The sequence below is a fragment of the Elgaria multicarinata genome, chromosome 23 (genome assembly GCF_023053635.1).
Source record: "Elgaria multicarinata webbii isolate HBS135686 ecotype San Diego chromosome 23, rElgMul1.1.pri, whole genome shotgun sequence".
Taxonomy (NCBI): domain Eukaryota; kingdom Metazoa; phylum Chordata; class Lepidosauria; order Squamata; family Anguidae; genus Elgaria; species Elgaria multicarinata.
In genome coordinates, this window is record NC_086193.1 from 4,590,314 (window position 1) to 4,657,236 (window position 66,923).

General features: G+C 45.6%; 1 protein-coding gene across 1 annotated transcript; it reads right to left on the bottom strand.

Moving 5' to 3' along the window:
• Positions 1-31,066: 31,066 nt before the first annotated feature.
• On the bottom strand, positions 31,067-55,903 carry LOC134413189 (vomeronasal type-2 receptor 26-like). The gene is made up of 6 exons (XM_063147318.1): positions 55,853-55,903; positions 53,492-53,578; positions 41,894-41,907; positions 40,667-40,958; positions 35,137-35,206; positions 31,067-31,971 (listed from the first exon to the last, which is right to left on the bottom strand). Exons 1-6 carry the CDS (start codon positions 55,901-55,903, stop codon positions 31,067-31,069), a joined length of 1,419 nt encoding a protein of 472 aa, XP_063003388.1.
• Between the last annotated feature and the right edge of the window lie 11,020 nt (positions 55,904-66,923).

Here is a 66,923-nt window from a genome sequence, read left to right on the forward strand (position 1 = left end):
GACTGCGGACAAGGTAGGAGCCTTTTTAAAAAATTAAGCCCCCCACCCTTTTTAAAATTAAGCCCCCTGCCCACTCTTTCCCCGCCCTCCCTCCCTGTCCCATCCCGTGTCGCTGTTCGCCATCTCCCTCCCTGTCCCGTCCCGTGTCGCCGTTCGCCATCTCCCTCCCTGTCCCGTGTCGCCCTTCGCCATCCCTCACTGTCCCGTGTCGCCCTTCGCCATCCCTCACTGTCCTGTGTCGCCCTTTGCCATCCCCTTCTCCTGCTGGTCCGGCCTTCCCCCCCCATGTCCCCCCAGGATCCCCCCCGGCCCGAGTAAGCGAGTAGCCGCAAAAAGCCACGGACCTTGCTAGACGTTCCGCAGCCCCGGCCTGTGGACGCACAAGGAAACCGGGCCTCAAAGCGCGCTAACGCCTTGTCTAGCAAGGCCCCTAGTCAGGAATTCAGGTTAACCCAGTGCTCATCCAGCTGCCTCCCAGTGTCGTTCCCCACTAACTGGTGTACATGACCATACTGCTTCTGATATTGCTGGAGGTTCCATATGATCATAGGAACAAGAGTCCCACACATAAAAGACTGACAAATTCTACACGGTTGTCTGTGCAGACTTCCCCATTCCACAGAACAGAAGCTGCATTAGTTGTTTACAGCGAAACGAATAAGGAGCATTTGTGAGTTTTTAAGGCAAAACAAAACTCCTTGTTATTTCTCCCAGTACAAATCCTTTTCTTACACAAGTGACCCATGACTACGTGGTGTGAATCAGGCCATAGCAACCTGGAATTCTTGGATACCATCAAGGTTATTGGCAGAGATTAGCGTCCCCATTTTAGTGTTCCTGAGCTCTGCAGGTCCCCCACATCTCTCCCCAAAGAAACCCCCTTACCTGTGGGATCTTGAAGATGTCAATTAAGGAGGCAATCTCTCTTGAGGGTTTTGAGTCTGGACCCCCAATAATGGAGACCAGTGGATCCTGCCTGTCACATTTATAATTGGGAACCATTCGCCCCCGAGTCGAAAGCAGAGCGAGGTTGTTCACATGCATATATCTTGCAAGGTCCTTGTGTTCATAGATGCGGAATCCGAGCGTTGTGTTGGGAAGGAGGGTCGGATCCTTGTTGATCTCATGTATGGTGAACGCCAAGGCCATGAAGTGCTCATAATTCATGTATATTGTTCTGAAAATATGAGAGTGACAGTGGGAGTTGGGTGGGGATCACAACAGAACTGATGAGAAGTAGAGAATTAAAAGTCCATCTGGTTCAACCCTCTCAGAACAAAGACAAATCTTAATAGACCAATGACAGAGAAACTTCCCAGAGAAATTCAGATTATTCTATTGACATCCAGAGACACAGCAGCTTTCTAGAAGCATTTCATAGGTACATCGGAGGAGCCCTGCAGATCTGCTTCACGAGATTTGTAATTCATTGTTTTTAAGGTCTACTAAGAGAACATTTTTTAAATGAATAAATAAATAAATAAATAAATGCTAGGATTCTTCTGTCAGGAAAGCTGTTTCATGATCTCTCCAGGATAGGGTGACCATATGACCGGATTTGCCCGGATATTATCCCCATATTTGGAAAGATGAGGACAAGAAACTTGGGCCACAGCTAGACCTAAGGTTTATCCTGGGATCATCCAGGGTTCGCCCCTGCTTGAGCACTGGATCCCCTGTGTGTCACCTAGATGAACAGGTTTGACCCCTGGACGATCCAGGGATAAACCTTAGGTCTAGCTATGGCCTTGTTCTATTTGTAGAGGAGGAACCACAGTTCAATGATTGAGAAGCTCCTTCCAGAGCTATTGCTCCCTATGCCAGTACTTGGCAGACTCAGGCAACCCTGGGGGGGGGGAGAGAGAGAGAGAGAGAGAGAGATGGAGAGCTTTATACTGTGCAATCACTGTGAATTGCATGCAAAGGACTCTGAAGCTTTCCACCTTATTATCTGCTTTGATTGTGAAGTACTCCCATGCATCCTGCCTTAATTGTGCTATAAAGCCAAAAGATTCGCCGTATTTAGCCCCTAGATTCTGAGCGCATCTTCCAAGCCACCGCTGGGGCGCAGGAGCAGGATTTTAAAGAAATGCTTACATCTGCGTGAGCTTTAAAGATAAAGACACCAAAATTGGCACAGTAATAGATATTAGGGAAAGCTTTAAGCATTCCAAATTTGAATTGAATTGGGTCATCCATTGATTTTTTATGATTTTTTTACATTTCCCCCCTTAAACTCACTTCCTGGTATGCAAAGGATTGCTGTCGCCCGGTAGCAAAAACAACAACAACAACAACAACAACAACGACAATGACAACAGCGAAAGCTTAGCGCAGTGGTTCTCAACCTTCCTAATGCCGCGACCCTTTAATACAGTTCCTCAGGTTGTGGTGACCCCCAACCATAAAATTATTTTCGTTCTTCTCTACATGATCCATTGTCATGGGATGGTTTGCTAATGAAAATAATACATAACAATAGCTTTAATAATACAAAAGATGATACATGACATAGTTTAGTCAATACAGTTTCCTAACACCATCGGAAATATGTGTTTTCCGATGGTCTTAGGCGACCCCTATGAAAGGGTCGTTCGACCCCCAAAGGGGTCCCGGCCCACAGGTTGAGAACCGCTGGGCCTTAGCGCTACAAGGATAATCCGAAGGAAGCAGGTATATGGGATGAAGCTCAGAGACCCCATCTCACACCCTGAAGAGCTGCTGCTATATACTGGTCTACTTGATACTCCCTGTGTTTCTGTTTAAAGCAGCCTTTTTTTTTCAGAGCCACGAGGACTGGTATCTTTATTCCACACACTAAATATTCCAATTACTAACAATTAATCATTTGAGCATTTTATTAACGGAGCCTTCATGATTGCAGCTACAAAAAACATACAATTATTGAATATTATAGAATCTCATCCAGACCCTACAAAAATCCTGAAGTATCCAGGCATGGGAATACTTTCAATGTTTCTTTAGTCCAACTCATATAGTCCCCAGCATTTTCTCATGGAAGCTGAGAAATGTAGTTCAAAGTACTTCCAGGAATACCGGGGTGTGAGATTCAGACCAGGGTTGGACAGACTTCCAGCTTGCATGATCGATCCTTTTCAAAACAGAGTTTTCCCCAGCCTGAACCTGCCATTTGAAATAGAAACATGTACCTCAGAGCTCAGGACTCTGTTTTGAGTAATGCAACAAAACAGAAAAGCCCTTGGAGCAAAACCCAATTCTTAGTTACCCCCAGGGTTTCTTCATTTCATCAATATCATTTCAGGTGGGAAGGAGTCATGTGTGGCTGCTGTTTTTGCACAACAGGGAGTGAGAAACTCTTCATGATCCACCACAGACCAGCCAAAGATGTACCAGTAGATCAAGACTTACTTTCACCACCAATGTCTTAGATGAGCTCTTTCTTTGGGCACAGATTGCGGGACATCTCTTAGTCATTAGTAAGCCTCCATTTCAACCTGCTTGCTTGTATATATGGAGAACCAGTGTGGCGTAGTGGCTAGAATGTTGGACTGGGAGTCAGGAGATCTGGCTTCTAGTCCCCACTCAGCCATGGAAGCTCACTGGGTGACTTTGGGCCAGTCACTGAGTCACAGCCTAAACAGCCACACAGAGTTATTGTTATTAGTAGTATTAGTATCGTTTCTATACCATCCTACAGCTCAAGCTGTCTGGGCAGTTTACAAAAGGTTAAAACATTAAAAACGACGTACACAATTTAAAACCATTTAAACCTACAACAAACAGTATACATCTAAGAACAACTTTGAGCTGTCGGCCAACCTTAAAAAGATATCTGGGATCGATTAAAACCCGTCACTTGCTGCTAAATGCCTGGAAATAGAGGGCTGTTGTTGTGAGGACAAAATGGAGAAGAGGAGGACCAGGTGGGCCGGCTTGGGCCATAGCTAGACCTAAGGTTTATCCCTGGATCATCCAGGGTTCAAACCTGTTCTTCTAGGTGACACATAGGGGATCCAGTGCTCAGGCAGGGGCGAACCCTGGATGATCCCAGGATAAACCTTCGGTCTAGCTGTGGCCTTGGGTTCCTTGCGAGAGGGAAAGAGGAAAGATATAAATCAAAATAGTAGGAATCATCATAATAGTAACCAGACAAGTCTTGGAGGCTTGTATATCAAACCGACATATATTTACTGTCTGCAGCATCACTGATACAATTCCCTGGAAGGAGACAGGGGCCATAGCTAGACCTAAGGTTTATCCCAGGATCATCCCGGGTTCATCCCTGCCTGAGCACTAGATGCCCTGTGTGGCACTTAGATGAACAGGTTTGACCCCAGGACAATCCTGGGATAAACCTTAAGTCTAGCTAGCTACGGCCTAAATCTGAGAGCAGAAAAGGGAAGAACCTATCCCAGATCCCACTGGTGGAAATCTACCTTGGATCATGAGACATCTGTAATCGGGGTAACCTACAAAAGTCTGCAGTTTCGTCATAGGAATAACTGCCAAGTGGTAAATTCCCACCGACTATAAGGTCTCCTGGCCTGTAATAGTCTTCTTGCAGTGCATCAGGCCTGGTCATGCGGCACGTGGTCCTCAGCATCCTCTGGGTCACCTGAGGCAGGATGCAAAATAGCAGCAGCAGCCAAACCATCCGTGGCAAGCAGAGCAAATTTTACAGACCCCAGCAAGGAATTCAACCGTAGCAAGAAATAAATGGCCATCCAATGATCAGACACCACCCAATCCCCACACGGAAGGGCTCAGAACATATTTATAGGAAGCATGTTTTCTCCAGGTTTTCTTTGGTAATTATTTGCAGGGTGGAAATCCATGGGGGATTCCTGAAGAATTACTGTCATTTTTATAATTATAGGCTAGAGGAAGAACCACATCCCGATTACACTTTGCACTTTATAGGGAGAAAAATAGGTTTGCATCACCTGTTTTCTTTTCTATGGGACAGCTGGACATGACTTTAGTTGTCAGGTTCTGAACTTTGACCTGTGTAAAGCTGAGCACTGAGTTTCAAGATGTGCAGGGAAGGGCTGTAGTTCGTGGCAGAGCACAGAGTTTGCATGAGGAAGGGCCCGGGTTCGATCCAACACATCTTCAATTAAAGTTGGGAAACACTCTTGCCTGAAAGCTTGGAGAACCATTCCCAGTCAGTGTAGACCAGGTTGAGCCAGGATATGTGGCACCCATGGGCACTTGGGTACCATTCCTGGCTCCTGTTGAGATGCCGCACCCTCTAATTTTTATTATTATTTTCCTTTTCATCATGAAAGTTTGTGGTGGCTTCTGGGACCCCTTCCAAGCCAAGTGAGGGCTTCAAGCTTCTTTCTCCATGAGTGGCCCTGGGCCAGGCATAGGGCTCAGAGATATGCTCTGGAGATGAAGATGGTGGGTGGCTGGAGGCCAATGCTGTCATCTGCCACAGGTCCATTTTGTGGTGGTGCCCAAGACAGTTTTTCAAATGGCCAAATGTGCCCAGGGGCACAAAAAGATCTCATATTCCTGGTGTAGACAATACTGAGTTCACTGGACCGACAGACACTGAACTGAGGAAATATTACAGGCTCAAGTTTGTCACTGCTGTTAAAGTAGGGTGACCCTATGAAAAGGAGGACCGGGCTCTTGTATCTTTAATAGTTGCATAGAAAAGGGAATTTCAGCAGGTGTCATTTGTATATATGGAGAACCTGGTGAAATTCCCTCTTCGTCACCACAGTTAAAGCTGCAGGAGCTATACTAGAATGACCAGATTTCAAAGAGGGCAGGGCACCTGCAGCTTTAACTGTTGTGATGAGGAGAGAATTTCACCAGGTTCTCCATATATACAAATGACACCTGAAGAAATTCCCTTTTCAATACAACTGTTAAAGATACAGGAGCCCTGACCTCCTTTCCATATGGTCAGCCTATTTAAAGACTTCGGTGAAAGTAGCTTCCCACCTCTCTGTCATAATTTTGGCCTTTCATCTTTCAGATGAGTCAGGTTTGCTGTGAGATTCAAGATTAGGGTGACCATATGACCGAATTTGCCCGGTTTTTGGTGGCAAATCCGGGAGGGGGAGGGGAAATCCGGGTTTTTTCCAAAGAGCAGTTCTAATGAGAATTAGCAAAAATGCTTATAACTCCGTCATTTTTTAAGATAAAGACATGAAACTTGGCACAATGATAGCTCTTGGGAAAGGCTTTAGTCATACCAAATCTGAAACAGATCCGTTCATCCATTGATTTTTTAGATTTTTTTTAAAAAATTGAGGTTTTAAAATTATTATTTTTTAAATCGTCATTTTTAAAGTTAAAGAGATGAAACTTTGTACCATGATAGGATTTATGTAGCGCTTTAGCCACACCAAATTTGAAACAGATCTGTTCATCCATTGATTTTTTAGGAATTTTTTTAAAAAATGAGGTTTTAAAATTATTATTTTTTAAACTGCCATTTTTAAAGATAAAGAGCTGAAAGTTGGCACCATGAAAGCTTTTAGGTGGAGCTTTAGCCGTACCAAATTTGAAACAGATTTGGGGGCAGTAGCAAACTCTGTTAACAACAACAGCAGCTTGCAATGAGTGAAGACACAGTCAGAAAAGATATTTGAGGGAAGGGGAGAATGTAACACACAGAGTATAGCAAAAGCTTCAAAGTACAGCAAAACCTACAAAAGTAGGAGTGAGTGAAGTTAATTTCAGATACATTGAATCTCTCACTTGTTCTTTATTTCAGTGATTTTAACATTAAGATGTTATGTAGAACAGATTTGTCTTAAATGTGTGCTGTAAAATCAGACATGTGACCAAGGCTATGTTCGGGTGGGCACGCCCCCTTGGTACTGGACACGCCCCCTTGGGGACGACCATGTTGTCCTCCTTTTTGGTTTCCAAAATATGGTCACCCTATTCAAGATTCGTGTGATATCTTTCTCTAACTTTAGCCACAACTGTTGTCTGGTATCTCTTTTTGTTTTTGTGCAGCAACTTTTTATATTACGTATTATGCATTTTAACACTGCACTTCAGCCAAAGAAATGGTCTTCTAGAACGACATATAAAGATGAACAATGAGACTGTCTCTGCCCTGGAGCACCTTTGAGGAAGGTTGCCAGTGTGTGTAGATCTCACATCAGTGCCCCTTACTCAGAGTAATGAGGAAGGGCTAGTGGGTTGCCTAGGTGCTCCTGCCTCGTTGTGAGGTCAAGCCAGCTTCCCCCAGGTTGCAAAAGGCCTTTGTAATGCAGGAGGGACTTCAGGAGGAGAGTCCAGCTTGGGCTCAGAACAGTTGGGAGCTTGTCATGGACATGGACAAAATGCCCTTGGACCTGCCTGTATTATTGGCTGTTTCCTACGCTGTTGGGTTCTTCTGGACAGCCACAACCTTTCTGGTAAGATACAGACATTACCTGAGACAGGTGTTAACCCTCATCTCAGCTATCACCCCAATCCAGAGGCAGTACCAATGACCTACAGCCTATCTAGGGAGGGGAACCCACCCTAAGGGACATAAGAAAAGGCACCCTATGCTATCTCAGCTGAAGCCAGTTTTGACCAGAGACAAAAGCTCATTACTGGCCTCAGAACAAGGTACCAGACCTTGCAAGAAACCTCAGTGGCAACTCTGCTCACTCATAACAATTAGTCATAATATTAATAATAATAATTCACAGTTACAAGATGGGGGATACTTGGCTCAGCAATGCTACAAACGAGAAGGAACTTGGAATTGTTGTAGACTGCAAGCTGAATAGGAGCCAACAGTGCGATATGGCTGCAAGAAAGGCCAATGCTATTTTGGGCTGCATTAATAGAAGTATAGCTTCCAAATCACGTGAGGTCCTGGTTCCTCTCTATTCAGCCCTGGTTAGGCCTCATCTAGAGTATTGCGTCCAGTTCTGGCCTCCACAATTCAAGAAGGACGCAGACAAGCTGGAGTGTGTTCAGAGGAGGGCAACCAGGATGGTCAGGGGTCTGGAAACAAAGCCCTATGAAGAGAGACTGAAGGAACTGGGCATGTTTAGCCTGGAGAAGAGAAGATTGAGGGGAGACATGAGAGCAGTCTTCAAATACTTAAAAGGTTGTCCCACAGAGGAGGGCCAGGATCTCTTCTTGATCCTCCCAGACTGCAGGACACGGAATAACGGGCTCAAGTTAAAGGAAGCCAGATTCCAGCTGGACATCAGGAAAAACTTCTTGACTGTTAGAGCAGTGCGACAATGGAACCAGTGACCTAGGGAGGTTGTGGGCTCTCTCACACTAGAAGCATTCAAGAGGCAGCTGGACAAGCATCTGTCGGGGATGCTTTAGGGTGGATTCCTGCATTGAGCAGGGGTTTGGACTCGATGGCCTTGTAGGCCCCTTCCAACTCTGCTATTCTATGATTCTATGATTCTATGATGATAATGATAATAATAATAGTAATAATAATATATTTATTTATTACCTGCCTTTCCCTTTGGATTGAGGCAGGGAACAACATTAATTCAATATAAATCAAATGCATAAAAGTATTCAAAGAGCATATAAAATCAATGCAATATTAAAATAACTATCAGGGCATCTTACAATTCATAGCTTTTAAATTCATCTGGGTAGGACAGCCGGAAGAGGCTAGTCTTTATAGCTGTCTTAAACTCGGAAAGAGTGTTAAGTTGACGAATCTCCTCCGGCAGGCCTTTCCACAGTCTCTAGGTGACAAAAGGAAAGGTCCTCTGGGTAATAGTGTAGCTTTGACTGACTAAAGTAAATTCTCCCCAGAGGACCTGAGTGTGCGGGGCGGATTGTACGGGGGAAGGCGATCCCGTAGGTAACCTGGACCCAAACCATGTAGGGCTTGAAAGGTAATGACCAACACTTTGTACTTCGCCCAGAAACTAATTCCTTTGGCCAGGAAGTGAAGGAAGCCAAGGAGGCCCCAGGCTGTCAGGGAGATGACTGTAGAATGAAAGACAGGACACTCTCACACACAACTAAGTCATCTCATAAATAAGGTAAACACAAGAACCCTGAACCAAACCCATGAGAATTCCTCTGAAATTTCTTCTCCTTTGAATGACTTTTGATAGCAATTTCTTTTCTATCAAATCGAATGAGAATGGTCGAAATTTTCATAGCTGAAATTCTTGGCGCAGAACTAATTTCGTTTCATTTTCGTCTGCTGCCCCTTACGCCTGGAACGCTCTTCCAGAACATTTGAGAACTACAAGTTCAACCACAGCTTTTAAAGCACAACTAAAAACTTTTCTTTTTCCTAAAGCTTTTAAAACTTGATGTTGTGCAGACTTCTACTGTTACTTTCTACTGTTAGTTTTTCCCTACCCAGTGCCTGCTTACCCTACCCTGTACCTGTTTGCATTCTCTTCCCCTCCTTATTGTTTTACTATGATTTTATTAGATTGTAAGCCTATGCGGCAGGGTCTTGCTATTTTCTGTTTTACTCTGTACAGCACCATGTACATTGATGGTGCTATATAAATAAATAATAATAATAATAATTAAGTCTTCTTTGAGAAGGGAATGGAAACATTTATTTTCAAGCTTATTTTACATCTCCAATCATTTTTTTTTCTTTTAGATTCAGTAGTCAGAAGACTTGGGAGAGAAACAGTAAGAATAGATTGTTTGTTTTTTATAGGAAAGCCCCTGTACCAGATTCAAGTTCAGCATTCTGGATGGAAGAAAACCTCAGTTCCATTACTTGAATCGCAATCCTGGTAAACTTGAAAAAACCTGACACATGTAGCTTCATCCCAGGTACCTGTTTCCCTCGAATTATCCCTACAGCGCTAAGCTGTCGGCATTGTTGTTCTTGCTACCGGGCGGCAAGATCCTTTGCATACCAGGAAGTGGGTTTAAGGAGGGAATGTAAAAAAAAATTAAAAAATCAATGGATAACCCAATCAGATTGAAATTTGGTATGCTTAAAGCTCTCCTTAATATCTATTACTGTGCCAATTTTGATGTCTTTATCTTTAAAGCGTACGCAGATGTAAGCATTTGTTTAATTTTTCTTCAAATCCTGCTCCTGCACCCCAGTGGCCACTCGGATGATACGCTCAAAAACTAGTATCAAAATACGGCAAGTCTTTTGCTTTTATAGCACAATTAAAGTGGTACCTAACCCCGATTAGATTGAATAAGATAAATAATCAGCATTCAGCAAATTGTTGGAGAGGTTGTGGGGAAAAAGGAACGTATTTACATATGTGGTGGGAATGCAAATATGTACAAAGATTATGGAAGAAGGTGTTTTTTGAAATTGAAGAAATAGTGGGAATGAAAATAGAACAAACACCAAAAATTGCATTACTGTCACTATTTGAAGATTTAAAATGTGGAAAAGAAATTAAAGAATTGATATCGAGTTTGCTGACTGCAGCACGATTGATGGTAGCTAGGAACTGGAAGATCCAGGGGGAATATTCTATTGAAGAATGGTATAAAGAAGTTTGGGATATAGCTATTAATGATAAATTGACTTGTGATATTAAGTGGAGGAAAGGTATAACGGAAATAAATGAGTTTGAAGGAATTTGGAAACAGTTCCTAATATTTGTGTTTTCTAAGGGAAGTGGGAAACCGCCAGCGGAAGAAAGTATGAGATTTTGGAAGCAGGAATAGATCCCGAGGTGGAGGGTGCACTTATATGTTAAGAAAGGTTATATTTGTAATGATAGGATAGGTTATAGTTAATATTTACTCAATATATATGTATTCAACATTTATTCAAAATGTATGTAGTATGTTGTGTTGTTGTTTCTTTTTTGTAAGATGTTTATTTTGTGTTTTAAAATAAAAATAAAATAAAAAAATAGCACAATTAAAGCAGGATGCATGAGAGTACTTCACAATAAAAGCAGATTATAAGCTGGAAAACTTCAGAGTCCTTTGCATGCAATTCGCAGCGACTGCACAGTATAATGCTGGTGTGATAAAGCTCATGATCTGTTACCTGCACCGATTGAAAATGATTTAGTTCAATGAATAACTGGTTTAGTTAAACAAATAACTGTTTGTCATTTCTGTAAGATTACAAACTGTCCATTGAGAAGTATTGGTACAAAGGCTGGAGAAGAGGTCACAGAAATCAGTAAATAGATTAAAAAAGGGCTCATGTGTTTGACATTGGGGTAACATGCTCCAATTCTTTGAAGGATAACTGACTACCTGTCCAGAACAATGTTCTTGCCTATGCTCTGATGCTAAATCATCTGTAGATGGAGGCCTGGTCTTTAAACATGATGCTTGAAAAGATTTTATCCTGGTTGTGCTTTTTACACTGTATTTTGTATTTTGTGCTTTTAACCTGTTGGTTGTTTTATGATGGTTTTAATTTTTGTGAACCGCCCAGAGAGCTTTGGCTATTGGGTGGTATAAAAATGTAATAAATAAATAATTAAATAAATAAATAAAATTTGCCAATGCAAATATGAAAGAAAACATGTTCTGTAGGTGCAAATATTTGTAATTTACTGGGTGCCATTATTTTATCATTTAAATGGAATTTCTTATGAGGAAAGTGCCAATAGATTGCAAACCGGATGGTACCTACACGTTATAAATCATTATGGTTGTTGTAAATGATTTGATCTTGTTTCTTTCCAAAAGTTGAATATGCTTCTGGAGGGATTCTGTATTTTTGGACTTTGTAACTCGATCTAGGGGTAGGAGGATAGGGTGGGAAGTGTTGTACGATATTGTATTTTGCAAAACTAGGGTGACCAACTGTCAGGATTTCCCCGGATTTGTCCTGGTTTTTGTTCTTTCCATGGTGTCAGGGGGGATTTTCTATAATTTTCAATAATGTCCTGGAATGACACACCTTCCCCTTTAAGGCTGCCATTAGCATGGCAGGAGGGAATGACATGCTTTCTTGAGGCACGTCATTCCCCCACCCCGAGCTCCAATTGAGGTCTTAAAGGGGAAAGTGGGTCATTCATGGACATTATAGAAAAGGCCCCAATTGGAGTGGATGGTGGTTGTGCAGAATGAAATCCTTTCCCCTCCTCCACTCCAATCGGGTTCTTTAAGGTGGCGGGGGAATAACGTACTTTCTGCAGGACTCAGAAAGCTGCTTCCCCCCACACACACACTAGGTGTCCTCTTTTTTGGTTTCTCAAATATGGTCACCCTAGCAAAACACAATAAAAAAAAACTCTGCTCAGCCTTATTTGTTCTGATCTTTGCACCACTATATAGCTGCTTCATATCCCAAAGCATTCCAGAAATCCATGGAACCATCTGAGCACCCCAGTATCATAGAAGACATTTAGGTGCAGCAGTGACAGGCAGGATTTCAGCAGGGAGACTTGCCATGCCAACAGAAAAGTTCCCCCAAAGCATTGTGGATTCCCTCAGACTGCAGTGTTTTTTGGGGTGGGTGGGTTGGACCATCCTACTAGGTAAATAACTGCAGACAGACCAGTCATTTCATCCAGCAATGCCTTCTTACCCAGCCCTATGCTGCTATGCTAGGTGTGAAGTCATCCCCAGTCATCCACTCAGGCATAATGTTGGATTCCATCTTGCAATTCACACAGGTCAAAGGGCAGAACTGGGCAACTCAAGACAGGTCCAAGAGGCCCACGGAGAAACAGTGACGCAAACCTGTTTTTCCCCCTCCAACGTAAAAAAGCAGCCCCGTGCTCTCAGGTTGTACTTCTGCCTGTAGCCCGGAATTATCCAAATGACAGTAATTCTAGAATAATTCCCCATTGGATTTCCATGCAGGAAGAAATGGTGGAGAAAACATGCTTAATGTAAGTATATCCTGATTCCTTCCATGTGCGACTGGGGTGGTGTCTGATCACTTGCCGTCTGTTCATTTCTTGCTAAGATTTAATCCTCCTGGCTGGGGCCAGTGAAGTCTGCTGTCCAACGGCCTTTGCTTGATAGAGAATTCATTGAGAATTCTCTCAATGTCACTGATGAAACTGCTGCTGCTTCTGTTTTGGATCCTTCATCAGGCCACCCAGAGGATGAAGAGGACCAAATGCCTCTTGTCCATGTGCAAGGAAATGCAAGATTATTACAAGCCAGGAGACGTCATTGTTGGTGGGAATTTACCACTTGGCGTTGCTTTTTATGACACGGCAGAAAACTTTCGTAGTTTACGCTCTGCAAAGTTCTCCACTCTTCGTGAGTAAGTTTCCAGAAGAGGGATCTGGGATATACATTGGCCTGCTTTGCTTTCAGAGTAGAAGGCTCCATCCAGGGATATGCATCAGCGATCTTGCTGACGTTCAAAATTTCCTCATTTGATATAAGTCTCAGAGGCTTTCTTGATTGACATTGAGCCATAATGAGAGCCAGAAACTTAAGGGTTCTTCCCTGGCTCCATTCTGAGAGATTTTGTGTAGGGAGCAGAGGCAGAGCTCACCAATAATTAGTTTCGATATCGACTATCTTGAAAGGGGGAGTAGAGGGAAAATGGGAATGGGTAGGAGCACAGACCAATAAACAAAAGTGGTAAGATTTGGTCACACTGAGGGAATTGCTTGCCCACGTAGAGCTTTATCACACCAGCGTTATACTGTGCAATCACTGCGAATTGCGTGCAAAGGACTCCGAAGTTTTCCAGCTTATAATCTGCTTTTATTGTGAAGTACTCTGAAGTTTTCCAGTTTATAATCTGCTTTGATTCTGAAGTACTCCCAGGCATCCTGCTTTAATTGTGCTATAAAGCCAAAAGACCCAACCTATTTTGCTACTAGTTTTGGAGCGAAACATTTGTTGTTTTCCAAGCAGCCGCTGGGGCACAGGAGCAGGATTTGTTATGTTTAAAGAGAAATTAAGCAAATGCTTACTTCTGCATAAGTTTTAAAGATAGAGACATCAAAATTGGCACAGTAATAGATATTAAAGAGAGCTTTAAGCATACCAAATTTGAATCAGATTGGATCATCTGTTGATTTTTTATGATTTTTTTTACATTTCCCCCCTTAAACCCATTTCTTGGTATGCAAAGGATCTTAGGAGTGCTGCTGCCCAGGGTGTGATTTAGCTAGCAACAGCAATGACAGCTAAATGCTGTAGGAGATAATTTGAAGAAAACAGGTACGTGGGATGAAGCTTGTACACACACGCACAGACACAGACACACACAGGTCCTACTGCTGTTTGCTGCTTCTGCTCCCAAATTATGAACTTCCATAGGCTTTAATTATAGGCTTTATAATATTATTACCATAGTATTATAAATTTCTATGGGTTTTTATTAACAAATAAAAATATTGAAAAATAAGTAAATTGAATTTAAAATAAAATAAAATAAATCCTATTCCACCAAGTTTAGTAGAAAGGGAATAATAAAACAATTGTTTAAATGTGGAGGAAATAGTGGCTTTACCAGACATGGACACAATACTGGGAAAAGTGCAGAAAAGGGCAACTAAATTGATTAAGGGGCTGGGGCATCTCCCCTGTGATCAGGGGAGATGATCAGGAGTCTGGAAACAAAGCCCTATGAAGAGAGACTGAAAGAACTGGGCATGTTTAGCCTGGAGAAGAGAAGATTGAGGGGAGACATGATAGCACTCTTCAAATACTTAAAAGGTTGTCCCACAGAGGAGGGCCAGGATTTATTATTTATTTATTTATTTATTACATTTTTATACCGCCCAATAGCCGAAGCTCTCTGGGCGGTTCACAAAAATTAAAACCATCATAAAACAACCAACAAGTTAAAAAATACAAATACAAATACAAATCTCTTCTCGATCCTCCCAGAGTGCAGTACAAGGAATAACGGGCTCAAGTTAAAGGAAGCCAGATTCCAGCTGGACATCAGGAAAAACGTCTTGACTGTTAGAGCAGTGCGACAATGGAATCAGTGACCTAGGGACGTTGTGGGCTCTCCCACACTATAGGCCTTCAAGAGGCAGCTGGAAAAGCATCTGTCGGGGTTGCTTTAGAGTGGATTCCTGCATTGAGCAGGGGGTTGGACTCGATGGCCTTGTAGGCCCCTTCCAACTCTGCTATTCTATGATTCTATGATTCTATGTTGGAAGGTTACAACAGCTGGGATTGCTTAGCTTGGAGAAGAGGAGGCTGAGGGGAGACATAATAGAGGTGTACAAAATTATACGTGGTTTACAGAATGTGGACAGGGAGACATTTTTTCCCCTCTATCTCAAAACAGTAGAACCCAAGGTCATCCCATGAAGTTGATTGGAGGGAGAATCAGTACAAATAAAAGGAAGGACTTCTTCACATTGTGTTTAGTTAAATTATGGAATTCACAACCACAAGAAGTAGTGATGGCCACCAATTTGGAAGCCTTTAAAACAGGCAGTTGGATAAATTCCTGGAGGAGAAGGCTATCAATGGCTACTAGCCCTGATGGTTGTGTGCTGCCTCCAGTATCCAAGGCAGTAAGCCTGTGTGCACCAGTTGCTGGGGAACATGGTTGGGAGGGTGCTGTTGCACCATGTCCTACTCTGTTGGTCAACAGCTGGTTGGCCACTGTGTGAACAGAGTGCTGGACTAGATGGATCCTCAGTCTGATCCAGCATCAGGGCACTTCTGATGTTCTTATGTTCTTTAAATAGTTGCAACACACGTTCAGAAACACTTTTGCATGACCAAAGTGTTTTTTCTCTGTTAACTTTTCTCCTGCAGTTTTTAACCAATATCTCTGAAATGTTAAGGTCATGTTAAATCGGCTTTTCTTTCTGGGATGTGCAGTTTTCAAGAAGATTGGTGAAGCCCTTTTGATTTTAGTACGTTTTTAACAACCCACCTGATTCTACTGATTGCCTTATGAATTGGAGGCACTACTCTGCCTCCAGTAATGGCACCGATGCCAGAATATACAAATGCTTCAAGCATTTAAATAAATACAATTTCAAGAAATGGTATCAGTAACACCGTAAGTCTGTTGCAGTCCTGTCTCTCCTTCCCCCGACCTCCGGAGGTGTCCCTTCAGAAAACACACACACACACAAGTCCTGCTTTACACTTCAGTCAGGAGTGACACAACATTGATACTTCACATTCTCAGGAACGGTTGCTTCTTCTGTGCAGAGTAACTGCTCTATTCCTTGGAAAGATCTGCTACCGTTGGTCTTCTGGGGTCTCGGGTGCTTTTTCTTCCTCTCTTGAAGACTTTCCTTTGCTTCTCTCTCAGAAAGCCATGACTCTTTTTTCTCTCTCTGTTCTTCCCCCACACCCACTGCCATTAAATCAATAGGGTGGATTACCTGCATTGAGCAGGGGGTTGGACTCGATGGTCTTGTAGGCCCCTTCCAACTCTGCTATTCTATGATTCTATGATTCTATGAATCCCCTTTTTTTACATTACCTTGCAACTTGCTCCCTTCCCCCACCCCCATCCCTGAATCACTCGGATACTTTCATCTCTTTCTACAATACGTTGTCTTATTCTGATTTAGCTTGGCCACAATGGTTCGGACACTAGCAACCTCAAGACTGGATTATTATTATTATTATTATTATTATTATTATTATTATTATTATTATTATTATTTAGAATATTTATATACCGCTCCCCATTGAACTTTTTTAGAGCGGTGTACAAGGGAGAAAATGACCAATACGGCGTCCGGAGCTTCGCAACAAGCAGATTGCTCCACAAGTGGGTGAACTGCTTCATGATGCTTTGCCCTACCCCAACTCACTTTGCCTCCGCCTTTAACAGAGGTGAATCAGGCCGCTCTGATGCCGCTTCTATGACCCAAGACGGAGCGGAGCACAGCCCTAATCTGATTCAGCAAGGGCATCAGATGTTCCTTTGAAATGCTTGTACCAAGACTCTGTGTCTCTGTGAGTCAACAGTAAAATCTAAATGTGTCTGAGAATCCTTTCTGTAGATGCCTTTGGTAAAGAAGGTTGTTTCTTTATTCAAAGACTGTTGAACAAGATGGAATTTTTATCCTTCCAGTTCTAATTATTTCCGCTGAGATCATCACCCACTACCCAATGTCACTCTCATTGTTACAGGTCGGCAATCAAGAACTACCAGCACTTCCTGGCCTTGGTGTTCGCCATCACTGAGCTCAACAAGGATCCGACTCTTCTTCCCAACACAACACTCGGCTTCCGCATCTATGAGCACCTGGACATTGCCAGTGTAATGCATATGAACAACCTCTGTCTGCTTTCCACTCGGGGGCTGATGGTTCCCAATTATAAATGTGACAGGCAAGATCAACAGCATTCTATCATTGGGGGTCTCGATTCCAAATCATCCCAGGAGATTGCACAATTAATTAGCATCTACAAGATCCCACAGGTATGGGGCTTCATCCGGTGAGAGATTTGGGGGACTTGCAGAGCTCAGGGACAATAAAATGGAAAAGCAAATCTCTGAAAACTACCCCTGAAGTTTGTGTTGCCTCAACTCTGGATGAATAAATAGGAGGCCTTTCTGACTTATAGAATCATAGAATCATAGAATAGCAGAGTTGGAAGGGGCCTACAAGGCCATCAAGTCCAACCCCCCTGCTCAATGCAGGAATCCACCCTAAAGCATCCCCGACAGATGCTTGTCCAGCTGCCTCTTGAAGGCCTCTAGTGTGGGAGAGCCCACAACCTCCCTAGGTAACTGATTCCACCGTCGCACTGCTCTAACAGTCAGGAAGTTTTTCCTGATGTCCAGCTGGAATCTGGCTTCCTTTAACTTGAGCCCGTTATTCTGTGTCCTGCACTCTGGGAGGATCGAAAAGAGATCCTGACCCTCCTCTGTGTGACAACCTTTTAAGTATTTGAAGAGTGCTCTCATGTCTCCCCTCAATCTTCCCTTCTCCAGGCTAAACATACCCAGTTCTTTCAGTCTCTCCTCATAGGGCTTTGTTTCCAGACCCCTGATCATCCTGGTTGCCCTCCTCTGAACACGCTCCAGCTTGTCTGCGTCCCCCTTGAATTGTGGAGCCCAGAACTGGACGCAATACTCTATATGAGGCCTAACCAGGGCCGAATAGAGAGGAACCAGTACCTCACGTAATTTGGAAGCTATACTTCTATTAATGCAGCCCAAAATAGCATTTGCCTTTCTTGCAGCCATATCGCACTGTTGGCTCCTATTCAGCTTGCGATCTTTGGCTCACCTGCCCTGCAATAGCCTTGGTGGTAAGGAGGAATACCAGGTGGCCTTTGCATGACTAATTTTGTCAGCAATGGGTCAGTTATGTAAGAAAATGTTTCGAATTGGCAGAAATAAGGAGTTATTTGAGACCTTAAATATTCACACTGGAGGCCTTCAAGAGGCAGCTGGACAGGCATCTGTCAGGGATGCTTTAGGGTGGATTCCTGCACTGAGCAGGGGGTTGGACTCGATGGCCTTGTAGGCCCCTTCCAACTCTGCTATTCTCTAATTCTCTGATTCTATGATTTGAAGTCAGCTGCTGTAATCCAGGGAGTATTATGCAATAACAACAACAACAACAGCTATTCTTTAAAGTGCCACAAAATATTGCTGCATTAGACTAATATAAAATTCCTCCTTTTAGCTCGGTTATGACTTTTCCCACCTTGTTGAAGGAGCGAAAAATGTATTTCCTTCATTCTACCGGATTGATTCCACTGAAAATGCCCAGTATGTGGGCTTAGTCCAGTTGCTCCTGCATTTCCACTGGAACTGGATTGGGCTCATTGTTCACAGTGATGACAGCGGTGAACATTTCATCCAGACACTGACACCGATGCTCAAGCAGAAGGACATCTGTGTGGCCTTCACCAAAATGTTCAAGTCAATTCACATGCTCCATCAGTTCGAAATTCCAACTGGGCTTCTTCCTAAGAATTGGTTTGAGCCTCAAGTAATGGTGGTCTTTGGGGACAGCGGCGTTACAATGAAATTCTCATGGTGGTTGGATGAAAATGAAAGCATTACCAATACTTCATTTAGGAAGGTTTGGATCATGCCATCCCATTGGGATATGCCAGCATCGGGGTTGCCCCAAGCATTGCACTTCCTAAACAACATCCATGGTGCGTTGCACTTCACTGTCCACAGAAGAGATGTACCAGAATTCAAGTCTTTTCTCCAGGCTTTAGATCCACTCAGACCACAAGGAGACATCTTCCTCTATGACTGGTGGGAAAGAGCATTTCATTGTCAGTTTTGGAAGATGGGACTAAACTTTCAATGGGGGATGGGCATATGTAGTGGAAAGGAGAAACTGGAGACCCTGGCAGATGGCTGGTTTGACATGAGTATGTCCAGCCGCAGCTACAGTGTCTACAACAGTGTTTATTCTGTGGCACACGCCTTACATGCCTTATTTGGGTCCAAGCGTGCAAAGACTGGGGAAGGGAAGAGGCTCCTGGATATTCAGCCATGGCAGGTAATGTCCTCCTACAGATTTGGCGATTGTAGAAAAGGTACCTTGGTGGTTTCTGAAGGTCTGATCCTGGACATAAAGGTGAAGAAGAAGAAGAAAAGGGGTGTTAGTCCACTATAAAGATGCAAAGGAAGACATTCCCTATGGATATTTTTCAGCATCTTTCATTTCCCTTTAGGAGCATTGAGGACTAAAACATAGAGAAGACTTAGGCCTTTGCTAGATGAGGGGTTAACCCGGTGTGAGGCCCGGGCTCGTCCCTGTGCGTCCAGATGATGCACAGGGGATCCCGGGCTCAGGCAGGGGTCAAACCTACCTTGCCCCGGGGCAACCGGCACGGCTTGTGGCCCGGTATTTCCTGTGGTCTCGGGCTCAGCCCGAGACCGCGGCTGTGTAGACCAGTCTGCCGCTTTTCCCAGCTACTGCATTTACTTGCGAGTAGCCAGGAAAAGCAGTGGATGGTGCGCAGTGCTCTGCAGGAGTGCTGCAGCCATCAGGGCAGGGTGGGGGGATGGGGGAATCGGAGCCAGAGGGGGATGGGGGGGAATGGAGATTGCGGGTGGGGTGGGGGGAACTGAACCAGGAGGAGATGAGAGAAATGGAGCCATAAGGAGAAGGGGGACATCATAGCCAGGGGGAGCGAGAAACCACTTTTTTTAAAAAAACCAACAACTTACCTTTATCGTTGGTACGCTCCTATGCACATGGCCCTTTAAAACTAAAAAAAAATGACGGACACAACGGGTCCTTCCTGCAGCCCATTGCGTCTTACGTGTAGACGGGGTGACAGCCCGCACTACTTGTAGCATGGGCTCGCTCCTCCTCCTGCACAGATTCCAAGGTAGGTCTAGCAAAGCCCTTAAACTGCTTCTCTAAAAAATGTGTTTTTAAAATGGTGGATATTGAGGAGGGAGGAATCAGGCAAGAATCATAGAATAGCAGAGTTGGAAGGGGCCTACAAGGCCATCAAGTCCAACCCCCTGCTCAATGCAGGAATCCACCCTAAAGCATCCCTGATAGATGGTTGTCCGGCTGCCTCTTGAAGGCCTCTAGTGTGGGAGAGCCCACAACCTCCCTAGGGAGCTGGTTCCATTGTCATACTGCTCTAACAGTCAGGAAGTTTTTCCTGATGTCCAGCTGGAATCTGGCTTCCTTTAACTTGAGCCCGTTATTCCGTGTCCTGCACTCTGGGAGGATCGAGAAGAGATCCTGGCCCTCCTCTGTGGGACAACCTTTTAAGTATGTGAAGAGTGCTCTCATGTCTCCCCTCAATCTTCTCTTCTCCAGGCTAAACATGCCCAGTTCTTTCAGTCTCGCTTCATAGGACTTTGACTCTGCTACAGACAGTTCTAATCTAGAAAGAAGCATTGACCTTCCCCAACCCTCAGAAGCTAAGAGCAGGCAGCTCCCTCCACCCCACGTTCCTTCTCACCAGCCAACTGAAGACCCTTTTCTTCCTTGAGGAAACAGCCTCTGGCTCCCACTCAAAGTCATTTTGTAGCAGGTCAAAACCAGCAAAAAATGAAAAAATACAATAAAACCCAAACCACTTGACAAGCATACTTCCGAAAGAGGACAAATTTGCAGCATTAAACTTAACAATGGGAAAAAGAAGTCTCCTAATTTAATGGCAGCCACAGTGGGTCGGTTTGCACATCGCGATAAGCCATATTCAAAATAAGCCACAGTGGGTTGCTTATTCGATCCCTAACACACATCCCTTCGCGGAGATGATCAGGCCCTCTGCAGCTTGGAGAGGCTTGTTTCCTCATGTAGGAAATCCCAGCATGTAGGCCAGGCACAACTAGGGATGTGCTCCGCTTCTAATCAGACCGGCGAATTAGAAGCGGAGCGGGGGGCTTCGCCTGCCCTTAAGGCGGAGGCGAAGAGGATTGGGGGGCCGGCGGAGCGTGGCGAAGAGGATCGAGGTGAAGGCAGATCCTTCGCCTCAATCTGGAGCTCCGCCGGAAAGGTAAGTGGGGTTTACCGGGCTCTGCCGCTGTTGCTGTCGCCCATGCGGCGACAGCAGCAGGGCCCGGTAACCCCCCCGCCCTCCTCTCCCTTACCTGCCTCCGTCCGCAGTCCGTCGGTGTCTTCAATTGAGCCCGTGGTTCAACCAGGAAGTCTGGGCCGCAAGCTGGTTGAACCGCGGGCTCAATTGAAGACGCCGATGGACCACGGATGAAGGCAGGTAAGGCCCCCCTCCCCCTTGGTCCCTTACCGGGCTCTGCCGCCGTCGCCGCACGGGCGGCGATGGTGGCAGGGCCCGGTAAACCTCCCGCCCTCCTCTCCCGGCCTTACCTGGCGCCTCTCCCCTTCACTGCGGAGCTCCGATTCGGAGCCGGAGCTCCGCGGCGAAGAGGAGCGGAGTATGGGCGGAGCGGGCCGAAGCGGGGGGTCCGTGCACACCCCTAGGCACAACCTCTTCAGCCTATTTGTCTTCTCCATTAATAGCGCAATTTGTTCATTTGCGAATTAGAGCTATTTTTGTAGATTTTTTTTTTAACCTTCAGTGAGATTTGGGCATTTGGAATCTTTCCCCACCCCCATGATGGGGGAGTTTTGCACAAAAATGAACTTCATTGTTCTGCAACTTTCAGGGAGATTTGCGCAAACTTGCAAAACTGCAGGAGTTACTGCAAATTGGTGCAAATCTCCCCGATGGTGAAAAGAAATTATGCTGAATTTGCAGAAACCTCCCCAAAGGTGTAATAAAAGCTGCTGCCGCCTAGGATGGGGTTAACATAAAGGAACATATTGACAAGCATAATTTTTAGTGGATGTCTCAGAGATGGGGCGGTGGACCAGGGAGGGAGGCAGGAGGCAGCACTTGCAAAATTCGTGGTGCAACCAGTTTTTCTAGGCTCTTCCAGGTGACTCTGTAGCGCTTTGTAGCAAGTCATGCATAAGCCAGTCTGCTGTATTCACACGTGACCATAAGCCACTCTGAAAAGAAGCCACCCTGAACAACCCAGCAGTGACCCATGGGTTCTCTGGGTGGCTTGTGTGTCATTGTGTGCCTGGGTCCAGCTCCAGCTGAGAGCCCCCTCCCTCCTGCTACCAACTATCTCTGCAGAGGCCACCAGTGAGGGAGGAAGCAGCAGCCAGGCACCTCTCCACCGTGCCTGGGTCCAGCTCCAGCTGAAAGCCCCCTCCCTCCTGCTACTAACTGTCTCTGCAGAGGCCACCAGTGAGGGAGGAAGCAGCAGCCAGGCACCTCTCCATCATGCCTGGCTCCAGCTCCAGCTGAGAGCCCCCTCCCTCCTGCTACTAACTGTCTCTGCAGAGGCCACCAGTGAGGGAGGAAGCAGCAGCCAGGCACCTCTCCACCGTGCCTGGGTCCAGCTCCAGCTCAGAGCCCCCTCCCTCCTGCTACCAACTGTCTCTGCAGAGGCCACCAGTGAGGGAGGAAGCAGCAGCCAGGCACCTCTCCACCGTGCCTGGGTCCAGCTCCAGCTGAGAGCCCCCTCCCTCCTGTTACCAACTGTAACTGCTGAACTTTCCAACTAAGATTGTAGTGCCTGAATTTGCTTTCCTTTTCCCCCTCCTCCTCCTCCCTCCCAATCCCCTTTCCTTTTGTGTCATGTCTTTTAGATTGTAAGCCTGTGGGCAGGGACTGTCAAGAAATACTTTTGTAATTTCTCAAATGTCACAACAACCACCTTGAAATAAGCAATGGTGACAATTCAGTGTGGGCTGCGGTGTCATGTGAACCAGGCCAATATATCAGAAAATGCCAGACTTCACTCACAATTGCCCCATTTCCTAACTCTCTGCTCCATTTCAGATCCTTGCCTCGTTGAGAAACATCCACTTTAACAACAGCGCTGGGGAGGAGGTCTCTTTCACTGAAAATGGCAAGAGATATGATATCCTGAACTGGATCTTCTTCCCAAATGACTCTTTTCTTCCTGTGAAAGTTGGAGGAGTGGATTCAAGGGCTCCCCCAGGCCAGGACTTTACAATTGACCCTGATGCAATTGTGTGGGGAACAGAGGTGGGGCTGGAGGGGAAGTTCCAGGGGAAGGGGCAGACAAGGGGAGCCCACCATGACCCCTGATGGCACCAGAGAGACCCCTACCTCTTCTGCCATTCTCACCCTTCGTTCACTTCTAATCCAGTGGACGTGGAAGTGGTAGCAGGGAAATAATTGAGGAAGAGGGAGGAGGCAAGCCCAGGAGGTTGAGGGGTGGGAGGGGGATAAGAAAAGTAGAAGCCAAGGGGGTGGGCAAAACAGAAACAGAAACAGATCCCACAGGACTGAAGCCATGCAAAAGCCAGTCTGCTGTATTCACACGTGACCATAAGCCACTCTGAAAATGCACCCTTGGTCCAAAAATTAAAAGACAAAGCAAAGATTGGCGAATGCCTACATCTCACTTGGCAAGATGAAGATTCCTTGAGCAATACTATGGATGCCATTACTCACCACAAGGAGGAAACTTACCACGTGAAACGTACCACTTCACTCAAGGGTGGGAGAATGAAGGGAACTGGTACAATCTTCAGGGATGAGAGACTATTTTGCAGGGATGGCATTCAACTCACTAAGGAGGGAAAAAGCATCTTTGGAAGACGGCTGGCTAGCCTGCTTTAAATTAAAATGCAAGGGGGAGGGGCCTATAAGACCGTAGGGGAGTAATGAATTGGCAAATAATGGATTAAACGAGCAGGAAAATGAAACTACTAGTTTATCAGAAAAACAAAGGAAAGACAGGCAAAAACTGAGAAGGAGACTCAGCACAGGGAGTCTAACACATTATCTGTCTCTACGCTAATGCAAAAAGTATGGGACACAAGCGAGACGAGCTGGATGACATAAGCCACCAGGGGAAGTATGACATAATATGAATTGTAGAAACATGGTGGGATGAATCACACCAGTGGAACATTTAAGCTTGATGGGTACACCTTGTTTCATAGGAATAGGCAACTCAATAGTTGCCTATTCCTAGGAGGGGGTGTAGTGCTGTCTATCAGGAATGAACTTACCTGTTCAGACGTCCATTGGACTGATGGTAACACAAATGCTGAAAGCCTCTGGTTAAGATTTTAAAAAACCCAACCTAATATAGAATCATAGAATAGTAGAGTTGGAAGGGGCCTACAAGGCCATCGAGTCCAACCCCCTGCTCAGTGCAGGAATCCACCCTAAAGCATCCCTGACAGATGGTTGTCCAGCTGCCTCTTGAATGCCTCTAGTGTGGGAGAGCCCACAACCTCCCTAGGTCACTGGTTCCATTGTCGTACTGCTCTAACAGTCAGGACGCTTTTCCTGATGTCCATCCAGAATCTGACTTCCCATAACTTGAGCCCATTATTCTGTGTCCTGCACTCTGGGAGGATTGAGAAGAGATCCTGGCCCTCCTCTGTGTGACAACCTTTTAAGGATTTGAAGAGTGCTATCATGTCTCCCCTCCATCTTCTCTTCTCCAGGCTAAACATGCCCAGTTGTTTCAGACCTTAGCTAGACCGAAGGTTTATCCCGGGATCGTCCCAGGGTCATCCCTGTTCATGTAAATGACACACTATTATTATTATTATTATTTATTTATTTATATAGCACCATCAATGTACATGGTGCTGTACAGATTACACAGTAAATAGCAAGACCCTGCCGCATAGGCTTACAATCTAACACAGGATATCCCGGGAGCAGGCAGGGACAACCCTGGGACGATCCCGGGATAAACCTTAGGTCTAGCTAAGGCCATAGTCTCTCTTCATAGGGCTTTGCTTCCAGACAGAAGGATCTTGCTAAGTGTCTGCTGCAGGCCATCAAACCAGTCAGAAAGTGCTAGATGAAGATTTACTAAAGCAGATAACTGAAGCTTCAAAAAACATGAAGTAGTAGTGATGGGAGATTTCAACTACCCAGATATTGATTGGAAGACTAATTCTGCCTTACACAAGATGTCAGAAAAGGTCTTGACTTGTATTAGTGACACTTTTCTTTTTCAGAAGTTAGAGGTGGGCACTTGGGGATCAGCTACCTTGGATTTTGTTCTTACTAACAGGTCGGAGATGATTGAAGATATTAAAGTAGCGGGAACTTTGGGTACAAGTGATGACACTCATTCCCTGAACTCTAGAGTGGTTCCTTCAGGCAAGGCAATCAATATTGTGCTTGGTGAACAAAGGGTCTTATTCCATAAAAGGCAGACCCCAAAGATCCTGTTTCAGTCTCAGAATATATTCTATACTAGACTAGCACCCCAATTGGGACAGGTGCACAGAGAGGGTAAAACTGGGTGGGCTGGTCTCCTGAAGGGGAGGGGAGGGGAGTTTCCATTGGGGGGGTGGACATCCCCTAGACAGCATCAGGATACAGCACTTTCCAGTGTTCCAACTTCTGTCTCCCCAGTGATAAATATTGCATATAAACCACTTTTATGATAGTTCCATGTGATCGTCAGACATCCTGAAGGTATTTGGATCACCAAAACTGATGATTCATCACAAAATGGGAAATTCTGTTGAATAACTCTATTTAGTTCATTTTTTTCTCCCTTGGAAATCCTTACATGTTTGTATTTCCCCTTTAGAAGATGCCCTCTTCCAGGTGTGTGGAGAGGTGCTCTCCAGGTCACCAGAAAAAAGTTCCAGAGGGAAATCCGCTTTGCTGCTACACATGCGATCCTTGTCCAGAAGGAACCATTTCCAACTGGGCAGGTAGCTTAGAAATGGAGAGCCATATAGAAGTGCAGGACTTACTGGGGTCAGAGTGGAGTGGTGACAGGGGGAAGATCATAGAAAAGGAGATGAATCCTCCATTTCCCCTAGGAATAAATTCCATTCTGGGCTGCACACCACCATGGATCACTAGTTTCCAAAGTATTCACAATTTCCAGTTGAAATAGTCTAAACAAACAATAATACAATACTGACTCCTGCTAAATTCACAAGAACAGAAACTCCCCCACCTTATTTCCATTGTTCCACCTTTTCATGTATTTTGTTTTAAGACCTTATTTCCAACCCCAGTAGTTGTGCCATCAGACCTGAAGCTGTTTGGGCAGAATGCTGATCAGGGTAGAAGATTGGTCATCCTCGTATAATTGGATGATGCCAAAGGGACTGCAGGGTTTGGTTTTGATCTTCAGTTATATCTGTACAGTTATTTCTGCAACAACCCACCTCCTCCATATTCTGAAGAAAATGAGAGATATCTATTTGTTTGTTTGGCCATTCTGATAGCACACCAGGTGACAGGCCATGGATTTTATTTTATTTTTACACTTGAGTTTGTGTGTATTTTGTTTTTCGTTTTTCTTATTTAATTGGTGTTTCCCCCCCCCCCCCCTTCTTTGTAGAAAAATGAAACTGAGTCTGGTACAAACAAAAAGGAGATAATAGAATTTGTCCCTATTTTGACTGTGGATTTATGAAATATGTTTACTAAGCTTAAATAAAAAAACAATAGGTTTACTAAGCTAGAGATATTCCAAGCTCCTCTTTTGTAGGCTGGTCAACACAAAAATAACACGCGTGTCATGTTTGAGATGCTTCCATACCTGTTGCTCATTCCAGATGCAGATCACTGTACCCCGTGCTCAGAAGACCAACATCCAAACAAGAATCAAGAGCAGTGTATCCCCAAGAATATCCACTTCCTTCACTACCAAGAGACGTTGGGGGTTGTTTTAGCTTCTCTAGCCCTTTTCCTTTCTCTGATCACATCCCTAGTGCTGGCAATTTTCATTAAATACCATGAGACACCACTTGTCAAAGCTAACAACCGAGACCTCACCTACATCCTCCTCATCTCCCTCCTGCTCTGCTTCCTCTGCTCCTTCCTCTTCATCGGCAGACCCGTGAAGGTCACCTGTCTTCTGCGACAAGTGGCTTTCAGCACCACCTTTTCTGTTGCTGTTTCTTCTGTCTTGGCAAAAACTGTCACTGTGGTTCTGGCCTTCATGGCCACCAAACCAGGAAACATTGCAGGAAAACTCTTGGGGAGACAGTTCACAAACACCATTGTCCTGGCCTGTCCCCTCATCCAAGGTGTTCTTTGCACTGTCTGGCTGATGACTTCTCCCCCATTCCCAAATCTGGACTTCCATTCCCTGGCTGGAGAAATCATAATGGAATGCAATGAAGGCTCAATCACCATGTTTTCCACTGTCCTGGGCTACATGGGCTTCCTGGCCCTTGTTAGCTTCATGGTGGCTTTCCAAGCTAGGAAACTGCCTAACAGCTTCAATGAAGCCAAGTTCATCACCTTCAGCATGCTAGTGTTTTGCTGCATCTGGATCCTCTTTGTGCCAACCTACCTGAGCACCAAAGGGAAGTCCATAGTGGCCGTGGAGGTCTTCTCCATCTTGGTCTCCAGTGCTGGTCTCCTGTGTTGTATCTTTCTCCCCAAATGCTACATTATTCTCCTGAGGCCCAACCTCAATTGTAAAGATCATCTAATGAGAAGAACCCATCTGTGAGTATAATACCTTGTTGCGGGAAAAGAATGCTTGCCAATTCATTTCCAGGTCAGTCAATGACAATTAACCAAGCTATTTGTACTTACAGGAGTTATTGTGATCCTAATTTATTGTAATTTAAAATAAAACTCTCCAAACAACATCAGTATTGTGGAATATTTCATACCGAATTGGCATGTGTGTATGTGTGTATTTCTTTCTTTCCTATTACCGTATTTCTTTGATTGTAAGACACCATCGATTGTAAGACGCACACTAATTTCAGTACCATGAACAGAAAAAAAAACCCTAAGACACTCCCGCGATTCTAAGACGCACCCCATTTTTAGAGATCTTTATATGGGGGGAAAAATGTGTCTTAGAATCGAAGAAATAGGGTATGAAAAACTGTTCTTTTGTTATGAGGTTGGGATTGGCCTGGATGACATTTCAGGGTCCCATTAAAGCCTAGAGACTCTGCCTGCAGAGGACATTTAGGATCTCTTCCATCTTTGTAACTCTGGATTCTAAGATGTCGTTAAGTGTAACAGAGGCCTGGAGGAAACACTTCTCAAAGATCTGGGCATAGATAGGGGACAACCAGTAAAATTTAAACAATGTGTTTTAATTGGAACTGGCGTGAGTCAAGAAAGGCCTGTCCGATGATGGAGGCATCCCCCATGATGTGTCCCCATCATGTTATCAGTGGGGCTGATATAGATTTCCTATATCGTAGGATTTCATGAAGTGGTCTACAGTCCGTGAGATCTTTTGCCAAAATACATTTGTCATATTGGTTGACTATGAAAGATCAACGAGGGAAACAATGCAGCTTCTACTGCTTCCTCCACGTCACCCCACCCCACCCGCCAGTCTCATGACCGGAGTTACCCTGCCTGCGTCACATCACAGGTTGTCATGCTGTCTGAACCCAGCATTCAGTGTGGGCATAGTTCATTTTCACCTAAATCTCCCGCTTTGCAGTAAATGCAGGAGCTACACAGTGTAGGTAACTTGGGTAATCCTTGTCATGTGATTTTCTGCGTTATTTCCCCAACTGATTGTCCAAGCCTGGCCATTGCCTCATTCTTTCTTGAATTCAGGTGGTGGCGGCACTGAAAGGGACCCATCTAGCTTGTGAGGAAGCTCAATTTAGCACTCTTACACCTGTGTGTCTACAGCAAACCCGCAGTTTCCTTCTAATTTCATTCCTCCCTCCCAATTCAGCATGGGGAGGAGGCAGCTCTGATGAAGTTTGATGGTCCCCGGACCTCCCACACTTGTTCGTAGGAGTTCTTGGGGTGCCATTTTCCATGGTGTAGCCTGATGCAAAAGGGCTACAAGAAAATAAAAATAACAATAACAAAAATAAAATAAAATAAATACTTATTTTAGCGGAAAGCTTTTTGAGTCAGGGCAGGGGGAGGACTCTGCACACATCTGAAAGAACTGGGCATGTTTAGCCTGGAGAAGAGAAGATTGACGGGAGACCTGATAGCACTCTTCAAATACTTAAAAGGTTGTCACACAGAGGAGGGCCAGGATCTCTTCTCAATCCTCCCAGAGTGCAGGACACAGAATAACGGGCTCAAGTTAAAGGAAGCCAGATTCCGGCTGGACATCAGGAAAAACTTCCTGACTGTTAGAGCAGTGCGACGGTGGAATCAGTTACCTAGGGAGGTGGTGGACTCTCCCATACTAGAGGCCTTCAAGAGGCAGCTGGACAACCATCTGCCAGGGATGCTTTAGGGTGGATTCCTGCATTGAGCAGGGGGTTGGACTTGATGGCCTTGTAGGCCCCTTCCAACTCTGCTATTCTATGATTCTATGATCTAGGGAAAATACCCAATAATTGGAGGTGGGGGAGGACAATACGGCCACAGGAAGGAAGCACAGCTGTCTGGGACATCCCCTGAGGTCTGGATTTGGTCCCTGGGGCGGAGGGTCAGCATCCTTCTATGCTACACCTTGACAGCTTTCTGGGGTTCAGCACCAAAGTCTTTCCCAGCCCTGCCTGGGACTGAGGACTGAACCTGACCTGTCATGCAGGCAAAGTCCTTGTTCTCCCACTGAGCTGCAGCCCAGGAAAGAGAAGGCTACAGTGGACCCACCTTTCTGCCGACTGAGCTGAATTCCTGGGATATTTTTATTTGTCTTTGTTCAGGCCAATATGGGGCCTCAGGCAGATGTGGGCACACTCTCCTTTTCCTGTGCTCCCCTGAGTGAGTACCAGGCCTTAAAAATCTCTGCCTTTGTGCAGGTTCAACATGGGCAAATTCTACCCAAAGGAATCATGGGCAAAACAGACAATGGCAACTCTGAAAAACTGTGTATCTCCAAAATGGAATGCTCTGTTCATACCTTTCATGTTGCGTCCACAATTTCTGGAGCCACCATTGTGGCGCAAAACAGAGGCTCCAAATTAGGGTGACCAACCGTCAGGGTTTCCCCGGATTTGTCCTGGTTTTTGTTCTTTCCATGGTGTCAGGGGGGATTTTCTATAATTTTCAATAATGTCCTGGAATGACACACCTTCCCCTTTAAGGCTGCCATTAGCATGGCAGGAGGGAATGACATGCTTTCTTGAGGCACATCATTCCCCCACCCCGAGCTCCAATTGAGGTCTTAAAGGGGAAAGTGGGCCATTCGTGGACATTATAGAAAAGGCCCCCATTGGAGTGGATGGTGGTGGTGCAGAATGAAATCCTTTCCCCTCCTCCACTCCAATCGGGTTCTTTAAGGTGGCGGGGGAATAACATACTTTCTGCAGGGCTCAGAAAGCTGCTTCCCCCCACACACACTAGGTGTCCTCTTTTTTGGTTTCCCAAATATGGTCACCCTACTCCAAATGACCCAAGGAACTGAAAGGCCTGATTCTCAGTTGGGAAAGCCTGTGGAAAGTAGAGTGTGTCCAAATGTGCCCAAGGAACCTTGCTTGCTTGAATGAAGACAAATAAGAATATACCCAGAACACTGCTTAGTCAGAACAAAGGTCAAACCAGGGCAGCCTTCTCCTTCCTGCAGTGGTAGAGCAGGTACTTTGCCTGCAGGAGAGCCCAAATTCAGTCCTCAGCAACTCCAGCCCAGCCAGGGAAAGAGCCCTGTCTGAAACCCTGGAGAAGTCAAGGAAGTCAGTGTAGAGTGATGGAGAAACTCAGACCCAGGGTGCAAATCCAACCCTCCAGGGGTCCCAATCTGGATCACTGGGGCTCCCCAAATAATCGTTTGGTGCTTTCCCTGCATTAGTCCCCCCCCCACTTCTTAAAGATTGAATTGCCTCTCCTAGCCTTTAGTTACTGTCAGTAAGAGGTCTAAGCGAAACTATGCTGGTATTTTTGGTATTTTAGCACCACTTCTTCTGTAATAGAATCACAGATTATTTCTCCTTATGAGATTATCTTTACAATTGAGATTGGGTCTAAGCACAATAATGTAGCATTTGGGAAGAAAGATGCAACCCAGGAGACCAGCACTGGAGGCCAGGATGGAGAAGACCTCCACGGCCACCATGGACTTCCCCTTGGTGCTCAGGTAAGTGGGCACAAAGGAGACCCAAACGCTGCAAAACACCAGCATGCTGAAGGTGATGAACTTGGCTTCATTGAAGCTGTCGGGCAATTTCCTCGCTAGGAAAGCTACCACGAAGCTAATAAAGGAAAGGAAACCCATGTAGCCCAAGACTGTGTAAAACATGGTGACTGAGCCTTCATTGCATTCCACTATGACCTCTCCAGCCAGGGAATAGAAGTCCAAGTTTGGGAATGGAGGAGAGGTCACCAGCCAGACAGCACAGATAATAGCTTGGATGAGGGGGCAGGACAGGACAATAGAGTTTGTGAGTTGTCTCCCCAAGAGTTTTCTTGCCATGTTTCCTGGCTTGGTGGCCATGAAGGCCAGAACCACTGTGACAGTTTTTGCAAACACAGAAGAAACAGCAACAGAGAAGATGATGCCGAAAGCAGCTTGGCGCACTAGACAGGTGACCTTTGTGCATTGGCCAATGAAGAGGAAGGAGCAGAGGAAGCAGAACAGGAGGGAGATGAGGAGGATGTAGGTGAGGTCTCGGTTGTTGGCTTTGACAAGTGGTGTCTCACGGTGTTGAATGAAGGTTGTCAGGACTAGAGCTGTGATCAGAGAGAGGAACACGGCTAGAGAAGCTAAAACACACCCCAATGTTTCTTGGTAGTGAAGGAAGTGGATCTTCTTGGGGATACATCGGTCTTGGTTCTTGTTTGGATATTGATCTTCTGAGCACGGGGTACAGTTATCTGCATCTGGAATGAGCAACAACTATTGAAGCATCTCAAACCTAACACACATGTCCTTTCTATCTTAGCCAGCTCAAAAAGATGGAGCTGGAAACTTCTCTAGATTGTTGTACAGATATGATTTGCTCTTAAGGCTTTGGCAATCTATTTCATAAGGTTGCCACTTAATTTGTTCCAGAATCAATTTCAATTTTCTTCAAGGAAGTAAAAAAGGAAATTATCTAACACACACACACACACACACACTCAGGTAAGTGTAGAAACCAATCCAAGACCAGACTCCTGCAGTGCTTTCTGAACTGTCAAATGAACTAATAAATATCTGTCATTTTTTTCAGATCATGGACCGTCCCTGAGGAAGTGTGTTGGTGCTTTGGCTGGGAAACAGGTTTCAGGTATAACTACAGAATAAAACCAGTGATCTTTTTGGCATCCTCCCATTGTAACAGGAATGACCAGACCTGACCAATCACCAGACCTGATCAAACATGCTGCCCAACTTGTTTCAGGTCCGATGCCAAAATTTGCAGTAATGGAGACACTTTTGTTCTGGTTTACCCTCGAATTATCTCATTTCGCTTATATAGTGCTTATATAGCATATGAAAACGTGTAAACTTACACCTCTGCTGTAGCGTGTTGGGGAGATCCATTGAGGTTCACTCACACATGTTGTTATCCCCACCCACCCAGATCTTCTTTGTACCCCCTCCTACCATTTATTGGTTGTTTGAAGTGGGGACAACTCCCCCTCTGACAACAGGGATTGGGATTTTCTTCTCTTGTTACTGAACACCAAAGTAGAACCTTATGTAAGACTGCAGTCAACTCTTTTGCATGCTTACTCAGTAAATAAATCCCATTGAGTTCGATGGAACGCATTTCCAAATTAGAGCCCCTCGGATTGCAGTCTAAATTTTTGCAACTTTAAAAAGGAAAAAGATGGGATGGGTGGCTGGGATGGGGGAGCGAAGCGAGGTAGGAAGTGGCCATCTCAACTCCCAGTGTACGGAGGAGGAGACTTCAAATGAGGCACCAGGACCTCCAATGGCAGAGAATCATAGAATGATAGAATCATAGAATAGCAGAGTTGGAAGGGTCCTACAAGGCCATCTAGTCCAACCCCCTGCTCAATGCAGGAATCCACCCTAAAGCATCCCTGACAGAGGGTTGTCCAGCTGCCTCTTGAAGGCCTCTAGTGTGGGAGAGCCCACCACCTCCCTAGGTAACTGATTCCATTGTCGCACTGCTCTAACAGTCAGGAAGTTTTTCCTGATGTCCAGCTGGAATCTGGCTTCCTTTAACTTGAGCCCGTTATTCCGTGTCCTGCACTCTGGGAGGATCGAGAAGAGATCCTGGCCCTCCTCTGGGTGACAACCTTTTAAGTATTTGAAGAGTGCTCTCATGTCTCCCCTCCATCTTCTCATAAAAGCACAATCTTTTATGCTATGCATAGACTTTTGCATAGCACAAGACTTTTGCATAGCGTAGTCTTTTGCATAGCAACAGCACAATATAAGGCTGGTGGGATGAAGCTTAAAGTCTTTAAAATGTTTGCATGAAAAGATGGGAGTGGGAAATACCCAACAGCTTTTGTAATCACAAATATTCATAATTTTACATGGAATCATTATGCATTATTTGATTAGATGATTTCTTCAGGAAATTGTGTATTCTTCAGAAACTAGTGACGCTTGTTGCTTTGCAATCCAGACTGGTGTTTCTAGAGAAAACATTCCCATAATCTTCCGCCTGCCACCACTCTACTCTGACCCCACTACATTTAGCATGGCTCTATGGCTCCCTAAGTCTGAGCTACCTGTCATATTGGAAATGGTCCCTTCTGGACAGCGATCACATCTGTAGCAGCAAACCGGCTTCCCCTCTGGAATTTTTCTCTGGTGACCTGGAGAGCATCTCTCCACACACCTTGCAAAAGGTATCTTCTAAAGAGGGAAAGACAAACAGGCAAGGATTTTCTGGGGAGAAAATTGCACTAAGCACAGTTACTCAACAGAGTTTCCCATGACATGATGAATAGGATCACCAATTTTAGCGAGCCAAATACCTTCTGGATGCCTGCAGGATGCTAAGAATCATCGCAAAAAAGGCACATACGCAATGCATACTGTTGGGGAGAGAGATTGTGGACCCATGGAAGCTGCTGTATCCTTATGCTGTCTAAGGGATGCCTCCCCCCATGGCAAATCCCCTCCCCTCCCCTGACATCAGGAGCCCAACCGTCCCAGTTATACCTTCTCCAGGGAGAGATTTGCAAGGAATATTGTACCGTCTCTGTCGGGAGAAAGTGCCCTGATCCTGCAACACTTTTGGGTGGGGCACAGGCTTCCCGCCATGCTCCTGTCCTAATTGGGTGTGCATGTGTTTGAGTCTGAGATATTAATGTATTCTGAGACTCAAATGGGAATGTTGGGATCTGCTTTCCTTTGAACCTGACCCGTCGTCCACTGAGCACAGCATTGTTTGCACTGGCTGGGAGCCCCACTCTAGAGCTGAGAGAATGGGACCCTTCCCCAAGCCCTCCCTGGAGACAGAACCTGGGACTTCATCTATGCAAAGTCGCTCTTTTTAAATTGCTGTGTGATCATGGCCCTTCCCTGCTCTCCACAGGCCCTTGGTCTCATCTAAAAAGACAACTTCTGTTCCCAAGGGGAGGAACTGCAACATTCTAAAGTGGTCCCATAACACTAGACGAAGGACATGAAGCCATGTTGGGTCCGATGGTATGTCTGTCTTTTAACTTCTGGGTGAATTTGTCCTGTAGCCATTTGATCCTGTGGGCATTTGTTTCTTTTCCTGCAGCCCCCCCTCAATTCCTCCTTTTCTTGCCCCCCCATCCCTCCGACAGCTTGGATTTCCTCTCTCTCTTGCTCAATTCTCTCCCCATGTCCACCAGATTGGGGGGGGGGAGGAGGATGGGGGAGAGGAAGGGGTCTTGCAGCTGCCATCAGGGGGTCATAGTGGGGCCACCTTGGCTGACTCTTGCCCTAGAACTTCCACTCCAGCCCCACCTCTGTAGCCCACACAACTGCATCAGGGCGAATTGTAAAGTCTTGGCCTGGGGGAGCCCTTGAATCCACTTCTCCGACAGTCACAGGATGAAAAGATCCATTTGGGAAGAAGATCCAGTTCAGGATATTATATTTTTTGCCATTTGCCGTGAAGGAGACCTCCTCCCCAGCACCGTTGTTGAACCGGATGTTTCTCAAAGAGGCAAGAATCTGAAATGGAGAAGAGAGTTGGGACATGAGGCAACTGTGAGTGAGTTCTGGCATCTTCTGACCTACTGGCCTGGTTTACACAACACAGCAGCCCATCCAGGGTTGTTAACATTGTTGGATTGCCAGGATTGTGCCTGGGCCCTTGGAAAGGGTTATGCAGTTGCCCGGCAAGAACATCAAACAATTGGTTGAACCTTGCAAGTTCAAAACTGCTGCCTCCCTCCTGCCTCACCATCCGCCCTTACTTCCAATAGAATCATAGAATCATAGAATAGCAGAGTTGGAAGGGGCCTACAAGGCCATCGAGTCCAACCCCCTGCTCAATGCAGGAACCCACCCTAAAGTATCCCCGACAGATGCTTGTCCAGCTGCCTCTTGAAGGCCTCTAGTGTGGGAGAGCCCACAAACTCCCTAGGTCACTGATTCCATTGTTGTATTGCTCTAACAGTCAGGACGTTTTTCCTGATGTCCAGCTGGAATCTGACTTCCTGTCACTTGAGCCCATTATTCTGTGTCCTGCACTCTGGGAGGATCGAGAAGAGATCCTGGCCCTCCTCTGTGTGACAACCTTTTAAGTATTTGAAGAGTGCTCTCATGTCTCCCCTCAGTCTTATCTTCTCCAGGCTAAACATGCCCAGTTCTTTCAGCCTCTCTTCATAGGGCTTTGTTTCCAGACCCCTGATCATCCTGGTTGCCCTCCTCTGAACATGCTCCAGCTTGTCTGCGTCCTTCTTGAATTGTAGAATAAATTCCTATTATTTCAATAGGAAATAAAAACTTAAGAACGTAAGAGCCCGGCTGCCCATGTTCCCCAGCATTAGCTGTACATAGACATACTTCCTCTGATACTAGAGGCAGCATGAAGCCATCAGGACTCACAGCCACTGAACGCGCCCCCCTCCAGGAACTTGTCTATCCCCCTTTTCAAACCATCCAAATTGGTGGACATCACTGCATCTTGTGGCAGTGAATTCCATAGGCACTGTGTGAAGAAGTCCTTCCTTTTATCTGTCCCAAATCTCCCACCTATCAGCTTTATGGGATGACCCCTGGCTCTAGTATTATGGGAAAGGGAGAAAAATATCTCCCCATCCATTTCACCCATGCCATGCATAATTTTGAATACCTCTATCTTTGCCTCACCTTATTCTCCATTCTCCCAAGCTAAACACTTATCCATTTGATCCTTCACTTTATCACTGCACTAGACAGCGACACCTTTTATTTTCACCTTCCTGGAGATTTGAGGAAATTTAGCATTATTCTTTTTTTCACCACCAGGGAGATTTGGACAAATTCCCAATAACTACTGCACCACTTTGCAGTCAATACTGCACTGTGGGAAATTTGAGCAAATCTCCCTGAAAGTTGTAAAAAAGAAAATTGTTCAGTTTGTGCAACCCTCCCCTGAAGTTAACATATATAGCAAGTCCCACCAAAGGCAGAAAAAACACATCTACAGAAAAGCTCTACTCTGTTAATGAGTGCATTGGTGCTTGTTAGCAGATAAGTGGAGTAGGCAGCTGAGGTTGTGCTCCAAAGCTTCATGGGATATGTGCTAGGAGGGGCCATGTGGACCACGTGGGGAACAAGCCACAGAAAGCAGCAGCAGAGGGCATGATCGTCTGGGATCTAACAACCATCCCACGGTGGCTCATTTTCAGCATGGATTATCATGACATGCGAACTGGCCCACAGTGACTGCCATTGCATTAGGAGGCTAATGACCCTTTTCTGCATTCCATGGTTTAGTTTAATATGGAAGACTCATCTTCTTTTGGCACTACCTGCTCGATTATGCTAGTCCAGCGGTTTGGGATTTGGGGGCTGGTTTCTACTTGCTACGCAACAACTTTGAGTTGGAGCTGGAAAGAGTTCGTCTAGAGCAAACCAGAGTCTAGCATTTGAGGGTCTTCAGCTGTCTTGCAAGAAGGTACATGAGACATAGTAAGGGAACTGCCTGCTCTTAGCTTCTGAGAGGTGCGGGGGGCAGGGGAGATCAACCATCCTTTGTAGACTAGAACTGTATGTCTCAGGTAGACTCAGGTAGTATGGGGAATGTCTTCCTTAGCATCTTTACAAAGGAGTAACATCCCTTCTCCCTGGCTCACCCTTTGCTTCCAGGATCAGACCTTCAGAAACCACCAAGGCACCTTTTCTACGATCGCCAAATCTGTCAGATGACATTACCTGCCACGGCTGAATATCCAGGAGCCTCTTGCCTTCCCCAGTCCTGGCACGGTCAGATCCAGATATGGCATTTAAGGCGTGTGCCACAGAATAAACACCATTGTAGACACTATAGCTGCGACTGGACATGCTCATGTCAAATCTGCCACCTGGCAGCATCTCCAGTTTCTCCTTTCCAGTACATTCTTTTTTCCTCCTTGGAGAGTTTAAGGCTGAGTTCAGAAACTGACATTCAAATGTCCATTCCCACCATTGATGGAGAAAGATGTCTCCTTGCGGTCTGAGTGGATCTAACGCTTGGAGAAAATGCCTGAATTCTTGCACATCCCTTCTGTGGACTCTGAAGTGCAAAGCACCATGGATTTTTAGAAGTTGTGAGGCCTGGGGGTATCCCGTTGCTGGAATTTCCCAATGGGATGTCATGAGCCAAACCTTCCTAAATGGGGTCTTGGACTTTTTTTCATAATTATCCAACAACCTTGCTAATTGCATCATAACAGCACTGTCGCCAAAGGCAATGAGCACTTGAGGCTCAAACCAAGAGTTTGGAATAGAGCCAGTTTGAACTCGATGCACATAGTGTGGGTCTATAGACTTGAACATTTCTGTGAAGGCCACGCAGATGTCATCTACCTTGAGCATTGGTGTCAGGATCTGGATGAAATTTTCACCACTGTCATCACTGTGAACAATCAACCCAATCCAGTTCCAGTGGAAATGTAGGAGCAGCTGGACTAAGCCCACATACTGGGCAATTTCATTGGGATCAATCTGGTAGAAGAAAGGAAATTGACTTTTCTCTCCCTGGACAAGGTGGAAGAAGTCATAGCCCAGCTAATGGAAAGAATTTCCTGTTAGTCTCTTGCAGCAGCATTTTGTGGTGCTTTAAAGAATCACTCCCCCTTTTCTTTTCTGTTTTTAAAAAATGCGTAAGCTTCCCTAGACTTCTACAGCTGACTTCAGATGCATGAACTGCAACAAAGAGGGAAGACATCCATTTGACAAAGGGCCAAGCAAATACGAAGTGAAGCTCTGTAGTGTTTTCATAACTCCCTGCCCCCTAATGTGGATAACTGCATTGAGTCCCAGTATTGGGGGAAATGTGGGAAAATAATAATAATAATAATAATAATTTTCCAGATAATGCCCTCTGCTTTCTTGGAGGGGAAGTATAAAAAAGTCCCCCATGCCCAGCGGATCTGTATCTGTGGCTCGGGAGAGATTGAAGACCTAGCGCATTATCTTCTGCGTTGCCCTCTGTACAAAGAAATCAGGGAGCGTTTTCTAAAGGAACTATTGTTAGCAAGAGCGGGTTGGCACACCAGAGACATTATCTGCGATCTGCTGGCAGACCATAGTAAAGCAATCACAATCAAGGTAGCAAAGTTTGCTGCTGCAGCCCAAAAAATCAGAAATAACTTTCTTAACACAGTCTGCGTAGATTGTAAGGGGGACCATTTGACCTAATAACCGTGTATAAACTATCATCAGAGATCACATCTATCTGATAGTGCCAGATATTGACTGTTAGTACTTCAGGTTATAATGTAATCACTGAAATTACTCTTGTGACTTTGACATGCATGTCACCAGTGTGATAGCAAAGGGCGGGCGCTGCAGACAAACGGAACACCCCTAGAAAGATCTACAGATTGTCTCCGTGGATAAAAAAGGATTGTACCCTAAAGATTATGAATATTGTAAATAATGTGTGTTGTGATGTTAGCAACTTTGTATTTTGTAATGGTCTTTGTGCCACAAACAAATAAACTATTCTAATAATAATAATAATAATAATAATAATAATAATAATAATAATAATAATAATAATACCCAAAAAGTGTGGCCTGTAATGCAGGTTACCCTGATGCAATTTCCAACCATTGTGAACTACCCAGAGAGCTTTGGCTAGTAAGTGGTATAAAAATGTAATCAATAAATAAGTAAGTAAAATCATTAAAACAAATAGGCCCAGTTCTGTGTATTGAAAAAAAGCGCGTCATCACATGAGTGTTTTATAGCATGCGCATTCTTGGGCACTCACGGATTTCCATGAGACCTTTTCACAACGATGCCCACCTCACACACATCCCCCGCTCCTTTTGAATGCTTTCCCGTTACAAAAAAGACCTGGAAAAATCTTACATATTTATTCTTTGCTCTGTCACTATGTGCTGCCATTTCCTGCTGTGTGCAGGGGAAGGAGCAGGATAAAAACGACCGATGAAGAGGTCACATGGTTGTTGTTTACTTGCTCTTTCTTCCCCGGGTGAAGAGAAAGAGAAAGCCCCTTCCACACGCCGTACTGAAGGCGCATGAATGCGCCCCCAGTACGACCCCAAAACGATGGTGTAGATGGCAGCTGAAGAGACGGAGGAGGAGGCAGCTGGGGAACCGGCCGCGTCCTTGCCGCCGCCGCCTCCCCGCCGGCCTCCTGCTGCCGGGGTAAGAGCGACCCGGGTCGGAGAGCGCGGCTTCCGCTTCCGCCGAGCTCTCCAACCTGGGTGGCTCTTTCGCCGGCAGCAGGAGGCCGGCGGGGAGTTGGGCTCAGCAGCAAGGACTCACCAGCAAAGCCGCCGAGCCCTGGGAACTTTTCGCTGCCGCCGCCTCTTCCTCCGTCTCTTCTGAACAGGTGTCTACACTAGGAGTTTCGGGGCGCCCTGAAGCGCCTTCAGGGCGCCCCGATGACTGTGTGTAGACAGGCCCCCACTCGTCTTTATTGTAGGACTGAAACAAAATGACGGGAAACATGATTCTCCCCCCCACCCCCGGTCTGATGATGCTCAAAGAAAAGAGAAGAAAATGGGAGTCTTGCTAAACACGTTGGGGGCTTCCTGGCTTTCATTTTCAAATTCATTATTGATGGCCCAGTAGATAAAGGCCTAGTATGTATCCCATTGTTCCGCATGTGTATGTGGGAGTGTGGGGGTGCCTTAGCCGATCGCAGCAAGAGCAACACAGATCCTTGTAGCACCATGTTCGATTCTGAGCATTTAGGGTGTCACATGACTCCTTGCTATTTCTCCTAATCCTACATGTTTTCTAACAGAACAGACCCACTGCGTGCAACATGAGTAATGCAAATGCCACCTGCGATTTCGGCCTACGACCAAGGTTACTGTGCTTGCAAGTTAACCAAAGTCCTGGCATCCAGAATTGATGCAACTCACCCACACAGAGGGCAAGAGAATAAAATCAGATTGGCTTGACTCCCTTAGTGATCCTGAGCATTGCAGATTTTCACAACTATCCAAAGATGGATCCCCTTACCTGTGGGATCTTGTAGGTGCCCATTAAGTATGCAATCTCCCTTGAGGATTGGGAGTCAAGACCCCCAATAACAGAGAGCAGTGGATCTTGCCTGTCACATTTAAAATTCGGAACGATTCGCCCCCGAGTGGAAAGCAAAGAGAGGCTGTTCCGATGCATCACACTGACAATGTCCAGGTGCTGAAAGATGCGGAAGCCCAGCGTCGTGTTGGGAAGAAGAGTCTGGTCCTTGTTGATCTCAGTGATGGCCAACACAAAAGCCAGGAAGTGTTGATAGTTCTTGATTATTGTCCTGCAATGATCGGGAGGTGGGTGAGGATCCCAATGGAAATGCCAAGAAGTGCAGGGTTCAATAGTCTAACTTGTTCAACCATCTTTGCACAAACAAACAAAAACCATTTTAGAGCAAAGACATCTATGTGCAGGATCCATAGAGAAATTCAGATGGTTCTATTTACTCCCAGAGACACAGGGTCTGGTTAGATGCATTTCAAGGGAACATTTGATGAGCCCAGCTGGATCTGAGACCTTGCTCAGCACAATAAAAACGTATTTATCTATTATTTATTTTCATTACTTACGTTTCATGATGCAAATGCTTCCTTGGGGGCTTACACATAACACCAAAACGCATTACAACGAGATTTAAAAATAAATAAATATATACATCAATAAAGGATCTTTGGCAGGATCTTTCTGATGGGGCAACTCTGTCGGGCACAACAATGGCTCATTGCTCCTGATTGAACAATCCTCCTCCATTGATTACAAAGAGAAGAACATAGTAAAAAGAGCATCAGAGCAGCCATGCAGGATGAGGTCGAGGTGGCTCCCACTGTCCCAGCACACAGTTTCTGCCTGTGGTCAGCCAAGATGCTTCCTGGGCGCCCCACAAAAAGGAGGTGAAGGCAACAGACCTTCTTTCTCTTCCTCCCCCACATAAGATATCCTGCTCAGTGATAGGCTGCCTCTCATATGAAATACGTCTGGTCCTCTTTATAGCAGTTTAACCCAGCAGCTAATCTGTAGAGGCTGTCATGCCCTGCGTAGACATGGAATCAGGGGATGATGAGGAGTTGGTGGAAGCTGGACCCAGTACCAAGGAGCCCAGCCCAGGAAGCATGGAGTCTGGACTGGCAGAGATTCCTGCAGAGCCCAAGAGGGAAGAGCTAGTGCCAGCAGAGACCTCTGCTAATCTGGATGGGTCAGGGGGAGAAACGGACATACCTGTCTTTAGTCAGCTGCGGGCGGAAAAGGAGTCTAGGCGGCGGTCATGCCGCCTTTATCTAAAACGCCAAGCAATTAAGGAACAGTGAAGGACCGTGACTCAGCACCCTGACTCAGCATAAATACGCAGCCGTCAGCCGAGGTAGCTTTGTCAGAGATTAACTGAGCTACCTAGGGAGGTTGTGGGTTCTCCCACACTAGAGGCATTCAAGAGACAGCTGGACAACCATCTGTCAGGGACGCTTTAGGGTGGATTCCTGCATTGAGCAGGGGGTTGGACTAGATGGCCTTGTAGGCCCCTTCCAACTCTGCTATTCTATGATTCTATGATTCTATGAAAGCCTCTGTTCCTGAATCTCTTGACCCCGTGCCTTGCTTCTTGGATTCTTGTTCTTGATTCCTGCCTTGACTCCTGGACCTCGTGACTACGTCTCTCTGCTCTGGACTCCTGTTTGACCTAGGACTGGATTGTGACTTCGCTTGCCTGTTCTTGCCCTGTGGACCTAGGGACTGTTACTTGGGCTTTGCTGCTTGCCAGTTGTGCTGACCCTGGACTGGACTCTCGACTACGTCTCTTGCCAAAGCCCTGGACCTCGGACTAGACAATAACTACTCTGTATGCCATAAGCCTGGACTTCTGCCTTGTTTTCCTCCCAGTTACATCCAAGCCTCTTGCGTTCCCCCTCCTCACCTGCCTGTGTTCTTTGAATAAAACAAACCGTTGCTTCGCTTTCAGTTCCCATTGCTTATCTTTGTCAGCCTTTGGCTGCTTTCCCGGACAGAGGCAATATTTACCTAGTTGCGTCAAAGCGCTGACAGCAAATAAAGCAGCTTCTGACTTAAACTGGCCCTATGTTCAGAACCGTGAGGGCTGGAAAGCTGCATATTTAGACGAAGGACCACAGCTCAATGAGAAGATGGTGGCTTGGATTTTGTTGGGTCTGTGAATCTATTCTCAGTTTTAGTACTGATCTGCCAGAGCAATAATGGAGCTCTTCGAGATGGTAAAACCTGTTCCCAACTGGACCCACCAATGATCCTTGGCATATGCAGGCAACCCATAGCTGAGTTCCTGGAGAGTCTCTGCTAAACACTAAGCTAGAGAGAGTTGATGGTCTGACGGAGTGTGAGGCAGCTCCTCCCAGTTCCCTTCCTTCAGAGCCATCAGAACTGGCCGCTTGTTGCTGTTTTTCTGTTGGTTTCTTTGCTTTTTAGCCAAAGGACCAAAAAAGCCCCTCAGCACCCGGATTCTAGGTAGGACGGGGGACGGTAGCACCTGCCAATCAACGCAGGGGAGAATGAACTAGAAGGACAGAGGTTCTGACTTGCCTGAAGGCAATTTCAGAGGTTGCTCATCCAATCTGTCCTCATTATTTATTTATTTATTTATTTATTTATTTATTTATACAGCACCATCAATGTACATGGTGCTGTACAGAGTAAAACAGTAAATAGCAAGACCCTGCCGCATAGGCTTACATTCTAATAAAATCATAATAAAACAATAAGGAGGGGAAGAGAATGCCAACAGGCACAGGGTAGGGTAAACAGGCACTGGGTAGGGTAAAACTAACAGTATAAAGTCAGAACAAAGTCAAGTTTTAAAAGCTTTAGGAAAAAGAAAAGTTTTTAGCGGAGCTTTAAAAGCTGCGATTGAACTTGTAGTTCTCAAATGTTCTGGAAGAGCGTTCCAGGCGTAAGGGGCAGCAGAAGAATGAATGTAATGCATATTTCGTTGAATGTAATGCATATTTCAGGATATTTTTAAGGAGTGGGTTGGGTTTTTTGGGGTTTTTTTTTTTGGTAAAAGCTTATTCTTTGCAATAAATACACATCTGATTAATTGTTAATTACTTCAACCTTTGACTAACAGAGGCCTTTCTTCTGGGGCTCAAGAACACCACTCAAGTATTTACAGGCTGCAAAATGTCATCTTCATACTGAAAGTCACTTGAAGCACCAAGCCAGGGGAATACTTTCTGTGCTTCCCAATCTTGGGTCCTGCAGCTGTTCTTGCACTATGAGGCCACAGCTAGACCTAAGGTTTATCCTGGGATCATCCAGGGTTCACCCCTGCCTGAGCACTGGATCCCCTGTGTGTCACCATGGCCACAGCTAGACCTAAGGTTTATCCTGGGATCATTCAGGGTTCGCCCCTGCCTGAGCACTGGATCCCCTGTGTGTCACCTAGATGAACAGGTTTGACCCCTGGATGATCCAGGGATAAACCTTAGGTCTAGCTATGGCCCTAGATGAACAGGTTTGACCCCTGGATGATCCAGGGATAAACCTACAGTCTAGCTATGGGCTGAGTGTCTCTACACCAGTGATATATGGCACATGCATGATTTTTTTTAACCTCCAGATTGATTACATGATGCCATCAAACTCCAGGATGCCTTCTGCACCTTCCCCCAGAAATCACACAAATAGGAAAACCAGAGATAATCTGGAATCTAATATTATTGCAAGATTATTTCCATAAATGGTGCAGTGGCGTTGTTTCATTGAGCTGTATGAAACATTTGCCAGAGTGGAAGATTTCAATTATGAATCACGTGGCTGCATCTGAAGCAGCCGTCGTGAACAAGACAATGACTTCTTCCTTAAAGTAGAAACCCTCTATATGATCAGACTTAAACAGTGGGGAAGTTTGGAAACCAAACCAGGAGTGAGCAGCCTTCAAGTTTGCAGTCTGAGATCCCGCAACCAGAAGCTGTGATTTGAATTAAAGACCTATGAACTGAATTTAAATATTCTGAGTTCAGGAGTTTGTTTGGAGTGAATGGAGCCCACGGCCATGGACACAAAAACCCCACTCCTACTTACACCCACTGCATTCTTGATTGCAGCTCTGTCATTTTGGGGATCCTTTTTTGCTGCTAGCATTCCACAAATGGAATGGAAGACATGCTTGCTGATCCACTGCAGATGATGCAGAGATCTACCTGACCCACCCCTGCTGTGGATGATGTCTACTGTGGGCAGGAATTGGGCATCAATTCTTATCACTACCAGATCATCAATCATATACGGGACCAAATTATCAGCCCGCTCCTCCTCTGCTCCTTGCACAAAGCCCCTAAGAACTACCTTTGAGTCTTTGATTCCCATCACTGATCAAGGCCAATCAAGACAATTCTCTGAGTCCCGTAAATCAAACCAGGAAGCTTTGAACATCAGCAGCAGCACTGCTGCATTTCCCTGGAAGAAGCCTTCTAATCTCTAAGCAACACAGGGAAATGAGGATCGCAGATCCCTTTTGTGGAAACTTACGCTGGAATAGTGGAGAGTGATGCTAAGGGCAAACCATGAAAGTCTGGTGTCTTTATATAAAAATAAGAGCCAAGAGGTAAATTTCCACCGACAATGAAGTCTCCTGGCCTGTAATAATCTTCCATTCTATTATTCCTTGGCAAGTGGCATTTGGTCCTCTGCATTGTCTGGGTGGCCTGAGGCAGGATCCAAAACAGCAGCAGCAGCAAACTCATCTGTGGCACAGAGAGACCTTTCCTCGTATATCAGCTACCAAAGAAAATCTGAAGGAGAGCAGCTTTTACAGGCAGGGGAATTAGAACTTAGCAATTAATGAACTGACATCAGGTGATCAGTCGCCACCCCAGTCATACCTAGAAAGACTCAGGGTGTACTTCTATTAAGCATGTTTTCTCCAGGATTTCTTCCTGCATGCACATCCCATGGGGAATTGCTCTAGAATTACTGTCATTTGGATAATTGCAGGCTACAGGAAGAAGCAGAACCTGAGAGCACAGGGCTCCCTTTGCACTTTGGAGGGAGAGAAACAGGTTTGCATCACCCTGTGCTTCTCTATGGACCTGCTGAACATGACTTTTCTAGTTCTGCCCTTTGACCTGTGTTAAATCCACGATAACGTCTAGGCTTATGACAAAATTGGTGGATGGGAAATGGAGGAGTTTGCACCTAGTATAGCAGTGCGAGGCTGGCCAATAAGGCATTGCTGGGTGGAAGGTCTGTTGGCAGTTATGGGGTCCCCACCCCCAAAGAACTATGCAACTCAAGGGTTGTCTGAGTTTCCAGTTGACATGGAAAGTGTTCTTGCTGAAATCCGGCTCTCTCTGATGCGCCCCGATGTCTTCTATGGTGCTGTGGAGCTCAGATTGTTCCATGGATTCCCAGAGAGCTATGGATTCCCATAGCTTTTTCCTATGAAACAGCTATGAAGTGGTCCAAGGATTGGGAGAAATAAGACTTAGCAGAGATGAGAGAACCATGTCATACCTATCATGTGGGTGTGGTGGGAGTGAAGAAGGACAACTTCTTGGCCACATTGTACCCTGAAGTCGATGAATTTGACTTTAATTGTCAGGATCTGCCCTTGGGCCTGCGTGAAGCTGAGCCCCTCAATCCAACGTTCAGATATAAGGGAACTCCAGAATCAACCTCCCCGTTCTATCTCTAGACAGATGTTCTGGATGAGTGCTAGAACTACACCTTTAATTGGATCCTGTGGGAGAAGCCTGGGAGAAGCCTCAGAACTAGGATGACCTGTTGCCTTAACCCTGTTCCAAGATGACTCATGGACGCTTTGAGTTCAATATTCTTGGTGATCCCTCATGCTAGAGGTAGCATTGTTCATACAGGCCTTCCAGGACTACTGCAACCTTCTTCTCACTGGCCTTCCTTCTTCTCACATCAGTCCATTGGTTTCTGTTCACCACTCTGCTGCTAAGATCATCTTCTTGGCTCGCCGCTCTGACCATGTAACTCCACTTCTGAAATCTCTTCATTGCCTTCCAATTCACTTCAGAATCCAATATAAACTTCTCCTGTTGACCTACAAAGCTTTTCACTGTCTAGCTCCTTCCTATCTCTCCTCTCTCCTCTCACACTATTGCCCCGCTCGTGCTCTTCGCTCCTCTGATGCCATGTTTCTCACCTGCCCAAGGGTCTCTACTTCCCTTGCTCGGCTTCGTCCATTCTCTTCCGCTGCCCCTTACGCCTGGAACGCTCTTCCAGAACATTTGAGAACTACAAGTTCAACCGCAGCTTTTAAAGCTCAGCTAAAAACTTTTCTTTTTCCTAAAGCTTTTAAATCTTGATTTTGTTCTGACTTTATACTGTTAGTTTTACCCTACCCAGTGCCTGTTTACCCTACCCTGTGCCTGTTTGCATTCTCTTCCCCTCCTTATTGTTTTATTATGATTTTATTAGAATGTAAGCCTATGCGGCAGGGTCTTGCTATTTACTGTTTTACTCTGTACAGCACCATGTACATTGATGGTGCTATATAAATAAATAAATAAATAAATAATAATAATAATAATAATAATAATAATAATAATAAATTCTCCAGATGCTTTTGACTGGAACTCCTATTGTCCCAAGCCACAACTCCAACCATTTCAACCCACTATGGGAATGATGGGAGTTGCAGTCCCATACATCTGGAGAGCACTAGGGAGAGGAAGTATGATCTCTGTCAATTATTCCATAAATGCAAAACATAGTCTGGTTTAAGTTCATTCTTGGCAGCACAAAGTAACGCCATGGAGGGCTTTAAAAAGGCCCTGGAGCCACGGAGCTGGGTTGGCCTGTGCCCAGGGGAAACAGATGTAGTTCTCAGAGCCCAGAGTGCCCATTACTGCCCCTAATCTTAACTACAATGCAATGGGGAGGGCAATATTTTGGGGCGGCATGCTTGGGGAGGGAATTGCTTAGACCCACACAAAAAATCCCCCCCCCAGCTTAACTACGATGCTATGAGGAGGGGGGCAAATTTGGGGTGGCACGCTTGGCTAGGGGCCCGCCTACACTTGTCTAGATGAAATGTAACAAGTTGGCAGAGATGACGTCAGCAGTCACGTGATGCTGTTGTTGTTACGTTTCTTCTGACTTTTAAAACCGTTCCACTTTCTGTGAAAATCGTTTTAAAACTAACAATGTGCCCCAACCTTTCGTTGTTTTCAATGCCGTCTTTCAAAGTCATGTCTCGTGACCATGGTCTTTGCTTCCTGATTAGGACAAGTGAGGGCTTTTCTAGGGGAGGGAGAGCTGGCACAACACGACGAGGGGGAGGGGGAGGGGGAGGGAGGGCGGTGAAAGAGGGGACAGAGGGTTAATTTTTTTAAAAAACCGCTTATCTTTCGGGGCGCACATGGCCCCTTTAAGATGCTGCAGGGCTTCCCTCGTCCCTACGCGTCGCCCCGCCTCCCTGCCGGCTTATCCCGGCAGGTCTAGCTCAGAGTCACCGGAAGAAGGAGGTTTACTTCAGAGCCAGTATGAGCATAATGAAGAACGTTCTAAAGAAGAGTGTGCCGGGGTAAAACGATAGAAGAAAAGGTATTTCGATTGACTGGGCTCAAGTTGCATTTTGTAACGTAGCAAGGGAGGATGCAACAATGCACTTAAACAACGGTGTAATGAATAGTGTAGATCCTGCCTAGGGAAGAGCTTAGACCCACACATAAAAATTGCCTCTGTACATGTTTCTGCTTCCCTTTCGGCTGTTGATTTATTTTGTGTGCTTACCTGGTACGCCACAATTGATGAGTAACATTGTCAGGCTGTGACTCTCCGCACCGATGCTTCCTCTTGCACATGGCTTTGCAGCAGCTGGTCATACAACAGAGATACTCCTGCAGGCGTTGCGCATAATGAAACCTTCCCTTTCCTTAGTTATCATGTGCATCAGCATGTACGTAAGCTTGTCTTGACCAAGGGTTTGCCCCGGGGTGGATTCGGAGTGGCGGCAGGTCATCTACATGATGCAGCCACCATTGAGAAGCCATTTGGGGGCAAACCCTGGAAACACCACTTTAAAAAAGTTGGGCACTTGCCCTGACTATTTTTAAGTGGAGGCAAGTCCCAGCCAATGGTGCCCTCTGATTGGACACCATCGGCTAGGCTGACAGGAAAGGGGACAGACTGGGAGCTCCAAGTCTGGTCGCACTTTCAATGATAAATAACAAATAAAATTTTTAAAAATTTGGGTGGGGGGTTGACCCTTAAACCAAAGGCTGTTTGATCTTGGAAGACTTCATAAGCTGAGAGTGTGGGAGACAGTAAGAGGAGCAAGAACTCAGCAAAGTCCCCGTCCAAGTAATGCCAAATTCTTCATGAATTCAGCATATCCAGGCACTTAAGGTAAGATTGAACAAAACACAAGCAATGCTTTAACCCACCGCCTTTTAAAACTAAACTGCTTAATGAGGATGGCAATTTGATAACAGATGACAAAGAAAAGGCTGAAGTGCTCAATTCCTACTTTGGCTCAGTCTTCTCTCAAAAGCGGGTCTCTGACACACACACACCCCTGGAAAATAGTGAAGCAGAAGTTGAGGGGGCAGGATTGCAGTTTGAGATTGATAAACAAATGGTCAAAGAACACCTAATTTCCTTGAATGAGTTCAAATCTCCAGGGCCCGATGAACGGCATCCTAGAGTAATGAAGGAGCTAGCGGAAGAACTCTCAGAACCATTGCCATGATTCTTTGCAAAATCATGGAAGACGGGTGAGGTGCCGGACGACTGGAGGAGGGCTAACGTTGTTCCTATTTTCAAAAAGGTCAAAAAGGAGGAACCTGGGAACTACAGACCAGTCAGTCCGGCATCCATCCCTGGGAAAATTCTGGAGCAGATTATAAAGAAGTCAATCTGTAAACACCTTGAAATCAATGCAGTGATTACTAGAAGCCAACGTGGATTTGTCAGGAACAAATCCTGTCAGACTAATTTGATCTCATTTTTTGATAGGATAACCTCCCTTGTGGACTGTGGGAATGCTGTGGACGTCATATATCTTGACTTCAGCAAAGCTTTTGACAAAGTACCACATGACATTCTGATTAACAAACTAGCTAAAAGTGGGCTAGATGGAACAACTATTAGGTGGATTCACAGTTGGCTACAGAATCGGACTCAAAGAGTACTTATCAATGGAACCTTCTCAAACTGGGGAGAGGCAACGAGTGGGGTGCCGCAGGGCTCAGTCCTGGGCCCAGTGCTCGTCAATATTTTTATTAATGATTTGGACGAGGAGGTGCAGGGAACGCTGATCAAATTTGCAGATGACACCAAATTGGGTGGGATAGCTAATACCCTGGAAGACAGAAACAAACTTCAAAGTGATCTTGATAGGCTGGAGTGCTGGGCTGAAAACAACAGAATGAAATTTAATAGGGATAAATGCCAAGTTCTACATTTAGGGAATAGAAACCAAATGCACAGTTACAAGATGGGGGACACTTGGCTCAGCAATACTACAAACGAGAAAGATCTTGGAATTGTTGTAGATCACAAGCTGAATATGAGCCAACAGTGCGATATGGCTGCAAGAAAGGCAAATGCTATTTTGGGCTGCATTAATAGAAGTATAGCTTCCAAATCACGTGAGGTATTGGTGAGGTATTCGGCCCTGGTTAGGCCTCATCTAGAGTATTGCGTCCAGTTCGGGCTCCACAATTCAAGAAGGACGCAGACAAGCTGGAGCGTGTTCAGAGGAGGGCAACCAGGATGATCAGGGGTCTGGAAACAAAGCCCTATGAGGAGAGACTGAAAGAACTGGGCATGTTTAGCCTGGAGAAGAGAAGATTGAGGGGAGACATGAGAGCACTCTTCAAATACTTAAAAGGTTGTCACACAGAGGAGGGCCAGGATCTCTTCTCGATCCTCCCAGAGTGCAGGACACGGAATAACGGGCTCAAGTTACAGGAAGCCAGATTCCAGCTGGACATCAGGAAAAACTTCCTTACTGTTAGAGCAGTATGACAATGGAATCAGTTACCTAGGGAGGTTGTGGGCTCTCCCACACTAGAGTCATTCAAGAGGCAGCTGGACAACCATCTGTCAGGGATGCTTTAGGGTGGATTCCTGCATTGAGCAGGGGGTTGGACTCGATGGCCTTGTAGGCCCCTTCCAACTCTGCTATTCTATGATTCTATGATTCTATGAATCCAGACTGGTGGCCATCACTACATCTGGAGGTAATGAATTCCATAGTTTAACCCTACACTGTGTGAAGAAATAAACTGAAGAATGGGATTGTCCACTGCTTTCCAAGGAATATTGTGAGCCCCAACAGCTATACTTTTCAAAAAAACAAAAATAAATCACTAATGAATTATTACCTTCTAATGATTTTTAACACACCACATGGGAGCAGTTTACAAGATGTGCCCTCTGGATTTTTGGACGTCTTTAGACAAAAGGTAATACATTAAATCAATAAATAAATAAAGTTACCTACCACAATTTGGATTTGATTGGTCAGATTAATTTTCAACTAATACAGACAGGATCAGATTAACTCTTCTGTTGATAAATATGATGGGGAATTATGATTGAATGGCTAGCAAATGAATTACCAGGAAATTTGCCAAATAATAAATTACACAGATTACTTCTTCTGCATGAGACTATCCCTGCAATTGAGATTGGGCCTCAGCACAATAATGTAGCATTTGGGGAGAAAGATGCAACCCAGGAGACCAGCACTGGAGGCCAAGATGGAGAAGACCTCCACGGCCACCATGGACTTCCCCTTGGTGCTCAGGTAGGTGGGCACAAAGGAGATCCAAACACTGCAAAACACCAGTATGCTGAAGGTGATAAACTTGGCCTCATTGAAGCTGTCTGGTAATTTCCTTGCTAGGAAAGCCACCATGAAGCTGATGAGAGCCAAATACCCCATGTAGCCCAAAACAGTGTAGAACATGGTGACCGATCCTTCATTGCATTCCACTATGATCTCTCCAGCCAGGGAATGGAAGTCCAAGTTTGGGAATGGAGGAGAGGTCACAATCCAGACAGCACAAACCATTGCTTGGATGAGGGGACAGGACAGGACAATAGAGTTTGTCAGTTTCCTCCCCAAAAGTTTTCTTGCCATGTTTCCTGGCTTGGTGGCCATGAAGGCCAGAACCACTGTGACAGTTTTTGCTAAAATGGAAGAAATGGCAATGGAGAAGATAATCCCGAAAGCAGTTTGTCTGAGAAGACAGGTGACTGTTGTGGGTCGTCCGATGAAGAGGAAGGAGCAGAGGAAGCAGAGCAGGAGGGAAATGAGGAGGACATAGGTGAGGTCTCGGTTGTTGGCTTTGACAATTGGCGTATTGCGATGTTTAATGAACGTTGCCAGCACAAGAGATGTGACTAGAGTGAGGGAAAGGGCCAGTGAAGCTAAAATGATCCCTAGTGTTTCTTGATAGGAAAGGAAGTGGGTCTTCTTGGGGATACACTGGTCTTGTTTCATGTTTGGGTGTTGATCTTCTGAGCATGGAGCACAGCGAATTGCATCTGAAAGAGCAAGAACCATTGAAGTACCTCAAAATGAGAGGGATGTTCTTTATTTGGGAGCAAATTCAGTCCCCAAAATGGGAATAGAAATGCCCTTTTCTCATTTTATTTTACAGCTTTCATTCACATCAGGATTTATAAGACCACAGTCAGAAAAGACACTTTTTAAAAAAACCTTTTCTATCAGATTTATGTTCAACATTTCACAAGGATAAAAATCGCAAACTCTGTAACTGGAAATGAAAACCAGGTAAGAACTTGACTCCATGAAAATCATTCTGAATGAACAAATAAATAAATTAAAATAGGGTTACTATCTGTCATTTTCTTCATATTATGCTCTATTCTCTAAGGAGATGTGTTGGTGCTGAGACTGGATTACATGACAAAGATATTAGTATGGATACAAAGGGCACTTGGTTTGACCTTGGGGTAACATACTGTAGTTGTTCCAAGGAGAACCAACCACAAGCCCTGATCCATTTTCTGCCCAAATTTATTCAATTTCTCTAGCACCACATAGGCAATGTACCAGTAGATCAAGACCTACCTTTGCCACCCCTGTGTTAGACGAGGTCTGCTTTGGGCACAGATTATGGGACATTTCTTAGTCATTCCCAAGAGAGGCAGTGTGGTCTTGTGGTTAGAGTGTAGGCTTGGGAGTCGGGATAGCCGGGTTCTAGTTCCCACCTGGCCATAAAACTCACTGGGTAACTTTGGGACAGTCACTGCAAGGTTGTTGTTATTGTTATTATTATTAACATTTCCATACTGCCCCATTGCTAAAACTCTCTGGGCAGTTTGCAAAAGATTAAATCATTAAAAACAACACACACAATATAAAACCATAAAACCATACAACAGACAGTATACATCTAAGAAGAACTTTGAGCTGTGAGCCAACCTTAAAAAGAGATCTGGGATTGACTAAAACCCATCACTTGCTGCTAAATGTCTGGAAACAGAGTACTGTTGTTATGAGGACAAAATAGAGAAGAGGAGGAGCAGGTGGGCCAGCTTGGATTCCTTGCGAGAGGGAAAGAGGTAGGATATAAATCAAAATAGTAGGAATCATCATTATAATAAGGCGACAAGTCTCTGAGACTTGGGTTTCAAACCTGCATATATTTAATGTCTGCTGAATTGCTGCTACAATTCCCGGGAAGGAGCCTTCCAATCTGAGAGCAAAGCAGGCACGAACCTATCCCAGATGCCATTTGGGGAAACTTACACTGGATTATGGGCCATCTGGAATTGGGGTAAACTATGAAAGTTTGCCGTCTCTTCATAGGAATAACTTCCAAGTAGTAAATTCCCACCGACAATGAGGTCTCCTGGTCTGTAATAGTCGTCTTGCAGTTCATAAGGCCCGGTCATGTGGCACGTGGTCCTCAGGATCCTCTGGGTCACCTGAGGCAGGATGCAAAATAGCAAGAGCAGAAGCCAAATTGTCAGTGGCCAAAACATCCCTCCTTGATCAGTGACAAACAGAACCTGAAGTAGGGTGGATTTTACATGTTCTAGAAGGGGAATTCAACCTTAGCGAGAAATAAATGTCCCTGAAGTCATCACGCACCACCCCAGCCCCACATCGAAGGACTCAGGACATATTTATATGAAACATGTTTTCTCCAGATTTTCTTTGCTATTGACCTGCTGGGTGGAAATCCATGGAGATTCCTGAAGAATTACTGTCATTTTGGTAATCCTAAGGTTGTGAATGAAGCACAGCCCAAGAACACTGGGCTCCCTTTGCACTTTGGATGGAGAAAAACAGGTTTGCATCATTCTTTGTTCCTCCGTGGGCCAGTTGGACTTGACTAACTTCTAAACTAAGTTGGTCAGAACAGGCTGTATAATGGCGAGAGTTCAAATGGCATCTGAACAAATGCGACGGAGCACAAGTAAGAAGCCATTATCATGACACGTGTGTGGTGTTGGTGCAGCAGCAGCGAAGAAGGTCTTCCTATTTGAGACCTCGGCCTCAATTGAAGCTGCCGGCGGACTACGACATAGGCAGGTAAGTTGTGAGGGGGTAGGGGGGCCTTACCTGGTGGCATTGCCGCTGTGGAGCCCCAATTTGGATCCGGAGCTCCACAGCTGAGCGGAGTGGCCCACAGGTGGATCAACACAGGGCGGGGCGGACCTGATCCGGAAGTTGCGGATTGGGATCCAGCATGGATCAGGGGGTCCATGCACAGCCCTACCAATTATACCATGTGAAACCATAGATTCATAGAATAGCAGAGTTGGAAGGGGCCTACAAGGCCATCGAGTCCAACCCCCTGCTCAATGCAGGAATCCACCCTAAAGCATCCCTGACAGATGGTTGTCCAGCTGCCTCTTGAATGCCTCTAGTGTGGGAGAGCCCACAACCTCCCTAGGTAACTGATTCCACCGTCGCACTGCTCTAACAGTCAGGAAGTTTTTCCTGATGTCCAGCCGGAATCAGGCTTCCTTTAACTTGAGCCCGTTATTCCGTGTCCTGCACTCTGGGAGGATCGAGAAGAGATCCTGGCCCTCCTCTGTGTGACAACCTTTTAAGTCTTTGAAGAGTACTATCATGTCTCCCCTCAATCTTCTCTTCTCCAGGCTAAACATGCCCAGTTCTTTCAGTCTCTCTTCATAGGGCTTTGTTTCTAGACCCCTGATTATCCTCACTGCTCTGAACACGCTCCAGCTTGTCTGCATCCTTCTTGAATTGTGGAGCCCAGAACTGGACACAATACTCTAGATGAGGCCTAACCAGGGCCGAATAGAGAGGAACCAGTACCTCACGTACTGTTATGGCCAGTTATGGCCCCAGAAAATGCAGGGCCCTGTCTTTGAGGTGATGCATGATGTGTGATGATCAGGGGTTATTGAAGCCTTCAGAAGCAAAAGGAGAAAATAAGTTTTGATGGGGCTATACCTGGTGGACAAGATAGGGATGTGAGAGAATGCCTCTACGCACACCCCCTTAGCACTCCAGGACATCTAAGTAGGCCACATTGCCTCCCTGGACACACACCTCCAACAGGCCTCCATTTGCCCTCCCCGCTTAATCTGATATGAACCTCAAGTCATTTAGCAGGAGAGGACAAAGGATGGTGGAGCTGAACTAGTATGACATGTAAGCAGGAGAGGGTCATTGTTCAGTGGTGGAGCAGTCAGCGTGGAGCAGGGTTAGACAGGACATATGGCACCCATGGGCACCTGGGCACCCTTGCACACCTTCCCTGGCTCCCGCCAAGGTGCCCAGCACCTCTTACCTATTACTTATTTATATCTATTTATAATAAAATGCCTTAGTGACATCTGGGCTCCCATCCAGGCCAAGTGAGGGCCTCTACCTGCTCCCATCCCCTCTCCCCGTGGGTTTCTCTGGGCCAGATGTGGGATCAGAACTATTATCTGGAGATGAAGATGGTGGGTGGCTGCAGGCCAAAGTTGTTATCTGCCACTGGTCCATTTTGTGGTGGTGCCCAGGATAGCCTCTCAAATGACTAAATGTGCTAAAGGGCCCCAAAATGAAGGATTGGTCACCATGTTTTGCACTGTCTTGGGGTACATGGGGTTCTTGGCTGTAATTAGCTTCACAGTGGCTTTCCATGCAAGGAAATTGCCGGACAGCTTTAATGAAGCCAAGTTTATCGCCTTCAGCATGCTGGTGTTTTGCAGTGTTTGGATCTCTTTTGTGCCCACCTCCCTGAGCACCAAGGGGAAATCCATGGTGGCCATGGAGGTCTTCTCCATCCTGGCCTGTGGAGCTGGTCTCCTTAGTTTCATCTTTCTCACCAAATGTCACATTATTGTGATCATTAACTGATTTGTAGACGATCCCTAAACACCTCCAATGATTTCCTATGGCCATTCGGAATAAACCAATGCATTTCAACGGCCATTCAGTGTCCTTTGGTTCAGTATGTCCCTCTTTCTAGTTCACACTTGTTACCAGCTTCACAACAATACATATTGTTGTGGCTTTCCAAGAAAATGACAGAGAGACCAGTGAGACACTAACAACAGCTTTATTTTCGGCAGCAAAACAGAGCACCTATGTGGGCTGAACCCCGAGAGGAAAGGCCCAGAGAATAGCTATGCCAGGCTTTTTGTATTGCTGAGTAAACAACCTCAGTGTGTGTGTCTTTTTTCCATGGGAACTAGCTAAAATGCATCATCTAATCAATTTCTATTCCATAGTTCTGGCTTATGTATGTGCAGCAAGAAGTATTAATCACGGCACAGACTCTTCTTTGTGCTGCAATTAAGACATCAAGGGTCATGCAGTTTTGTAGTGTGACTTGTGAAATCTCTTATGTTTCGGCTTAAAGGGCAGAAATGGCATCAATTGTGGCAGTTTCGATTGGCCTCTGTTGTGTCAGAAGTTTACTGGAAGCAAGATCTTCATGAATTGATGGGATCTAGTGTATCCCGTTTCCAAAGGATTATTAACAGCCCTTTTGACCTTATGGTTGTAAATAATGTCTGCTGTTAAACTGGTGTGTGAACTGAGACCAGGCAAGAGTTCTATGGCAGGATCTTATATGCCCATGGTCCACATAGCCAATAGAGTCTGTGGACATTTAACGCTGGATAGATTAACCATTTCTCACCTTTGGAAAAACATACTGGTAGAGGAATATGCTCTGCACCTTCAGGAATACCATATAACAGAAGAGGGAGATCTCTCTATTATTTGGTTGTAATCTTTACAGCATTTTGCTACATTGGGTTTACTTATTATACCATTATCTGTCAGTGTGTAACTGCTTTTGAAACACGACAGTAAAGGAAAAAGAACAGTGCTACTAATAAAGAGGTCTTTGTATTTGCTAACCATCTCTAGCTTGAAGCCTCCAATTGCAGGAAGTGTCTACCTGAAACTTGAATGAAGTCTAAAAAATTAACATTGTTTTATCTTTAAACCAGCAAGTGCAATCACATTATGGTCAAAGGAGAGTAGACAAAGAACTCGGAAACCCAAAATCTTGTGCAGTGTTCTACCTCTTAAAACTTTCCCATAATGAGTGCCAATCAAGTAATCCACAATAACTTTTGCTGTTTGGGTAATCTCCTACGGGTTGTCACTGAGTATGTGTGGCATTTTGATATGGGCCATTGAACTGACAGCATAGAGGGGTTTCATACTGGGATGGATTATATTCCATCCTTTATTTCCTTATTTATTTATTAAGCACTTTTATTCTGCCCTTTAGCCAAAAAGGCTCCCAAGGCAGCTTACAAAAGTATTTCTTAAGACAGTCCCTGCCCACAGGCTTACAATCTAAAAAACATCCCTGCCCACAGGCTTACAATCTAAAAAACATGACACAAAAGGAAAGGGGGTGGGGAGGGAGGAGGAGAAAGGGGGATGGAAGCAAATTCAGTCACTAGATTCTCAGCTGCAAAGTCTATATATCTCTGTACCAAAGCTTGTTCATTTTCTTTGGTGATGTTTTGTTCAAACCGGTATGCCTTCTACCCTTCTTTTGCCCGAGACAGGCAGGCACACCAGTTACAGGTATGCCTTGTGCATGATGGGCTGGCATTTTTAATTATTATTATTATTATTATTATTATTTATTACATTTATACACCGCCCCATAGCCGAAGCTCTCCGGGCAGTTTACAAAGATGAAAAAGATTAGATTAAAAAGACTGAACGTTAAGAATCGATATACAAATTTTAAAAACAAAAGCATAGAAACAGCTAACATTTAAAACAATAAAAGCACATATCCAACAGTTTAGTAAGGTTAACTAAGGTTAGTAAGGTTAGTAAGGTTAGTATGGTTAACAGTTATACGCCGCCCCATAGCCGAAGCTCTCTGGGCGGGTTACAAAGATTAAGACTGAACATTAAAAATCGATATACAAATTTTAAAAACAAAAGCATAAAAACAGCTAACGCTTGAAGTAATTAAAGCACACATCCAACAGTTGAATAAGGTTAACTATTTCTGCTACTGCTATACTTAGTTGTACTATTCCCTTCTTTATTTCCCATAAAGCATAGTTCAAAGAGAACAAGGCCGCCGTACTGGAACAGGGTGCCCATCTCAGTCATCATTGGCTGCCTGGCGAAGTCTGTCTTCGTGCAGCTGGCATTTGGCTCTTGCTGTGCTTTTGCCAACTCTACCAGTAGGATCATGAAACCTTTTTGGTTTCTGGAGAGTGGCTGGGCATTATTATGGCCCTTAAATATTTGTAGAGTAGAGTTAGGTGGTCTCCGGGCATGATCCGCTGGGTCTTGGGAGAAGCAGTCGACACCTGCTGTTGGCCGCGTCGGGGAGAAATCGCCTGCGTTGTCCTTGAGCGCGCCGCCATCGGTCGCTGTCTACACTTGACTGGCGAAGTCTGGGTCAACGGCCCTCTTGCAGCGTGATGTGTGGATCCGGGAAGATCTGGTAGGGACCTTTCCACCTGGACACTCTTGTCCACTGAAGAACCGTGATGCCGGTGGTCGTAGCAGGGCTCGTCTGGGTGTCTTTACTCTGTGAATGACAACCTAAAACTACTTCATTAATGCACGGCCATAGTCTTAATACTTGATCATCTGTTAGCTTGAGTTTGGTGGGCTGAATTTTAGTAGGGGGGGGAGTCATTGGTTTACCCATGAGGGTTCCCATAAGGACTAATCTCTTCTTCGTAAGTGCCAGAGGCCGGCCACACACCCAACTGCTCTGCGGCGTTATCAACTGCATATAGCTCAGACTACGCAGAAGGTATGAGCTTGCCCTTCCTTGGAAACATGGTGTGCCCTGATATCCTTGATACTCCCTTTTCTTAATTGCAAAAAAGGGATTTCATCAAATTCCAAGACCCCCAGGTGATCAGGCTGGAAGTTTGGATTTCATGAAGAGGAATCAGGAGAACACACACACCATGCTTTGCAGCAAGGTCACAACATATTTAGGGCATCAAGAAATGCTTCATGTGCTGAGTAAATCTTTATTTACAGAATAGCTTTCTGCTTAAAGAGGAAGCATGTTGGTCTGGATAGTGAGGCAGTTAGTTAAGAAACATGCCTACAACAGTTATAGTTTTTTTTTTAACAGACATTGTAGCTGTAAGGAAATCTTGAAACTTCAGTGTAGATCAGCTAGCTTTATGAGGTGTCTGCATAAGGTGGCCAGCCTTATTAGGACACTCATCTTCTAGTGACCAATTTCACCACAATAGTGGCAATATTCTAGGGTGATTTTGCTTTTTGCTCACACCATGTTCTCATCCATCGCCTCTGCCCTTGAATCTACCATGGATTCTGCATTGTTCTTGTTTTGTGGGCTTTTAAAAAAAATGAGATTCTGAATTGCTTGAACTCTAAATGCAATTTAACTCTTCAGAGTCTGAACTTTCTACTCCTACAATTCAATACTAGTGATACATTTAAAAAAATGCAGGTAGCTTAAATATACAACAGCCTAAAAATTCTTTCTTTCTTTGCCAGGAGAAATCTCCCTCCCCTTTCTTTCTCGGTTCTTGTCCCTGGGCTCCACAACACCTTTTGCTAGATGCCAGATTTAAACTCTTCTTCTACCTGTCTCTTTGCAAACTAAGCCACAAACCATTCAACTTCTTCCTAGCTATCTTAAAGAGAATCTGAACAATTTAAGTGTTTTCGAATTTGCCGGTCATGGCCCATAACTTTTGTACATATACACCGTGGGTGTCAACGACAGCTCTGTTCACTTGCTTCCTCAGGTACCTGTTTTACGGACCTGTCTTTTGCGCTGGGCCCAGCCATGTTAAACCTCATCTGCCCCTCCAATGGACCAGGCCCACTTTTCTAAGTCTGTTTTGCTGGGTCTCACAGAAGTCTTGGGTTGGGAGTCCAGTGTGATCCAGACCCACGCTGTCACCTGAAACAGGAGGCTAAGCCAATAGGGATTTCAAAAGGTCTCTTACCTTGGGTACATGCTGGAATGGCAGTCCCCAGAGAGCTTCTGCCTGTGTGCTTCTGATGAGTGCTGTCAAATCCCAGACGAGGGCCCCCAGGTATTGTCATGGATCTCCAAGGCACAGACAAAGAGACCAGTGAGACACTAGCAATAGAATTATTTCCCACAGCAAAAGAGAGTTTGCACAGCAGTGGGCTGAACCCCAATAGGAGAGGGAAGGCCCAGAGAACAGTTACAGCAGCCTTTTTATACCACGAAGTAAACAATCTCAGTGCAAATGTCTCTTTTCTGTGAGAACCATTTAAATACATTCTGAACTCAGCCTTCAATATTAGAAGCCTGTGTTCTGTTAACTCCAAATAACAAGTTTGTGAACATGTCTGTCAGTTCTGAAGTCAGCCATCCCCATGAAGAGGCAGGTCAGACTGCTAAGTCCCTGAACTTCAAGCGTGGCCTTCTCCATGAAGGAGAAGCTGGCTCTGCTTCCTAGGGCACCTTCACTGGCCTGAGACATCCCATGAAGGGAATCCTGGCTGTGTGTAACACAGTTCTAAGTCCAGGTCTAGCCCAAGGTATTTTGCTGCCCGAAGCAATCCCCAAATTCCCCTAGTCAATAAAACATGACTAGGTCATGAAACAATTAGGTCGACCTGAGCCAGGTGAGGGACGTGCAAGCCTGCTTGTGTCCTTTGCCGGGAGAAGGACCTGCAACCCTGTGGACTCCCTTGGACCTCTCATGCTATCCTTCTGGGAAGGCTGTCTTGGGTTGGGATGTGAAGTCGCGTATTGCAACAGTTCCGCTCCGGCCTAGAATGCCCCTTAGAGAAGGTGGTGGCAGGGGATAATGGGTCTGTCCTATGGCGGTCTTGCTACAGGGTGCCTCAGGGCTGTAGTTGACCCCCATGCTTTCCAACATCTACATGAAACCGCCGGGACACGTTAACCAGGGGTGCAGGCGGAGGCATCACCAATGACACGTAGCTCCACCTCTCCTTCTCAGCTAAACAGAGGTGAGGCAGTTGAAGCTCTGAACCAGCGCAGGGGCAGAGGAGTGGGCTGGATGAGGGCCCAATAAACTGAGATTCAATCGAGACAAGACAGAAATACTGTTTGTGGGTGGCTCATCTATCCGGTTAAGTGACAGTCACCCTGTTCTGGAAGGGGGCTTCAGACTTCCTAAAGGGTGAGGTCTGCAAGTTGGGGACGATGATGGATCCGTCATTGTCCGCAGAGGTGCAGGCTCCCTCGGGGGCTCAGAGCACCACCTTTTAAAGGGATGTTTTTACTTCTTCTTAGTTATTTTAAATATTATTAGACACTCAGCGATTTTAGTGATTTTCTCTCCTGCTGGTTTTAGTTTAGTATATTTATTTCTGTTGTTTGAATCTTGGCTAGTTTTTATTCTGTTTTAATTTCTTATTATTTTAAATGCTTGAAGAACTTTGGGATTGGGTCCAGTAAATAAAAAGGAAAAAAATGAACTAAAGTAAAATAAAACACAACTAAAATACAAATGGAAATTAAAAAAAAATGGTGACCTCAGTTGTTTTGGACTACAATCCCCATCAGCTCCAGCCAGCATCACCGATGGCAGGGGATCATGGGAGTTTTAGGCCAAAACAACTGCAGCTGTTCCTCCCTGGCCTAAGCTAATGAGAAGCTACTCTGAGCCACGGAGGGAGCCTGTGCCTCTACGGGCAACGATGGATCCATGACCGTCCCCAAACTACAGACGTCACCGATTGGGAAGTCTGAAACTCCCCGCCAGAACAGGGTCAATGTCACTAAGCCGGAATGATGAACCACCTGCAAACAGTATTTCTGTGTTGGCTGGATTGAATCTCAGTTTATTGGCCCTCATCCAGTCCATTCTCCTGCCCATGCGCTGGTTCAGGGCTCCAACTGCCTCACCTCTGTTAGCTGAGAAGGAGAGGCGAAGCTGGGTGTCATGGGTGATGCCTCAGCCCGCACCCCTGGTAAACGTCTCCCGGCGGTTTCATGTAGATGTTGAAAAGCTTGGGGGTCAAATAAAGCCCTGAAACACTCCGTAGTAAGACTGCCATAGGACAGGTCCATCATCCCCTACCAGCACCTTCAAAATTCTTGGCAGGAGCGGGACCATCACAATAATGACTTCACATCCCAACTCAAGGCAGCCTTCCCAGAAGGATGGCATGAGAGGCCCAAGGGAGTCCACAGGGTTGCAGGTCCTCTGCACAGGTCGACCGAAGAGTGACCCACCCTTCTCTCAAACAGGAATTTCTGAACACCTGGACCCAGCCATACATCCTCTCGTTAGATGAACGCTTCTTGGCTAGGGATGTGCGTTATCAGGAAATCCAGTCCTTTAAGGGCTCGTGGGATTTCCAATAGGAATCCTGGACATATGCTAAGAATTTAGGAATTAATTTAAGCACATCCTCAGTAGAGGAATCAAGCGTGATCAAGATCACAAGTGTGCTCACATGTAATTTTACACAAGAATACCACTCTTAGTACTCCCCACAGTCAGCCATGAAATAAAATGTAGTACACAACAACTAAAACCCTCAAAACGCAGGAAAGAGAGGATGGCTCTGCTTCCTAGGGCACCTTCACTGACCTGGGATATCCCCATATAGGGGACGCGCACCTGTGTGTAAGACAGTTCTAAGTCCAGGTCTGGCCTAATGTATTTTGCTGCATGAAGCCATCCCCAAAACTGTGCCACCCCACACAACCCCCCTTCCAAAAGTGACTAGGTAATGCAACAATTACCAGTAATGCAGCAAGAGATCCAACAATGTCTTACCTTCCCAGACGTGATGGGAGCAGGCCTGGTCCTCAAAGTCTGCAAGCCAGGAAACTAGGAAGGAATCTTGGTAAGGAGTGTTTAACCCTATCACTGTCAACCGTTCTTCCTCTAAATCACCCTTCCCCAACCTGGTGCCCTCCCATTTCAGTCAAACACATTAGCATTTACTTCTAATTAAACACACATAGGGTTGTGTGATAAACCCTAAAAAAGGGCACTAACCAACTCTTTGCAGTGAAGCACTTTGGGTAATTCACAACAATTAAAACCACAAAATGCATGAATGCTGGCCATGCCTGCTAGGGCATCTTCACTAACCTGAGACTTCCCATTAAGGGGACACTGCCTGTGTGTAACACAGTCCCAAGTCAGCGGTCCTCGTGAAGAGGAGTCACTTAGACCATAACGTTCTCCGTGAAGGAGGGTCCTTGGAAGGGCATCATAGCTAACCTGAGACATCCCATAAAGGGGATGCAAGCTGTGTCTAACACAGTTCTAAGTCCAGGTCTGTCCCAAGGTGTTTTGCTGCCCGAAGCAATCCCAAATTGCTTTAGCAATCCCCAATAAAACATGACTAGGTCATGAAACAATTAGGTCGACCTGAGCCATGTGAGGGACGTGCAAGCCTGCTTGTGTCCTTTGCCGGGAGAAGGACCTGCAACCCTGTGGACTCCCTTGGACCTCTTATGCTATCCTTCTGGGAAGGCTGTCTTGGGTTGGGATGTGAAGTCGCGTATTGCAACAGTTCCGCTCCTGCCTAGAATGCCCCTTAGAGAAGGTGGTGGCAGGGGATAATGGGTCTGTCCTATGGCGGTCTTGCTACAGGGTGCCTCAGGGCTGTAGTTGACCCCCATGCTTTCCAACATCTACATGAAACCGCCGGGACACGTTAACCAGGGGTGCAGGCGGAGGCATCACCAATGACACGTAGCTCCACCTCTCCTTCTCAGCTAAACAGAGGTGAGGCAGTTGAAGCTCTGAACCAGCGCATGGGCAGAGGAGTGGGCTGGATGAGGGCCCAATAAACTGAGATTCAATCGAGACAAGACAGAAATACTGTTTGTGGGTGGCTCATCTATCCGGTTAAGTGACAGTCACCCTGTTCTGGAAGGGGGTTTCAGGCTTCCTAAAGGGTGAGGTCTGCAAGTTGGGGACGATGATGGATCCGTTATCGTCCGCAGAGGCACAGGCTCCCTCAGGGGCTCAGAGCACCACCTTTTAAAGGGATGTTTTTACTTCTTCTTAGTTATTTTAAATATTATTAGACACTCAGCGATTTTAGTGATTTTCTCTCCTGCTGGTTTTAGTTTAGTATATTTATTTCTGTTGTTTAAATCTTGGCTAGTTTTTATTCTGTTTTAATTTCTTATTATTTTAAATGCTTGAAGAACTTTGGGATTGGGTCCAGTAAATAAAAAGGAAAAAAAATGAACTAAAGTAAAATAAAACACAACTAAAATACAAATGGAAATTAAAAAAAAAAATGGTGACCTCAGTTGTTTTGGACTACAATCCCCATCAGCTCCAGCCAGCATCACCGATGGCAGGGGATCATGGGAGTTGTAGGCCAAAACAACTGCAGCTGTTCCTCCCTGGCCTAAGCTAATGAGAAGCTACTCTGAGCCACGGAGGGAGCCTGTGCCTCTACGGGCAACGATGGATCCATGACCGTCCCCAAACTACAGACGTCACCGATTGGGAAGTCTGAAACTCCCCGCCAGAACAGGGTCAATGTCACTAAGCCGGAATGATGAACCACCTGCAAACAGTATTTCTGTGTTGGCTGGATTGAATCTCAGTTTATTGGCCCTCATCCAGTCCATTCTCCTGCCCGTGCGCTGGTTCAGGGCTCCAACTGCCCCACCTCTGTTAGCTGAGAAGGAGAGGCGAAGCTGGGTGTCATGGGTGATGCCTCAGCCCGCACCCCTGGTAAACGTCTCCCGGCGGTTTCATGTAGATGTTGAAAAGCTTGGGGGTCAAATAAAGCCCTGAGACACTCCGTAGTAAGACTGCCATAGGACAGATCCATCATCCCCTACCAGCACCTTCAAAATTCTTGGCAGGAGCGGGACCATCACAATAATGACTTCACATCCCAACTCAAGGCAGCCTTCCCAGAAGGATGGCATGAGAGGTCCAAGGGAGTCCCACAGGGTTGCAGGTCCTCTGCACAGGTCGACCCAAGAGTGACCCACCCTTCTCTCAAACAGGAATTTCTGAACACCTGGACCCAGCCGTACATCCTCTCGTTAGATGAACGCTTCTTGGCTAGGGATGTGCGTTATCAGGAAATCCAGTCCTTTAAGGGCTCGTGGGATTTCCAATAGGAATCCTGGACATATGCTAAGAATTTAGGAATTTAGGCACATCCTCAGTAGAGGAATCAAGCATGATCAAGATCACAAGTGTCCCAAGTCAGCGGTCCTCGTGAAGAGGAGGCAAAGAAGTCCGCTAAGTTCCAGCACTTAGACCACAACGTTCTCCGTGAAGGAGGGTCCTCGGAAGGGCACCACAGCTAACCTGAGACATCCCATAAAGGGATGCAAGTTCTGTCTAACAGAGTTCTAAGTCCAGGTCTGGCCCAAGGTGTTTTGCTGCCTGAACCAATACAAAAAATTGCACCACCCCGCACCACCCAATAAAACATGACTAGGCAATATAACTATTATGAGTAAAGAAGCAACAGAACAATGTCTCTGAGAAGTTGAGTTTTCATGATTCTGCTTCCACACATGTAAAAATTGTACACTTACCTTGTCAGAAGAGATGGGAGTGGGCCTGGTCCTCAAAGTCTTCAACTGATCATTGATCCTGTTTGGACGCGTCATTCCTGTGCACAATTACCTTGCAGAAAGCCTGATTGGGAACTGAACACTGTTAAGCTTTATCACAAAGTTGGCACAAACAAACTCTTACACCCAAGCTCTTAGGTCTCTATGGGGGAGTCTACACAGCGTTCCGAAGACGCCCCGAAGCCACTTGAGGGTGCCCCAAAAACGCTTGTGTAGTACGTACCTTAATCGTCCCCAGAAGAGGCGAAGGAGGAGGCATGCTTCGGCAGCGCAGACTGCGGGCGGGCTGCTCCAGGCTCCATTTCCCTTTAGCCAGCAGGCTCTGCGAGAGCTCCCAGCAGCAGGGCTGGGTCGTGGGAGGGAAGAGAGCGAACGGGCGAGGAAAGGGGAGAGCGCCTCCCATGCCCCCGGGACCGCGCAGGGGCCTCTGCCCCTTTCCTCGCCCGTCCGCTCTCTTCTCGCCCGTCCACTCTCTTCCCTCCCACGACCCAGCCCCGCTGCTGGGAGCTCTCGCAGGGCCTGCTGGCTAAAGGGAAACGGAGCCTGGAGCAGCCCGCCCACAGTCTGCAACACTGAAGCACGCCTCCTCCTCCTCCTCTTCTGGGGACGATTAAGGTACATACTACACGAGCGTTTCCGGGGCGCCCTCAAGTGGCTTCGGGGCGTCTTCGGAACGCTGTGTAGACTCCCCCCAAGTCTGAGAACTTCAAGCATAACTTTCTTCAGGATTGCAAGTCAGGATTGCTAACCTGAGATATCCCCATGTAGGGGGATGCAGGCTGTAACCCAGTTCTAAATCCAGGTCTGGCCCAAGGTATTTTGCTGCCTGAAGCAATCCCCAAAACTGTGCCACCCCACACAACCTAACGAAACATGACTAAGTAATGAAACTATTATCAATAAAGCAGTAAGCGAACTAACAATGTCTCTGAGAAAAGATGTACATAGGACTAAGCTGAGTTTTTATAATTCTGCTCTCACACATGTACAAATTACACTTACCTTGACAGAAGTAATGGGATGTGTCATTCCTAACTGAACACTGTTAGGATTTATCACAAAGTGGGCACAAACTCTTTGGTCTACTGACAACAATTAAAGGCACAAAATGCATTTTGAAATAAAATGCAGATAGCCAAATGTTGGAAGGGCGCAAAAGGTTTAAACTAAGGACGACGGTACAATACAGTATGGGAAATAGCATTTCCCAACTCTTGGAAGGATGCAAAAGGGTTTAAACCTAAGACGACGGTACAATACAGAATGGGAAACAGCACTTACAGAGA

Bases quoted from the DNA above. Each gene is read 5' to 3' on its own strand.
- LOC134413189 (XM_063147318.1), bottom strand. From the start codon at position 55,903: ATGGAGAAGACCTCCATGGCCACCATGGATTTCCCCTTGGTGCTCAGG. The intron at 53,579-55,852 runs GTGGGCACAAAA...ATCCTGCCTCAG, and splicing joins TCCCCTTGGTGCTCAGGGAG to GTGACCCAGAGGATCCTGAG. The intron at 31,972-35,136 runs GCAAAAAATATA...TGCTCATTCCAG, and splicing joins GGTCTCCTTCACGGCAAATG to ATGCAGATAACTGTACCCCG.